The sequence below is a fragment of the Dipodomys spectabilis genome, unplaced genomic scaffold (genome assembly GCF_019054845.1).
Source record: "Dipodomys spectabilis isolate Male_0828 unplaced genomic scaffold, ASM1905484v1 ptg000178l, whole genome shotgun sequence".
NCBI lineage: Eukaryota > Metazoa > Chordata > Mammalia > Rodentia > Heteromyidae > Dipodomys > Dipodomys spectabilis.
In genome coordinates this window covers 9,422,681-9,494,184 of record NW_024870855.1, presented here as the reverse complement: position 1 = coordinate 9,494,184, position 71,504 = coordinate 9,422,681, and the positions used below count along the sequence as shown (strand labels likewise).

The 71,504-nt window shown below is 45.2% G+C and overlaps 2 protein-coding genes and 1 long non-coding RNA gene across 3 annotated transcripts; all 3 read right to left on the bottom strand.

The window, feature by feature from the left end:
- Positions 1 to 17,446: 17,446 nt before the first annotated feature.
- Positions 17,447 to 22,476, bottom strand: LOC122120905 (ral guanine nucleotide dissociation stimulator-like). The gene is made up of 10 exons (XM_042695158.1): positions 21,738 to 22,476; positions 21,415 to 21,633; positions 21,045 to 21,148; positions 20,553 to 20,613; positions 19,838 to 19,906; positions 19,326 to 19,409; positions 18,847 to 18,879; positions 18,435 to 18,556; positions 18,147 to 18,242; positions 17,447 to 17,844 (listed from the first exon to the last, which is right to left on the bottom strand). Exons 1-10 carry the CDS (start codon positions 22,470 to 22,472, stop codon positions 17,589 to 17,591), a joined length of 1,779 nt encoding a protein of 592 aa, XP_042551092.1. The 5' UTR covers positions 22,473 to 22,476; the 3' UTR covers positions 17,447 to 17,588.
- A 3-nt stretch (positions 22,477 to 22,479) lies between these two features.
- On the bottom strand, positions 22,480 to 27,948 carry LOC122120819 (ral guanine nucleotide dissociation stimulator-like). Its single transcript, XM_042695039.1, has 5 exons — positions 27,922 to 27,948; positions 24,690 to 24,886; positions 24,047 to 24,106; positions 23,137 to 23,330; positions 22,480 to 22,883 (listed from the first exon to the last, which is right to left on the bottom strand). Exons 4-5 carry the CDS (start codon positions 23,300 to 23,302, stop codon positions 22,480 to 22,482), a joined length of 570 nt encoding a protein of 189 aa, XP_042550973.1. The 5' UTR covers positions 23,303 to 23,330; positions 24,047 to 24,106; positions 24,690 to 24,886; positions 27,922 to 27,948.
- A 30-nt stretch (positions 27,949 to 27,978) lies between these two features.
- On the bottom strand, positions 27,979 to 61,742 carry LOC122120906. The gene is made up of 6 exons (XR_006149811.1): positions 61,664 to 61,742; positions 60,316 to 60,449; positions 34,986 to 35,106; positions 29,084 to 29,227; positions 28,444 to 28,608; positions 27,979 to 28,068 (listed from the first exon to the last, which is right to left on the bottom strand). It is a non-coding gene; the product is annotated as an uncharacterized LOC122120906 (long non-coding RNA).
- Positions 61,743 to 71,504: the final 9,762 nt, after the last annotated feature.

Sequence of the window (71,504 nt, the reverse complement as noted above, 5' to 3'; positions counted from 1 at the left end):
ACTAGCCTTGAGCTGAAGAGCTGAGGGACAGCGCCCAGGCCCAGAGTTCAGGCCCCATGACTGGCAAAAAAGAAAAAGAAAAAATTAAAAGCAAACAAAAACAAAAATAAAATAAACCCAAACAAAAATCCCCAAACAACCAGTGACAAACAGTCCCTTATGCCAACCCTTCCAAAAACAACAAGAGCCAAGAATTTATGGAGAAAGCATCTTAGCCATGGCTGTACTCTTAACAGGAGAACTCATCCCTTTGGCAAAGGCCTTAGGCAAGAACAAAACAATGACTATTTCTTTTGACTCCAAATGTGAATGTAGGCATCCATACTTGTGGAGTTATGTAACAGAGGCTCTCTGTGCAATTTATTTAATCAAGTATTTCTGACTTGGACTCCCTTTGATATTCTGTTTTAGCATGGTGTTTCTAGTTTTATAAACCTTTTAGGTGATACCCCTTCAACCCTTTATGGTGTGTCCTTTCTCATGGACTAGATACCTACAAAGCCAGATTCCCCCTGAGTAGGCTGACAGTCTAATTTAATCAAGGTTGAGGAGTGGGCACCACAAGGGGGAATTACCATACACAGGTAGAAGCTGCTTTTGCTGCAAGGGTTGAGCATTACTTGGACCCACATTTGAGTGTAGACGGCATTATCAGCAAGGCAACTCTGATTCCATTTTCCATCTGCCTTGACACTAAGACTTGGAGCCATCTTGAATCCAAGAAGGACAAGACTGATCAATAACATCTTGTGACCAGAGTCAACACCATTCTCAGCCACAATGAATGACTTTCTCATCCTGACCAAAGCTCAGATGCTGACCTCCAGACCCCACCAGTGATGGGAACTGCAGAATCATCATTCAGCCCTCCTTCCCCAGCCTCAGTTCTTCCTCTGTTGAAATCTAAAGGTCATATCTGTAGCCTGAAGATGGATCAGAATGTTTACCTGCCTCTTTCCATGGTATGGCCAGGCTGCAAAATAAACTTCCTTTCCTGGCCATCGCTGTTACTCATCTGTTCGTTTGACTTGCTGGGAAGATGTGTTAGGAATCTTGGAGTGAGGCCTCTGGTCTAGAACTCTAATTACTGTCATGTCCCTTAAAACTTATATGAAATAAATTTGTATTCTTAGAAAAGAAGGTCATTACTAAGTCAATGAGTGACTGCTTGATTGTCTTTTGCCATCATTGTTATAGATATTAATTATGCATCAATGCTATAGTAGAATTGTACAATAACTTGTTGTAGGATGAGATGAGCAGACAGAAATGTCCTTCTATTCATTCAGTCAGTGTTTCAGGACATGGTGTGCCTGTGATGGTATGGGAAGTTCACTTCTGTCCTCTGAGAGCAGGAGACAAATACTCCATTGAACATCAGGATCCACTGTGGTGGTTTTTACAATAAAGATGGCAAGTGGACTTTCTGGTCATGGGTAGGAACCTCCTAATCCCCATGATGTGTGGACCTCTCCGGAACCCCCACAACATGTGGGTTGGTTCCTAGGCTATTACTATAACAGAATAGCACAGACTGGGTAATTTACAAAGAAAATAAGCATTTGCAGTGTGGAGAATGCAATATCAAGGTTCTGAAATCTGGTCACGGTCCATACTCCAGCAGCCATGACAAAGGCAGAAAGGCAAAACAGCCCATGAGAGACAGAGGAGAGGAGAGCCAAAGCTGTGTTTACAGGAAGTTCACTCAAGATAACTCACCCGCTCTCTTCAGGATGACATTAATCCATCCACAAAGGCAGAAAGCTTGGAACCTAATCACATCTCATTAAGCCTTGTCTTCTAACACCACTGCCCTAGAAATTAACTTTCAAACAAGTGAAATTGGACATAGGCAAACCTGGACACCTTTGTAAAGTGCAGATTCGGGATTTCCAGGAGCAAGGAGACCCAGTGATACCCAGTATCCCTCCTGTGGCTTCCGAAGCAGTCTCGAACCACTAGGTGAAATTAAGTGAATAGTCTGAACGGAACACTAGTTCTTGGACACTGCTCCAATAAAGAGGAAGATACCACTCCCCTGTTGTTCTTTCATGACTGCTCTAATAGATAGGACCCAAGGAAGAGGACCCTCTGCCAGTTCCCAGGCACCAGCCTTGATTGCCCCTTCTCATTTTCTATCTTGAGAACCCTGAACTCCCAGGGAAGCATCTGCCTCTGTGGCTGGAAAGAGCTCCTGGGGATGCAGAGCAGCATGGAGGGGAGGCGTGGTCAGTCTTCCAGTGGAAACAGCAGGCACTGGAATAAGCCAGCCAACCTAGGTGACTGAACACCAGTGGCCTCCGCCCCTACTGCATGACACACAAAACCTGCCTCCATCACATTGTGCGCACCCATCACATTGTGAGATACAATTGAACAGCTCCTAGGCTAGACAACAGCCCTTCACTATCACATAGAGAATAGCAAGCTTTCCAGTTACCATAGTAAAGAATTAAAGCGAGCTGTCCTCCCTGAGCTCAGCCGCCAGTGACCTTGGTGTTAGAGGTAAGCGTGAGTCATTTGAGGAAAATGCTCAGGTTGTGGCTCCTTGAGGATCCCTCTGCCAATCTCCTCAGACCCTATCCATGTTACTTCTGCACCAAACTTCTAGAATTCTCCATCTTTTCTGTGATTCTCACCTATGTGTCAACACATGTTGCCCAGTTCCAAAAAAAAAGAACAAATGTTTGAAAGGCCTGTGAAGTAGACATCTGAGCTAACTTTGCATTAAAGAAAAAAATGTCATGAATTTATTTATTTATTTATTTATTTATTTTTGTTGTTGTTGTTGTTGGCCATGGAGCTTGAACTCTGGGCCTGGGCGCTGTCCCTCAGCTCTTCAGCTCAAGGCTAGCATTCTACCACTTGAGCTACAGTGCCACTTCCCATGAATTTATTTTTATTTTTTATTATTTGCTGACAGACCTGCAAACCTGAGTCCACAGACTGGACTGCCCCCTGTGGCCACCATATCTGATCTCTGCCATCCAAACTTATGATTACTAATTTCTCCTTCCGTAAAAAGGTACGAGGTCTCTGGTACGCATCTCCAGATAGCCCTGAATCTGCTTTTGTGTGTGTGGTCTCTGCAACACTAAAACACCCTTGTGTTTTAAGAAGGGACTAAACGAATGGTCCTCTTTCAATATAAGCAACACTTTCCCTGCTGTTAGATCCTTATTTGATTGAGCTGTCCAGCACCCATGGACTGTGGACATCACACTCACTGCTTAGTTTATTTCCTCCTTGTCTTTGGTAGAACAGGATGGGGATGCCTTACTCAACTCGGCTACCTCTAGAGTGAGCTGGAGCGGGGATTTCCATGGACTGTGTGTAGTGAAATGATTGGTGACATTCCATGTATGTGGAATGAAAGTGTGGTTTCACAGTGCTGATGGTCCTTGTAATAGTGACAATAATATACCAAGGAAGACACACCTGTTTGGAAGGTTGTAAGAGGTTCATCTATAGTTTTCTTTTTTTTATACCAGCTGCAATTCAACCTCCTCTATCTGGATCTCTTTGCATCTTCTTAAAGATTTTGCATCATTACTTTTGATTTTTGGTCCCAGGCCTAAGGTTTGAACTCAGGGCCTGGGTGCTGTCCCTGAGCTCTTGTTGCTCAAGGCTAATGCTTGTTGTACCACTTGAGCCACAGCTCCGCTTCTGGCATTTTTAGTGGTTAATAGGAAATAAGAGTTTCATAGACTTTCCTGCTTGGGCTGGCTTGAAACTGTCAGTCTCAGGTCTCAGCTTCCTGAGTAGCTAGAATTATACACAGCAAGATCTGCGAGGATTTCAAGTCCAAAGGATAGATGGTGTTCCATTCTATGCGAGTGTATCAGAACAGTCAGGTCAGAATCACAAAACGTGAATATATGTAAGATGTACAACACACACACACACACACACACACACACACACACACACACACACACACACACACACTTTCTGGTTCCACCTAGGTCTTCCCCCTCCTGACCATTTCCTACCTCCCAAGATGGTAAACTAGAGCAATTCTACATCTCACCTGGTTTCTAGCTCTCGTTGATCATTCTCATCTTTTGCTTCTTTATATTTAATGTCTTGAAAAACATTGTTACTTGTGTCATGTCTTTTATTATTTCCGGTGGGAAATTACAAGAATTTAACATATATGTATATGACACCTCCTTCCTGAGAAAGTGGACTGAGAAAAGTTCTTGTGTTGAATGTGGTTGTACCATCGGCAATCCACCTACTGGGGGGGGTACAGATAGAAGCATCACTGTCCAAGGCTACCCTGGAAAAAACACAAGACCCTATCTAAAAAAAGAATTACAGACCTTTCCATAAAGAAACAAATTAGGGCTGGGAAGGTGGCTCAGTGGTAGAGCGCTTGCCTTGCATCCATGAGGCCTGGGGTTCAATTCCTCACCACATAAGCAGAAAAAAGAAGCCGAAGTGGCGCTGTGGCTCAAGTGGTAGAGCACTACCTTGAGCTGAAGAGCTGAGGGACAGCGCCCAGGCCCAGAGTTCAGGCCCCATGACCGGCAAATAAATAAATAAATAAATAAAAATAAAATGATTGCAAATAATTTTGCCACTATTTATTAATGAGCAACAACTCCAGTGCAACAAGATACTCTGAACAAGATGTTTTACAACCAAAGAGCATCCCAGATTGGAGTAGGAAAGCAACTATGGAGCTCCCAGCTGGATCCTGAACAGTGTGTGTGTGTGTGTGTGTGTGTGTGTTTATAACTTATTTCTGTTAGACAGAAGCATAATGACATCAGCTAGGCCTGAAATGCAGAAGCAGATAACTGACTTGTATGCCCTTAATTCCTTATCTCTAAAGGCCTTAGTGTGTAAAGACCACCAACCACTGGAAGCTCTTCTGAGTGGTGCCTTCCACAGCACCTGCTGCAGGTCTTGGAATGAGTTTGCTCATTGACCGCAACTTGTCTTTGACTGTCCGTGCATTCCTGCAGGCACCTTCTTTAACCTCCTTGATTTAAAGTTGTGATGGACCTGGAAAATATTCTGTTCAGTGAAGTAACTGAGGCTCAGAGAGACAAAGGACATATGTTCCATCTCATGTGCGGAAGTTAGATCTACCTTATAAATAAATATGTGAACATAGACAGTGACATATTCTTACACGTATATACAAACATGGCAACTAAAGTAGAGTCGATGCAGGGGAGGATTACATGGAGTAACTCCTTTGAACAGCTAACTTAAGCTTAACAAAAGGAAATCCATGAAGATGGAGCATGTACTTTTGAGGGACAGAGCGCAGTCAAGGGGATGGGGATGAGCAAGTAGATGAGGAATGGGTGAATGCAGTTGTACTGTTCAATGTGCATGTGTGGAAATGGCGCTAGAGAAATAGAGGGGATGGATGGGGTTTTGAGAAATGGGGAGAATAATGACCAAAGATGTTGGGTACTCAAATTGTCATGATGAATTGAAACCCCTTTATGCAGTTGTTTAAAGATAACTTTCAAAAAGTTATAAATAACATCACTTGAGTTAAAAATGCCTAGAAACTGCCTCTTGCTATTTTGGTGTTTAAGAGTTGGCTACTCACAGTAAAGCTGTTTCGTCCAGAGTGATGTGCCTTCTGACATGTTTAATTCTATGTTAACTAAAAGTATTTACTATTAATAATATAATCGCCCTCATATTATGTGTAATACAGATGGACCTTGATTTGCTCCTCAGGATTTTAATGACCGGACCTTTGCCAGCATGACGTCAAATCTCTTTCCTTGCCTCTTAATTCCTTTCTTTTAAATGATAAGGCTTGCCAGGCTCTGGTTTGCCTGCTCAGCAGCTCTGATGGAGATGCTATGAGATCACACAGGTCTTTGAACTCTTCTTGCCATTGACTCAGGCTGGACCAGACAGCACTGCTCAGCTAGCTCCATGAGAACTAGGTCCACTTGGATGTACACACACACTCAATGGGGAAGTGTTAGCCACTGTGCTTACTATTATGCACTGTACTTACTATGATGTTGAAGTGTCACGGAACATTTCATCTTTTGTTGTATTTACATTCAAACAAAATACACTCACAACCAACAAACCCTAAAACCTCTAGACCTCTAAAATGAGCTCCCTCTGCTGGGCATTTATTTTTCTGCAGTTAGTCAAACAATTGGGACCCTTTGGGAAACAATTTAAATTCAAACCTGCATGATTGATTATCTCATAGATGCCATCTTCAGTTAACAACAATCATTATAAATTTTTCTGCCATACCAGATTTGGAAAGAATAGCAGCAAACAATAAATATAGCTACAGTGGATCCTTGCAGTCCTGGGTGGATTGAAGGTTGATTTTCCTAGTGTAAAATGAGGTAAGGTTTGCAAATAGCCTGTATGTGGAATCATCTCTACATGCCTGGTTATGCCTAACTGAATGCAGTACAATGTCAGCAGTTAGTATGTTGCCTTTACAAGAAAAGACTGTCAAAGAAAACTGTACATGTTCAGAATAGGAGTAAACATTTCTCTGGTATTTTCTACACTTCATTGGGCTGAACCTGTGGATCCAGACCCCATAAATTGGGAATGCTTACTACATATGCGATCTGTATATATGAACGCAAATGTATAAATATATTAACTGGATGTATATGGCATAGCATAAAGAATATATGCAAAAATCAATACATATTGCTTCTCACACTGTATTATTCAACTCTTAACATCGTAATGATGATGCACAGCCCACTTGTCAATACAATGTCTACCTCTTATACTTTGGTATTGTAGACTCGTCCCTTCCAACCTCCTTCTTTGTTCTTTTGAAAGCATGCAAAATTCTAGTTTCCAAGAAAATTTTCTAGAGCGAAGCTTAGAAAGGAGTTCACACACACCCCTGTTGCTGACCATGGTATGAGGGAACCTTGCGTGGATGTCCTTCACCAGCCTGGGCTGCAGAAACCCTGCTTGGATAGTGGTGGGCTTAGGTGACAGAACCAGACTCTATTTCCACAGGCAAAACCCTGACCCCACTGAGTTGGTGTTTGGAGCCTCTGGAAGGCCATCAGCCAAAGCCCTTATCAAAAGTGAAGCTTAGCCAAACACCTGTGCTCAAGTCTGTCATCCTAGCCAATTAGGAGGCTGAGATCTGAGAATGGAGGTTCAGAGCCCCCTTGGCAGCAAGGTCCCTGAAACCTTTATCTCCAATTAACAACCCAGAAGCCAGAAATAGAGCTGCGACTCAAGTGGTAGAGCACTAGCCTTGAGCAATCAGGATCAGAGTTGAAGCCCTAGGACAAACACCAAAACATAAGACAACGAAAAGAGTTATTTTGATATTTCTTCCAAGCAAGGGTTTACCAGGAAGAAAGTATTCACTGAGATGCTGACCATACCAGCATGCTGAACTCTACTGACTTCAACCTCTAAAACTGAGAAATGTTCCTCGCTATGACTGGTTATTATAGCAGCTGGAAGGAACTATGCTCACACTTACATAAGACCCCTGTCTGCACCAGCAATGCTGTTAACATGGCTGACAGCACTGCTAAATAGCAGTGTCAATGGTTATTTGTTGTCAATGGTAATTACAAATGGTTATTTGACATAAAATTGGGACCACTTGAAATCTGTCAGAAAATTTTAAGAAAATTCCAAACGTGAAAAAAAAAGCATCTAAAACTTCAAGACTTGACAACTAACTCTTACAAGAAGCGTTTGTGAGCTCCATTTGGTATTTATGCTGAGACTGAGGCCTAGGAAGGACTGAGACAGGAGAGAGGGAGCGGAACACACTCCATCTGTACCCTGGGCTGTTCTCCTAACCAAGCAGATGAGACCGGCTGACATGCCCCTAGCAGGGCATCAAAAGAAACAACAGGTGTCCTGGGAACCCTGGACAAGTGCACTGTGCAGGAGGGAAGGAGAGCCCTCTGGGAGGAAGGAACTCAGGCTGGGTTGGAAAAGGAATGGCAGAGCCAGGCAATGAAAAACAGAAAGACAAATAGATGAGTGTGGCTGAGGCTGGGGACCATAAGGGATGGGGCTAGTGTAAGAAAGGGAAGGTGACTGGAATTTCCAGTACATGCTATTTGATCCTTATTATAAGCAGTACATACCCAGAAACTACTGCTGCAAATGTAAATTTTGTCTCTATCTCTATGTTTGACTTAGTGTAACAAATGACTTGAGCATAGTTTTCTTCATATTATAGAATATAATGGACATGCTAATTCCTGCAGGCAGAAGCTGACAACACTGTAACGCTGAAGCCATTCAGAGATAAAAGTGAGCCTCTCTTTCTCTTCAGTCTGGAGAGTCTTCATTATTTTATGTGAGCAGCAGATTGTGGTTTGTAATAAAAGAACAGAAGGCACGTGAATGTACTATGGAATTGTTTCCTGGTGATCACGCCTGAATATTGCTTGGCTTATCTCTGATTGTCTATTAATCTATTTTGTAATTTGAAATATAGGAACATAAAATTGATAATATTATGTAGACTCCATACACCGGAATGATAAGAGAAAGGAAAAATAAGATTGTGCTTATGTTTAGAGAACTCACGAAGGATTTGTACAACTATCAAGTATTCCCGGAAATGAATCACTGGAAATTTCTCAGATACTTTGAGGGAGAGAATTGATTATATTTATGTACACCTACACAAGAAAATATCTATATGATCACTATTTAGTAATACGTAACACTTTTCTCTCCATGATCACAAATGCACAGAAAGAATTCAAGAAGGATTCACCAAGATGTTACAGAAGTTTTATACGTGTTGGGAAAAATCTATAATTATTTTCTTCATGTTTTCCTGTGATGAAAATACAACTTTGAGTTTTCTTTGCCATTTAAAAATAATTATACAATGTCAATTTATGGGTACAAGGCATCTTGACCAATATTACCCCTTTCATCCTTCTCCCCCAACTCTCCCAACCCTACCTGTCCCCTATAGCTTCCTGATTCCATTTTCATATTTGAATGCTGAATATTATGGCTGCATTTTCCCATCCTTCCTCTCTCCATTCATCTAGACCCCTTCTCTTGACCTCACTCCCCCAATATCACATGTCTCATCTTCCTGGCCTTCAGCTAGCTTATTGTTTAATACCCCATACAGTGGCTTCTCATTATTGGTTATGGTTCTTAGGAGACAAAAAGTTCATTCTAGCAGATTTCAGTAGGAAGAGGTGTTTTTTAAATAACATTTCCCCCCTTAATTTATGAAAGATTCCTTCACTGAGAAATAGAAATTAGAATTTTCAGTTCCATTTAAGTAGTTCTTAATTGGGGTTTTCCCTTTGACATTTGGAAATAATTAAATCTTTTCAGTTTCTAGAACTACCATTGCTTTTCAGTATCATGATAATATGTTTGTGTACATGTGCCACCCATTCTATACCACCTCACCGATAAATTGGCTCCAGGAGTTTGTGTTTGTTTTCTAATTCTTTCCATCCCATAACCCCTCATTCAATCTGATTTTTGTCTGCTTATTCCCCACAAAGTGACATCAATAATATGGGTAGTTAGCTGCTCTAGGATAAACTAAATGGCCATCTTTTAGTTGGTTATTATTTTGTGCTGCCGGAATACAGTTCAGTGGTGACTGTGCCCTCAGATTTAAAGCAGGGGTGACTAAGGTGAGTCACGTGACTGTTCCTGTAGGGTGAGGACTCTCTTTGAGGTACTAGGGGATGCCACCACACCTTCCGTTGAAGGCAGACAGAAATATTGGAAGTGTGGAAACCAAGAGTTGGGTTTATAAACTTTCACACTATTATTATCTTACTTTAATATTGAGATTACAGTAGCCAAAGAGGATGTGTGAAATAAGGAGCAGGGAGGGGAATAGTCCAGATCAGTGTTAATTATTGGTACATTCTGAAAACCAAATGCTTTCCTATTTTCCTCTCTCCTGCAGAATAGTAAAATCATTGCAAAAGAGCTGGGTACAAATGCACTGCTTCTGAATAGAAAGATCAGTGAAGAGAGAAACGGATGAATGATAAAACGGCTCACCCTCAGGTCATGTAATATAGCCTGTATGTTTTATTTAAATTGCATCGATGTGGCTTTATTCCTGCCCCTTCTTCTGTTTTTCTCCTTTGCCTAGTTTTATTCTCAAGCGTTATTTTTTCCAAAAACATTTCATTCCAATTCTTAATATCTTTTTAGATCATGGACTATTATCCCAGCTCCTTTTCTCACCTACTCTTCTTGAAATCGTGGTAATATTGCTTTTACTGGGGATCTGCTGTTATTATTTCCTTGGCTGCATTATCGTCAGTTGTGGAACTGCTACTCAAGTTCATTTTCCTCTTTCTCGGTGCTGGATATAGGCCCAGTGCCTTGAGCATGTTGGTTGTTTTGATCTACAACCTCTGTCTTGTCTAGAGAAACTGCCAGCCACCTTACCACAACCTAGTTATTCCTCCAAACTTTGGCAAATTCTTCAACAAAAATAATACAGCAGATAGGAGTTGAAGACTTTTAGCCAAAGACTTGTCCCCAGCTGTGCAAATGGCAATACGAAAATACACTCACACGTGTAACCTTGTTCAACCACTTTGGAAAGTAATATGGAGGTTCCTCAAAAGACTCCACATAGAGCTCCCCTATGACCCAGCAATGCTACTTTTGGGCATTTACCCAAATGTTCACAAACAAGACCACACTAAAGCTACCAGCACGACTATGTCTATTGCAGCCTTATTTACCATAGCTAAGATATGGAACCAACCCAGATGCCCCTCAGTAGATGAATGCATCAAGAAAATGTAGTATATATACACAGTGGAATTCTATTTGTTAGGAAATGGAAAGACTTGGAAAAAATTGTATTAAGTGAAGTAAACCAGGCCCAAAGAAACATAGGTCCCATGGTTTCCCTTATTTGCAATAACTAGTATATGTCTGAGACAAGCAGAAAAGGTCAGATAAGTTGATGTTAGGGAAATGAACCCTAAGATATGTATTCAAATGTTTTTTTCTTTCATGTGATTGTTTCTAACACATTTATAAGATTATTTCCTTGGGGGTTGGGAAGGTGGCTCAGTGGTAGAGCGCTTGCCTTGCATGCCTGAGGCCCTGGGTTCGATTCCTCAGCACCACATAAGCAAAAAACAAAAAAAGCTGGAAGTGGCGCTGTGGCTCAAGTGGTAGAGCGCTAGCTGTGAGCTGAAGAGCTGAGGGACAGCGCCCAGGCCCAGAGATCAGGCCCCATGACTGGACTCCCCCCCCCCCCCAAAAAAAGATTCTTTGTTGCTTCGTATATCCCTCCCCCACGGTATAACCCCTGCTTTCACTGTATTTGATGTTGTTATAATTTGTGGAGGGGAAGGGGAAAAAAATCGTTTAAATAGGGATACAGGTGGACCCATTGCAACAATGAGACATACAAGTCGTTATGTCGAAAACGAACTTTACAACTTTGTTGGAGGGATGTGAGGAGGGTTAGGTGAGGGACGGTGGGGGGAGGATGGGATGAGAAGGGGAAACAAAGGAGGAGGCTACAATGCTTGAAAGAAATGCACTCATTATCTTGCCCATGTAATTGTAACCCCTCTGTACAGTATTTTCACAATAAAAAAAAGAAAATACACTCACACGTGTGCGCATATGCATTGTTAGGAAATAACAAGACAACATGGCTCTTAAAATGTTGCCAGGAAATGGTGGCCCATGCCTGTATTCCTAGCTACTCAGGTGACTGAGATCTGAGAATCATGGTTCAAAGCCAGCCCAGGCAGGAAAGTCCATGAGATTCTTATCTCCAATTAACCACCAGACACCCAAAAGTGGCAGTGTGGCTCCGGTGGTAGAGCACTAGCCTTGACCTGAAGAGCGCAGGTACAGTACCAAGCCCAAATTTCAAGCCCCATGACCAACAAAGAAAAAAAGGAGGGGCTGGGAAGGTGGCTCAGTGGTAGATTGTTTGCCTTGCATGCATGAGGCCCTGGGTTCGATTCCTCAGCACCACATAAGCAAAAAGAAAAAAAGCCAGCACCAAGTGGTGCTGTGGCTCAAGTGGTAGAGCGCTGAAGAGCTGAGGGACAGCGCCCAGGCCCAGAGTTCAGGCCCCACGACCGGACCTCCCCCCCCCCAAAAAAAAAAGGAAAAAAGAAAAAAAAGTTAACAATTTCACAGCAACTGTTTGTCATGATGTCAATTGGAGGAAATTCCATTCAAAAGAACGATTCGAAGAATGATGAACATAAACACACACAATGTTCTTACCTCTGCCTCCCAAGTAGCCTGGATTACAGGTAAGTCTCAGTATGCTTACTTTCCCCAGAGAGTTGATGAGGTCTTTACATGATATGCATGTAAATCTGGGTGCTTTAATCGTGCCTGTACATAACCAGCCTTTACTTGTGTTCCATGTGATCTCACATCACATCTATCTCTGTGTTGACTCTGTCAATGAAGATTACCAATACAGGCTTTGTCAAGAAGCCGAAGAGAAAAAGATGCTCGCTGGGAAAGGATTTCTTCAGTCAAATGGCAGAGGAGGTGAGAGGGCTTTGAAATGAGCTGTTGTGTATTCAAAAACACCCAGGGATTCTTAGGAGCCTTCAATCTTGAGGACAGAAAAGCAAAGCACTATGATCAAAGAAGTGAGCCTCAGGTGTTTCTGAACCTGTTCATGTTCTGGTGTTGAGCAGATGGCATTTCTGGGGAGATCTCCATTAGAAATAAGGACACCCTGACAAAACTGAATGTGTGGCTCTGTGCTTTGTGGAAGACTTCTTGTCCTCTGCAAGTGAGGAGGCAGTCATTTCCTACGCTCTTGTACCCTGGACTAAAGGCTCTCTGGTCAATGTCTCAAGAATGCTTCCACCCATTCTTTATCCAAGTCCTTTCTCTCAGATAGGGTTATGAACATGAAATTTGCTCAAGTCCAATAATGGTAAATATTCCCACTCTCCATGGCTCCAGTGTTGAGTACCCAACTGTGGTTGTGGGGTTGCAGAGCATCACAGAAGGTTTTTAACGGCAGAAAGTCCTACTGGGCAGCTATGTGCAGATTCATCTGGCTAGACTACTCAAGCTATGTTTTCTGCCTCGTTTCCACATGTAGCACACAAAAAGTTAGACCAATCCCACAGCACCAGCTGTGATGTCTTGAGAAAAACCAGCTCAAAGACTTGAGCCAGAAAATGACATAGCTAGCAAGATCAATAGAAAGCCCCCGGATTGGGAGAAGATCTTTACTAGCCATACAACGGACAAGGGTCTCATATCTAAAATATACTTGGAACTCAAAAAATTAAACCCCCCAACAACAAATCCTCAAAGAAACAACTGCCCAATAAATAAGTGGGCGAAAGACTTAAAGAGAAACTTCTCTGAAGAAGAAAGAAGGATGGCCAATAGACACATGAAGAAATGTTCAACATCCCTGGCCATAAAAGAAATGCAAATCAAAACAACATTGAGATATCACCTCACTCCAGTTAGAACGGCAAAAATCAAGAACTCTAACAACAACAGATGCGGGAGGGGATGTGGACAGAAAGGAACCTTACTTCATTGTTGGTGGGAATGTAAACTTGTTCAACCACTTTGGAAAGCAGTATGGAGGTTCCTCAAAAGACTTCACATAGAGCTCCCCTATGACCCAGCAATCCCACTTTTGGGCATTTACCCTAATGTTTACAAAAAAGACCACACTAAAGCTACCAGCACGACTATGTTTATTGCAGCATTATTTACCATAGCTAAGATATGGAACCAACCCAGATGCCCCTCAGTAGATGAATGGATCAAGAAAATGTGATATATATACACAATGGAATTCTATGCCTCCATCAGAAAGAATGACATTGCCCCATTTGTTAGGAAATGGAAAAACGTGGAAAAAATTATATTAAGTGAAGTAAGCCAGGCCCAAAGAAACGTAGGTCCCATGGTTTCCCTTATTTGTAATATCTAGTATATGTATGAGTCAAGCGGAAAAGGTCAGATAATGTGATGTCAGGAAAATGAACCCTTAGATGTGTATTTTAATGTTTTTTTTCTTTCATACATGTGTTTCTAACACATTTATAAGATTATCTCTTTGTTGCTTTGTATGTCACTCCTCCACAGTATAACCCCTGCTTTCACTATATTTGATGTCAGTATAACTTGTGGAGGAGATGGGGAAAAACCAGTTAAGGATACAGGTGGACCTGTTGCAACAATGAGAAGTACAAGTTGTTATGTCCAAAACGAGCTTTACAACGTTGGTGCGGGGGGGGGGGGGGGGGGGGGGGGGGGAGGGGGAAGGAGAAGGATTGGGATTGGGTGGGAGGGGGGAGGCTGGGAAGGGATGTGAAGGATAAACAAAGGAGGAGGCTGCAATGCTTGGTAAGAAATGTACGCATTATCCTGCCCATGTAACTGTAACTCCTCTGTACAGTATGTTCACAAATAAAATTAAATTAAAAAAAAAAAAAAAGAGGACCAAAAAAAAAAAAAAAAAAAAGACTTGAGCCAGAAACGACCACTTTTGTCATCTTCTGTGGCTGTGACCAAACACCTGACCAAAGCCTGTAAAAGGACAAAAGGATCCTTTTGGTCCAAGGTTTTATGGATTTCCATCCATGGTCACTTGGCCCCCTCTCTTTGAGCCTGTGGGGAGGCAGAAATCATGACAAAGCTGTTGAGCTGGTGATGGTCAGGAAGCAGAAACGACATAATGGCAAAGCCAAGGTCCCAACAACCCTTCCCATGGGGACCCCATGACTTCACTTCCTTTTGCTTCTTAAGTAACACCAGAGGCTAGTGGCCAGCCTTGAGCACATGGGCTCTGAAGCAATTTCAGTTCCAGGTATTCATAGATATTGGATGGAGCTCAGAAGGTTGTATGCTAACATTCCAAAGAGTCTTACAGATCTCCGACCTTCCCCCTTCCCCCTTCCTCATGCCTGATAAACATAACATGAGATTGGACACATGCAGTCCCAGCTAGTGGGGAGGCAGCAATTGGGAGGAACACACTTCAGGGCCAGGCTGAATAAAACTGTTAGCATGACCCTACCTCAAACAGTAAGCTGGGTGAGGTGTGGCGGCATGCACCTGTGCGTGTAGCTCCATGGATGACTGCAGGTTCAAAGGATCCTGGTCCAACCTGAACTAGGAAAAACTAGGAAGGGATATGATAGATTTGCCTGAGAGAAGAGTAGGGAGTAAATTACCAGTGTGGTATGTCACCAACAATGATAAAAACTAACATCATATAGGGCACTGGTGGCTCATGCCTATAATCCTAGCTCCTCAGGAAGCTGAGATCTGATGAGTGCAGTTCAAAGTCAATCTGGGTGGGAAAGTCCAAGAGACTCTTATCTAAAATGAACCAGGAAAAAGCCAGAAGTAATAGCCTTGAGCATAAAGTTTAGGGGCAGTGCCTATGCCCTGGGTTCAAGCCCCAGGATCAACACACACACACACACACACACACACACACACAAATTATGACACAACTAACCTCACATCTCAGTATATAAGAATTAGGAAAAGGGGCTGGGAAGTTGGCTCAGTGGTAGAGCGCTTGCCTTGCATGCCTGAGGCCCTGGGTTCGATTCCTCAGCACCACATAAGCAAAAAGAAAAAAAAAGCCGGAACTGGTGCTGTGGCTCAAGTGGTAGAGTGCTAGCCTTGAGCTGAAGAGCTGAGGGACAGCACCCAGGCCCAGAGTTGAGGCTCCATGACCGGACCCCCCCCAAAAATTAGGAAAAATATTTTATCTCAATGACAAATATATTAGTAGATTAAAATAAGAATTTGTATGCTATAGACAGTGGATAACAAGTCATCTGTAGTAGATGCAATGGCAATATACAATTTTATTGATCTCAAATACATTTTTTCTTTTTTCTTTTCAGGTAAGGCGTAGGTTTATTCATCCTTCTGGCTGACACCTGGCCATCTTGACCCTCGGTGGGGGGTGGGGGGGGGGGAGGAACAAGACCTGGGAAAGAGCTAGAAAAGAGCTAGAAAAAGCACTAAATTTTTTCTTATAAAAGCTCTACGAAAAGATTGTAAATTGTGGTACATATTTGCTGCTTATAATCCAATAAAACTGGAAATTCCCGGTAAATGGCTGAACCAAAATATCCACTTAAAAGGATACTTCTTTCTCAATGATCTTTGAAGACAAAATAAGGAAAGCTATCTGAAAGCTCCTCACAGGAGAAAGGAAACATTTCTCTTTACAACGAAACATTGTATCTTCAGCTTTGTTTCCCCTCTCATCACATCCAGCACTGATGCTGTTAGGTCATTCATTTGGGCAGTGATTCCATTAGGAAGTTGGGTTGACTATTCTATTCTTGCATCTGATAGAATTTACCATTTCATGAAATGTAGCTTTCATGCAAAATCTGAACTCCACTGTATGGTCATGGATATGAAAGCTTATATTTTGACCGTCTTAGGTTTCAACAGTCTGCAAGGATATCTGGAATGACAGTGTGTATCTCAGTTGTATAAGGTTGAAGATCTCAGGCTCCTGAGACACTGAAATTGCAGATGTGAGTCACAAGCACCTGGCAGGTAATTTACAGTAGAGGATTGAAACAACATTAAGTGCATTAACCTCTATTGATCTCTTGCTGGGCTCCTTTGCTACTGCTCTGTGGAGGAGTCGAAGCATAGTCCCCACTTTCCTTCCTGGTCATGTGTGTCTGCTTGGCCAGATGGAATTTTGTTCACTGCAATTCTGGTATTGTAAACACAAAGGGGAAGTGCTCTTGCCATGGCTTTCTTCAACTGTGTAGTGGAGAAAAGATAATATATCTTCTTCCTGTAACTGGCATAAGAGCTCAGGAGGGCAACTATTGAAGAATTACTTGAACTCAAAGAAATGATGAGTCAAGAGGGTTTATATTCCCTTAGGAAACTGTGAGTGGCTCTGGCATTTGACTGATGTGCTTTCTGTGATCTGTATCTTCTCCTTTACATGTTTCCCTGGGTTTCCCTTTATCAGTGTGCTTATAGTTTTAGGCAGGCACTTGCTTTGGAAGAACTGTGATTTTGGTCTGACTACGTTTAGCTCTTCTTGCAGCTCAGCAGTGTCTCCCTCCCTGAAGCACTGCCCTGAGTCTGGTGTGGCCTCATTTGATTTCCCCCCAGGGTCCTGCATGGTGACTCCAGTCCCTCCCAGCAGGTTGAGGTGGATTCCCTGCCTGCACAGGAGCCAGCAGCTTCCCACACAGATGATGGCTGTTGCAAAGGAGACATTTCAACACTCAGATTTCCAGGCGTGTGGAACAGTTCATGAGAACACCTGACTGAAAGCCTAGCCCCTAGAGGGACCTGCTCTTGCTCATTCTGCAGGAAAAAAATGAGCTCAAAGCCTGAAAGGATTTCTTCTTAGAACAGAATATGCAGAAGTCTCTGCCATTAAGGAAGGCAAAGAAAAGCACCCACCAAAACCTTGCTCTTGTAAAGAAATGGTTTTAACACGCTATTAGTGTTTCCACATAGGTTTTTAATCTAAATGACCTGACATTTGAGTCTTTGTGCATTGTGCAACGCATTTCCCATAACTCATTGGAGAATATGATTTTCTCTGGTTGGAGTGCACGCATCTTGGCTGAAGAAAGGACAGCCTAGGATACAGCCCCATGCCCAGCTCTCCGGGAGGGCTGGGGGCTCAGGAACGGCAAGATTCCCTCATATTCTGTCATCTTTGCCATGCAGATGTTTGGGGCCGACTGAAATAATCGGTTGCAGTGTGAAGAAGGCTTGGGTGAGCAGCCCAAGTGCATGCTGGGTGCATGGCTGCCATTCCCACCGCTGAGCTGCTCATTTGTCTCCAACTGGGAACTGCCATTGTTGCTGAGCTCTCTTGTCAAAGCCTGGCAACTGAATGGAGGGACTGCCTTAATTCCAGGGCTTCCCTGAACCACAGGGCTGTCCCACACCCACTGCCCCCTGGGCTTGAGGCAGCCTTCCTTACTGTTCATTTTCAAGGAGCCATATGCCCAATCCTCTGAGGACCACCGTGGGACCCCAATGAAGGAAGTGAGGTGGGCAGAGCTCGGGCCACACCACCCAGACAAAGGCTTGTGTGGCAGGTGGTGGGATGGCAGCCCCAGCTCATCAGGCTGCCTGTCCCACCACCCAGACCCTGGGGAGTCCCTGGCCCTGCAAGCCTATGTACTTACTTTCCTGAGCGCTTCCTCAGGGGAGGGCTCCTCTTGTTGTTCCTGCTCAGGACAAGTACCCGGCGGGGAGGCTCCAGCTCCCTGGATAGCTTGGAGCTAAGACAAGAAGTAGCTGGTTGGACAGCAGGCTCCACCCTGGGGGTTCCCTCCCAGGGGCCCTGGGGACTCAGGAGCTCATACACCCTTCCTTCAACAGGTCTGGTGGGAGGCTGACTCAGACAACAGGCTCTCATGGACTGGTGCTGGGGATTCCCATGTTTGTTGCCCCCACTGCCTACCCCAGCTCACCTTTCCAACTCATTTAGGCGGTTCATGTTGTTAAACCAAGATACGAAGTTCATGTCAGGAACCACCTGGAGCTCCTGACATGAGCCCTTTAGCTCCTTCATTAGTGCCATCACCTTGAATTCCTGGTTGAGAGAAAGGACACAGTGGTGATGGACCTGGACCAGGGCAAGGTAGGCCAGGCAGCTGACTTCGGGTCTTCACTTGGCTTCACTCTTGTCTCTCCCCAACACACTCGCCTTTCTCTACTGAGATCCAGTGCCCAACCCCAGCACGCTGTCCTAGATCCCCAGCTCAAGGCCCCATCTCCTGACCTCTGGAGGACAAGTGATGTGACCATCCACATCAGAGGGAAGGAAGGACCTAAGGGACCCGCACAGCTGGCTGCCTGCAGAGGAAGGTGTCATTTTCTCACCTCTCGTCTTCTTTTTACATTCAGCCAAGAGCCCTGCAAAGCAAAGAATATGTGCTAAGAAAATGCTGTTTCCACTTGGCGCCCTACCAAGTCCTTCCAGCAGAGGGCAGGCTGGGTGCACAGCTGGACTAGGATTGCTCTCAGTCTAGGGCAGGGAGGCCTAGGTCCTGAGGACAGGGAGCTCACTGCTCAACTCTCTGTGCACATGGCAGAGACTTGAGGCTTCCAGTGACAAGGCCATGCTATTAGCTTGAGCACCTGCTGTCACACTGCCACCCTTGCTCACCACCCTCTGAGACATGGCCCCATGTCATCAGCAGCACTGAGGTCTGAGGGCATAGGGCATCACAAGTAGGATTGCTGTGGTGCTTGGCACTCTGGGGCTGGGGAGGACGTGGGCTCTTGCTGGAGGTCAAGGGGCAGGGAGAGGCTCTTTGTCCCCAATCTGCTTTCCCAGGGCTGGGGCCCTGTTCACTCACATCCTTGGAATCTTGGTCTTTGTGCAGTGAGGCCAGGTGTGTGAGGACGGTGCCCAGGTAAGGGACTGTGCCCTCGGGATAGTCCTGTGGCATTGGGTGCAGAAAGATCAGAAGAGTCCTGTTAAGCTCCTCGCAAGAACCCGACTTACCCCAGTCCCATGGAGCCATCTATCTAGCAGAACTTGGGGCAAGACAGGCTCATTCCTCAATGATCCACCCTCTACCCCATACCAAAGACACAGCCCTGCATGGGGAAATCTATCTAGGTCTGGGCCCCTCCAGGGCTGGCACTTGACACACGGGCAAGGTCTGTGGCCCTGCCCTTCACCTGCTCCTCTACTCTTGTGCAGGCCTTAGTGCTGTGGCTGCAACTCATTGCTGCAACATGCCATCTGAGCAGAGGCCAGGTGTGATGGGGCATTAAGGGAGTGGGCCAACAGGTCGGTTGGGTTGGGGGACCCCCCTCAACTACTCCTTCTAGAAAGCCCCTGGCCTCAGGCATGCACACTCACCAATTGTTGAGGCTTCTTGCAGCCTCTCTTGAGTTTCTTCCAGAAGCTCTTGTATCTGGACTCTCGCCCCTGGCAGCAGTTAGCATGGATGTAGAACATACTCCTTCTCTAACCATTCAACCCTCCAAAGTCCCCTCTTGCCGCAAATGTGGTGTGACAGCCATGGCTTGGGCCCTAGGATCTCAGGCTCCCTGTGACCATCAGCACTGTATCCCTGGGCAGGCCAGAGCATATGCCAAGGCCTGTCTCCATGGTGGATGTGGCCATTTGCATCCCCTAAAAGATGTTTCTGGGGCTGCTTGATCTGAAGGGACATCTTGACCTCACATGACTGGCTAGGCTTCCCTCCTGGGACGGGAAGGCCACCCAGAAATAGAGCCAGGGCATGGCTTGGGCGTGCCAGGCTGGCGGGGTGTAGAGAGGCAGCCTCAACACAGGCCACACTCAGGAGGAAGCTTGACAGGAAATCTCAGCAGCAACCTTGACAACCCAACCCTGTCACTTTCTCCACCCTCCTCAGACACCCAGGTGGCCTCCTCCACTCACTCCACGGGGTCCCCAGGGACCTCCTCTTCCCCATACGATCTGTCCCCCACCCAAGCCCACGACGGATGCTTCTCCTAGCTATGTTGGATATGCTCCTTGAATTCCATCAGAGAGAAAATTTCCCTCGCCTCCGTCCGAGGGTCAAATCTTATTCCGGGGCTCATACAACCTTGTACACTTGCTCCTGGCAGTGTATCCTCCTCAGCTCCTGATAGACAGCTACTCTCTCCCTGGACGATGGGCAGAGACAAGGTGACAGATGGGAGAGGAAGGGAGAGGAGGAGTGTGAATGGATTTCCCATTTGGAGGCAGGACTTTATGCTAATGGGCACAGGGCTGTGCAGGGAGAGCCACTGTGACCCTTAGGTCACATGGTTAGGAACAAAGTCTTGAGGGGAAACCTCCAGCTCCACCCCAATTCCCAGAGTGGTTTTGCTTGGAAGAGCACTGCACAGACTGGTGTAGCTGTGATGTCTCTGAAGGAAAACGTCCCCAAGGGCCTTGTGCAATGTATGGCAGAAGAGGAATCCCAACCTAGCAGGCAAATCCTAGGCAAGGCCATAGAGCTGTGGTCTCTGCCATGGGGCACTACCATTGGGCTCCCAGAAGATGGACGCTAAGCTGAGGAAGCAAGGGTTGCCCAGGAGAAAGGTGCACCCACCTGCAAACCAATCTCCACGTCTTCTTCAGGCCTTGGAGCTGGCTGCTCTGCAGAGCACACACGATTGCAAATAAGGTGGAGATATTTTTTCGTAGGTGGCACTCCTAGGAGTGAAGAATGGGTGAGGAGAGCTGTGGAGGAAACTCCTGGGCTCCTGCTTGGCCTGGGGCTGGGCCTTTGTTACTAGGCTGAACTGGGACAGCTTGGGGGAGGGGAATGACAGTGGAAGCAGGGCAGGAATGCACACAGCCCAAGTGAGGGCAGAGTAGGAGGAGGGCTTTAAGGCTAGGCAGTGGCTGTGAGTGAGCAGGCAGCCACTTGGTGGGAGTGGGAAAGGGAAGAAGGGTCCCTGGGCCCCTCCTGCTCATACCAGAGCCACCTCTATCCAGTGCTGCACCACTTGGGCTCTCTCTGCTGCCTCCATGCTGTGGTCCCCGAGGCACGTGGTGATCACACAACTGGAGACCTGCTCACAGTGCTCCAGTATGGGAAGCAGAGTGGGTGCCAGGCGCTCCAGACACTCCTCCTGGTCAGCTTGTACATACACGTAACTCAAAAGGTGGTAAGGGATGAGTCTTTTGAACAGTTTCTGAAAAGATGAAATGAATGGTCAGCATGACTCTGCCCTGAGGCAGGTGTGGCAGTGGAGGTGCAAAGGAAAGCCTGCACGCCCAGCCCTGCCAAGCTACTTACGACGGCCATGATGGAGAACTGATCTGCCTTCTCTTCGGGCAGCCAATCTAGCACTCGAGCTGTCTCCTCATCACTGTCTAACTCTAGCATGGACATCCGGGATGGCCCCCTGGAGGAAATCTGCACATCCTCCATCTCCACGCACTCCCAGGGAGCCGGGTCTATTTCCGCAGGCCTGTCTGCCTCGCTAGCTGGTGGGCCAGCAGGCTCTTGCTCGGCAGCACAGGTCAGAGCACCATCGGCGTCTTCAGCCACTGGCGGCTCATAGTATTGGTCAAAATAAGTAACTGGAGGAATGTCCCCTCCTAAGCCTGTGTCAGCTTCCAGCTGCACAGATGGGACGGGTGCTACATCCCGGCTGGGCGGCAGAGGCTCCTGTACGGGTGGCTCTGGCTGCTCAGCAACAGACTCAAGGCAGTCAGCCTCTCCAGCAAGCGGGCAACACTGCACTTGCTTCCCAGATGGACCGAGAGACTCCCCTTGCTCCCCAGATGGACCGAGAGACTCCACTTGCTCCCCAGACGGACCCAGAGACTCCACTTGCTCCCCAGATGGACCGAGAACACACTCCAGGCTTTCATCTCCTGGAGCCTCTAGCTCTGGCCCTGAGCTGCTCACTACAATAGGTTTGGAGGGCTCTGGTTGAACTGCAGATGCGTCTCCTTCTTGGGCGGGTTGCAGAATTGGGTCACACTGGCCTTCAGGCAGCTGGGCTTCTGGAGTGGGCACTGGCATACCCTCATCACTGGCATACCCTCATCATTGGTGCATCAATGGCTGGCTCTAGAGCCATTGCTACCACTGGGCTAAGTGCCCCTGGCACTGAGGGATCAGCCACTCTTTCTTCATTTGAGTATTGCAGGTCAAGATCCAGACTTGGTGCTGGAGATGGTGCAAGGCTGTGGGCCATTGGCTGACCTGCAGGTGGATTGATCTCTTCGGTCACAGTTGACGGAGGTGAGTCAGAACATCCGTCTGCATGGGGTTCTTGTTGGAGCTCCACTGCAGCTCCTGGAGCTGAGGGGGCCTCTGAGGCTACAGCTAGTTCCAGCTCTGACTGACATGGTAGTACTGCTTCTACGCAGGGTGTTGGATCCAGTGGGTGTACAGTGGTTTTCTCATAAAGCCTGGCAGTTGGTGGAACAGCTGCAAGCAAAGATCCCCTACAGCACTGCCTTCCCCTCAGTCATTCCTACGGCCACGAGACCCCTGCCTGCTGAGAAGCCCTAGTCCCTGGACTCCACCCCAGGAAGCCCTGCCAGGACAGGTTTCATGCCAAGGCATCCAGGTTCCCTGGCTGTCCTGTTGATGGCCCCATGGTAGCATGGGAGCTGCCTTCAGGTGGACAAAGCTTGGAATCCCACACCTGTTCTCTCCTTTGCCAGCCCATGCTACTCACCCTCCAGCTCTGGCTTCTTGAGAAGCATGTGCTCCAGCTGACTGAGCAGAAGGCGGGCCTGCTGTTCCTCAACAGAGCCAGGCATATTGAGGTGTAGATATGTTACCAGGTGTTGCAGGCAGGACGTGTCCGGTGCTCCAGTGAAGTCTTCTGGGTACTCCCTCATCCAGGAGCCCAGTATGAAGGAGAAGGCTCTAGGTGCAGAGGGAGAAGCAGCAGAGTCAGAGGCTGGGCCTACCCTCCTTTCAGACCCCCTCAAACACAGGTGTATGAATTGGGCTCCTGGGCCTGCCCATGCCCATAGCCCACAACGGGCCTGGTCACCTGGCTGCACTACACACATTGTCTACACGAGCGATGCGACAAGACCTATATCACAGATGAAACCACCCCACCCACACCCACCGCCTGGTGTCCCTGGGCATGCTCCCCAAACTGTCATCTCTGGGGTGCTTTGTCCTGTTGCTTGTTATCTCCAGAACCCAGAATCTCCTCACTTGGGCAGCCTCTAGTGGCCTCTAGTGGCCTCCTGTTCACATAGAGCCAGGTGTCAACAGTCTTGTCCTGACTCTCAACCCAAACAGCACATCCTGGCCCTTGAGCACTCACTGAGGCCCCTGGAATCTCAGGGGATTGTCCATGATGGCCCAGTGTCGCCCTCCCTGTTCTGTGTGGTCCTGAGGATTCCCACGGCAGGCAAATGGGACTGGGTTGGTCACATGCCAGAGGCTTCTCCCACCCTCCATAGGCACACAACAAGCACACACAATCTCTGCAGGGACACATTTCTACCTGGACTTGAGCCTTCCCCTCAGGAATCTCAATTTCCCTTTGCCCAGGCCTCCCAAAGCCAGCTCTTTGCAACCACCCCTAAGACACATGCCCTCCCTCCTCCCCCAGGCACACTCACCGCTGCAGGTGCTCCTGCGCGCCTGCCTTCTCCTCCTCATATTCAAGGAAATGACTGTATCTAGGGGACACCATGAGAATGTCAAACATACTGTGTCTGCACATGATGTCTACAGTCCCAGTGGTCTCTCTGAGCACAGGATGGAGCTCAGGATGACAAGGATTTCCCTGTTCTTTCACTGAGTGGTGTCAAGCATCTGGAAATGCATCCCCACACAAGATGATGAGCCCATTAGCTTCCTCCCCCACACACACCTCAATGGGCATGGGGTCTCTCAGTGTTTCCCCTGGGCTTCCGAGTGAGGTTCAGGTAGGTCAAGATGCCCAGATGGAACATCAACCACCACTGTCAATTTGGAAAATGCTTTTCTTGAGGTCTTATTCATAGGAGGCCTCGATGTAGAGAGGAGTTCTTCATGAGAGAGGGGCTTCTCCCAGCTCCGCCCACATCCCTGCGCTCCCTAGTGTGTAAGGTCATGATGTGGACAGGCCTGTTCAGGACCCATCCCACCCCTCCAGCCTCAGGCAGTGAGGATGTTGCTCCTAGCATGCCAGTAGTCAGGATCCAAGCAGATCCTTACTGGTGCAGCACATGCCAAGGCCTAGCCAATGGACCCATCCCTAGGATCAGAGGTGGCACTTACCTGTTGAACAGCAGGTTCAACACGTGATGGGCAGTCGTGAAAGTGCGGTATGTCCCCAGAAACACTGGGACAAACACAGCATCTCCGAAGAGCAGGGCAGGCACTAAGTGGTCTACTAGCTTCTCCACTTTGCCTCCCTGCAGGTATCCTGCTTTGCAGGGATCAGGAAGGGTGGGGGCTAAAACCCACTCTAACTGCTGTGAAGAAATGAGACACAGTTCAAACATAGAAACAGCAGCACACTGGGAAAAGGCTCAGGGCCATACAATGAAAATAACCTGGGGACACACACACACACACACACACACACACACATACACACAAACTCATGTATTTACACCCCACTCAAGAATGTAAACACATGGCATCTGAGGCTGCCAGAAGGTAGTAGGTTAGGGGACTCGCCCTCCCTCCACACCCTCCTTCTTCCTTGATTCACCCGTGGGATACATGGTGTAGATCTTCTCAGGCGACTGGGACAAGGGATGACCCAGCGTCTTCGAACAATATCGAACTCGCTTTGTGGCGCTGTTCTGTGGAATAGCGGGCAACAGCAGGAGAACATCCTGCTGTCCCTCCGCTTTCCATACAGCTCAGCTGGTTCAGCTGATAACCAGCACCAACTCCTGCTGGCCCTTTGTGACATCATCTCTGGAGATATCATCATCAATGAAGGGAAGTCCCCTCTTCTGAACTCAGCCTCAGACCAGACCTCTGCAAATGTCCCCTGGGTGCTAGCTGGGCCCCATGGCAGGGCAGGAGCCAAACTAGACACACTCCACATATACAACCAACTGTCCTCTGTCTAGTTAATGTCATGGTTATGAGGACACACTTAATGAGTTCCCACCAGATCCCTCCTACCAGTTTAAATGTCTCCTCATGTACAAGTGCCTGAGCTTGCCTGCCTCCCCCAGTCACCCATTCATTCCTAGTGCTTCCACCCAGCACCTGCTTGAGCAAATCATACACTGAATAAGACCCAGTATCTATCCAATGCTTGGGAACCCTACAGCTGGTGTCAGTCATTTTCACTGCACTCTTGTAGAGATTCAGTCCCTGCACATGGTGTCTAGACAGAGAATAAACTGCAAACCACTTGTCCTTGCCTAGGCCTCTCTTTCCTGTAGTAGGAGCCTCCAGGAGGAGGATACCAAGTTCAAGGAGGATAACTAGGCAAGAGATTCTATCTCAAATCCATGCAAGCCAACAATGAACGACAAAGAAAAAGGAAAGGCAACATCTGAGCTCTATGTGGGGGTGAGCATTTCACAAGTGCACACACAGATGAGGTCTTCTCTATTTGGAAGCCTACCCATGAGAGACTCCCTTGTTCAACACACCTATTGAGAGAGGTACACACATGACCTCACATGGACACATAGACACAGATTCATCCACACAGGCACGATGGCACACGTCTGTGTTCATTCATATGGGTCCTCACATGCGCATACTGGAGCTCTACCTGCCACAAGGTCTGTGTGCGAATGAGAGGGTGGGTGAGAGATGGGAAGCTGAAAAGAATGGGGAGTTTGTTCAGTGTCCTGTATCCTCAGCTCTCTACTCCTCTGGAGAGTCAGAGAGTGTGGCAGCCTGGGATCCAAGAGAATTTGAGGCCAATCTCTGGGCTCATTTGGTGGGCTGATGGAGTGACCAGTGTGGGCATGGAGAGCCAGTGATTTCTGCACCATGTTCACTGAGGTAGAGGTGGAAAGGGCACAAAGGGATCGGGCTACCACAGTGGATTGGGCACCACTCAGCTCCTAGGGCTGAGAATTTTCTGCTGCCACTGCGCATGGGAAGAGGAGTTAGAGTGAGAGCAGCCTGGACGTGGAGTTGGTTGATGTGGAGAAAAGTGGAGATGGGAGGCCTTCACTTTTCAAGCAACAGGGAAGTGGACAGGCGCCTCCACCACGGGGATCCTGGCAGGGGAGGGAGAACCTTGGCATCCTTTGCCCCTAGATTCCTAGGTGTGCCCTTCCCTGTCTGCTCCTTCACTAGGTCCACCATCTCCCTTGCTCAAGATGTCACAGTCAGGGCTGAGAAGGTGGCTCAGTGGTACAGTGCTTGCCTTGCATGCCTGAGTCCCTGGGTTCGAATCCTCAGGACCACATAAGCAGAAAAAGCCAGAAGTGGCGCTATGGCTCAATTTGTAGAGCACTAGCCTTTAGCTGAAGAGCTGAGGTACAGCACAGAGGCCAAGTTCAGGCCCCATGACTGAAAACAAAAATGTCACAGTCAGTGCCCAAGACTCTGATGATGGCAACTTATGCTCACTGGCATGGTTCGTGCATGCAGGGCCAAGGAGGTCTATGCATTCAGCCTGACTAGGAGCCATGGTGGGGGCTTTTTCATGGGAAACAGAGGCCAGGGTTTCCTGCTCTAAAGCCACCCAACAGAAGCCCTTGAGGTAACCCTCCAATGTGGTTTCCACCTCCATCACCAGGACCATGTTACTGGTCCTGCCGACCATGGCGCTGATCCTGCCATCTATCCCGACGACACAGTCCCTGACTCCTCCTGCCTGCTCTGAGGAAGTGACCACTGTGTGAGGGCTGCAGGTAGAATCCAGGCCTATGACATTGATTTGATATATCTGTGCTTATTATTTTATACCATTATAGACTTAACCATTTTTAATTTCCAAAGGCTAATATACCAGTGACAATTGTCCACCTCTTAGGATGGTGGGGAAGAACTAATGGAACCAGAAGTATGGCACAAGCAATTCAGCTCCACCATGGTATGGACTTTCTTTGTACACAACTCCAAATCTCACTCCCACGATTGGTAGCGGCATACTCATCCTCTTTCTCCAACATGTTTAATGGTAAGAATGGAAGCAAACAGCCAAGAACATCCAACTGTCATGTGGTGCTGGTGGTACCCACTGCTTCTTCTCCTACTGCTCCAAGCAGCAGCACCTCTGCACCACCTCTGCCAGCACCAGGCAGTGCAGGATGAGCTTCCTTTCTGCAGCCAGTTCCTTCTAAAGACCTGGCCCCAGAGCTTCTGCACAAACAGATTTGACTCTTTCTGGAACCTGTTCTTGCTGACACCTCCACTTGGTACATTCTCCAGGGATCCAGATTTGAAATGGAACCTTCAACGTCTGTTTCTTTGAAGACAGGCCCTTTCTCCTCAAGCCAGGTTAGCAGATTGTAAAAAGACAGGAGAAGCCTCACTTTAGACAGCGCATGGTGGGGAGCAGGTGGGGAGGCTGGCCCACCTTCTTCAGACATGGCCTCACTGTGCACTCAGCTTCCTTGCAGCTGTGGCTCAGTGTGGCGGCTCAGTGACAGCCAGATGTCCATCACACCACAGGCCATCAGAATTCTTAGTGCTCTTCTCATCACATTCTCATGACTCTCTCAACCTAAACATGCCAGAAAATACCAACAATTGGGCCCAAAGCAGACAGGGTCCTCTGTTTCCCTTCTGTTTCCCACTGAAGCTCCCATCAGAGCTCCTGAAAACCTACAAAGTATGTAAAACGCCACTTCTCCAAATTGTGACCCCTTTCTCTGGGTTGTTTCTCTTCCGATAGCAGGGAAGAGCTACGATGTCTGCCTGTGCAACAGTGAGGACATTTTCCTGGGTAAATTCTGTCCTAAAGGAAGGGTCTGGTTCATTCATAACCTGAGTATGTATGGCAACTGATGCTACCCAGTCCACTGGAGCCAGGCCTGGGCTCACTGAGGGGGTTCCTCTTTGACATCACTCATGAATATTTACAAATGCAACTACTCACCAACCAGGGCACTGGCAATTCATTCTTCTCTTTGCAGGAAGCCACATCCACACCTGTGTCAGCATGTCAGCACATGCTTTGTAGGCATGGCCAAGGTGGCGATTCTGGAGCAAGTCCTGAAGAACCAGACAGGGCCCGTGCCTCCTTCCACAGCATCCTGAGGACCTGAATACAGGTGTTTTTGTCACTACTTCTAAATTGGATATCTGCATGAGTGGGTCTTGAACAAACTGAATACATACTTTGACAAAATTTAAACACAGCCAATAAATTAGTAAGGACTATGGTATGTGAGGACTGTGAGAAGATGCAGACAGTACCATGTGTGGTCTATACTTGTTTCTGTGTGCTTCCCGCATGGCTGGGGAGAATGCACACAGTGTGAGGACCGCAGAAAGGCAACTGGAGTGAGGACTGAAAATCCCTGGATCAGTTACTAGTTGAATAGCAAATGTTGCCTTGGTCCTTTGCTTGTGGACTTAGCTGGGGAGGTGCTGGGAACTTAGCAGTTGGGACCTAGTGCAATAGATCACTGGTTAAGTCTGTCCTGCCCCTTCCTGTACTGTGCAGCCTGCTTTGGCTGCATGAGAGAAGCAGCCTCTGCCATTGCTCACTGCTGATGAGATGATGTCTGACTTACCACCAAGCCTGGACTGAAGAGGCCGGAAGCAAGCCAAAACACTCCTTTCCTCCTTGAAACAGTTTCTCTCCGTCACTTGTTGTAGACAAGGAAAGTCTAACAACATCCTTGCGAAGTTTCTTGACTTCTGTGCCTCAGTTGCCCCTTCAAGGAGTCAGTATACAGACTGAGTCAGAAAACACTTGTAAAAGGCCAGACCATTCCGGAGCAGGTTAATATATAAGGATTCCACTTCTGAGCATTCACCCAAATGATCACAAACAAAACCATACGAAGGCTACCAGCACAAATATGTTTATCGCAACATTATTCACCATAGCTGAGATATGGAACTAACCCAGATGTCCCTCAGTAGATGAATTGATCAAGAAAATGTGATATATATACATATATATATATATATGTATATACATATACACATATTTAAAATGGAATTCTATGCTTCCATCAGAAAGAATGACACTAACCATTAGTTAGGAAATGGAAAGACTTGGAAAAATCATATTCACTGACGCAAGCCAGACCCCAAGAAATATAGGCCCCATCGTTTCCCTCATATGCAATACTTAATATACATCTAGCATTATTTTGTCAGATGAGCAGAAAAGCTCAACAGCTATATACATATGACCATAGAAGATGATGCTAGGTGAAATGAACCCCAAGATATGGACCCAAGAGGTCTTCCTTTATTGTAGTTTTTAATGCACTATGTGATTATTTGGTTTCCTTTGTATGTTCTTCCCCCTATGGTATATCCCCTGTTTGTCACTCTACTTGATTTTGGTACCCTGAATCTTTTTTTTTTTCACCTGTACCCTGAATCTTCTATATACATTTGTATAATTTGGGGAGGGGAAGGGAAATAACAAATCGCTGAAACAAGGTCACAGGATGACCCATTGGAACAATGATACTCATAGGACAGTATATTGGAAATGAAATTTACAACTTTCCTTCTGGGGAGGACTGAGGGAGGTGGGGATGGCAAGGGATAGTGAGAGAAGAAGGGCAGGGGTAACAATGCTTGACAAGAAATGTACTCAATGCCTTACTCATATAACTGTAACCCCTCTGCACAGCATCTTTATAATAAAATAAATAAAATAAAATATAAAAAAGAATTGAAAAGGCCAGGCCATGCTACTCATGAGACATTGCCTCCTACTGCATTTGTATAGCAGGGATTGGAGGGATGACCCCTGCTTTTCCAGGCAATTCGTGTGTGTGTGTGTGTGTGTGTGTGTGTGTGTGTGTGTGTGTGTGTGTGTGTGTGTGTGTGTGTGTGTGTCATGGGGCTTGAACTCTGGGAGTGGGCACTATCCCTCAGCAATTCAGCTCAAGGCGAGCACTCTACCACTTGAGTCACATGCCAATTCAGGTTTTCTGAGACTCAAGGGGTGTCCTGCCCAGGATTGGCTTTGAACCTCGATCCTCAGATCTCAGCCTCCTGGGTAGCTAGGATTACAGGTGTTAGCCACCGATGCGCGGCTTTTTCTAGGCATTTTATGGGCTACTATCATAATCAGCCTGTGTCCTCATTCACTCAACTATACTATCTGAAAGTAACTTAAGGAATTCTGTCCCAAGACAACAGTTATCAGTAGCTCTTAAGGTGTGATGATAAGGTCCAGACAGATGCCATGTTTGAGCTCAAATATCTCCTTCTAGCAGAATGGGATAAGCTGGAGGGAGAGAGAAAATAACTGGAAACATGTGAAACCATTCCTCCAAGGCACCATCAGAAGCCAGGAGTGTAGTCATTGGCTATGACAGCTAAAAGACACTGGATGTAAATAAACTTTAGGTAGTCTGATCTATCTCAGAATGTTTATCATGTCTTCAGATATGAGGCAGTGAAGAATGGCAACACGTTTCTCACACCTCCATTTCTTCATCAGTAAAGCTACATGAAGGGAGCTGGGAGCAGGGGTGCAGGCCTAGAGTCCCAGTTACTGGGAAGGCCGAGGTTATGAGGATCACTTGAGTCAACTACATCAGGATCCTCCTGGGAAATGCAGAGAGAGGCCAATCTCTAAATTGAGTGTGCAAATAAAGAAGTATACAGTAAAGATTCTAGTACTTGACCTCCGCAACATGCTTCAATTCTATAAGCAACTATTCACTTACTGGACAATGGAGGCAACACAAGTGGGACTACTTTCTAGTCTTTGCAAGCTGTCAGCTCTGCTGCACCTGGACAACTGGCTGTGGCCCTTGGGGTTTTCTCGGTTGTCACCCTTACATATAGTGGACACAGCCTGAAGTCTCCTTCTCATAGGTTTCTCATGACTTACATCTGTCCTTGGCCTCTAGGTACACAGTGATTTACATATACTGCTCCTCTTCTTGCTCTGCCAAAGTAGCAGACACCAGGAAATGCTTACCCAAGAAGGATACCAGCCAGGTCAGGCAAGAGATGCCACTAAATGCAGGAAAGCCAAACTGCTCTTCGTCCATTGGCCAGCTGTGGGCAATCACAAATGCTGTGAGGACTAGGAAGAACAGAATGCCTGACAAAGAGCAGGACCCAGGTACATGGGAGAGCGCATGGACACAGGGACTTTGCCTTACCAGGCAGCCAAATGTAGCCTCAACTAAGAAAGCCTCTTGTAGGTTTGAACTTCAATTTTGCTAGTAAAATGAGACATGCTTCTGGCAATAGCACACAATTCAGCTAAACAGTATGATGAAAAGATCTAGGCTTTAAATATAGGAAGTTTACATGTACTTAGGTAGACAGCTACCCTCCACCCCCCCCAAAAAAAAACGCCTCTACAATAAATGATTTAAAGTCACCCACTATCCAGGCACAGTAGAGCAAACCGTAATACAAGCTACTTGGGACATGGACACTGGAGGAGTGTGGTTCAAGACCAGCAGTCTGGACAAAAGTTACTGAGGTTCTATATCAAAGTCTATATCAAAGTATAAGGGCCTGTGGTCCCAGTACTCACAGGCAGGACTAGGAAGGTCACTGACTGGATCTGGCACCAGGTAAATGTTCAGGACCCTCTGACAAACAAACTAAAGCCAAAGGTGCAGAGGCATAGCTCATGTGTAGCAGGTAGAGAGTCCTGAGTTATTTGCCACTGCCACCAATAATGTTAAAGTCTTCTGGCAAGAGGAGAACAACCATGGTCTGCTAAGCTCCTGAAACCCAGATTCTTATCAACTCCATGTGAAATGGCGCACATCATGAAAATGGAAATAGAGAAAACAGCAACACTGGTCAGCTAGTTCAAGAGCATCAAGTTGATGGAGTGCTAAATATTCCCTTCTCTCTTCACAAAACCACACTCTGGAGAGGTGTATGCACTAGAATTTCTGCCTGATTATGAAGCTGACTGCTCATCTTCGTCTTTAGCCCAAATCTTAAACAAAACCTAAACTTAAGACTTCATATACGTTATATTAAATTTGTCAATCATTTCTTATGATTCTGACATTAACACTTAAAACATTGAGCGTGTTCTAGAGAATGACATATACAAGTTGTAGCTGGGTGCTGGCAGCTCATGTCTAGAATCAGCTACTTGGGAGACTGCAATCTGGAATCATGGTGTGAAGTCCATTGGGTCAGGAAAGCCTGTGACGCTCATGTTCATGAACCACAGAAAGCCAGAAATGGAGCTGTGGCACATGGTGGAGTGCTAGCCCTGTGAGGAAAAGCTAAGGGAGAGCACACAGACCCTGAGCTCAAGCCCCAGCCTTGACACACAGAAAAATTCTAAGGAAGCACACATAAAAATTCATGGAGGCACTAGGACCTAAATGAAGCATCAAACTTAGAAGCAAAATCAGCTCCCTCCAGGCTGCTCACCATCTCCTGAAGTCCATCTCCTCTGAACACCTTACACAACAGCTCCTACCACCTCCTGCCACAAACTGAATCTAACCTGGTTCTGTCACATGACTGGTGTGTGAGCTCAATGCCTGTGAGCTTCTATTGCTTTACCTGTTCTGAGGGGAAGAATTACCAACTTTACATGGCTATTATGTGAGTTTCTGACACATATTGTTTTCCTTCTTGTCATAAGTCTCCTACATCATTTTCAAACATCTGGACAATGATATTCCATTGTTTTGAAACTCATGAGGAGATAAAGCATCTTATCACCCATCAAAGTCGAGGATCCTAAAGATCTCCTTCTCTAATAAAAGCCACTCAGATGGTCCTGATACCCATATGAGCATCCATCCAACCACAGGAGCAGGTATCTCTAACAGGGTCCTTTTCTACTGTTCTTGCTCAAAGCATGACCACCATACAATAAATGATCCGATGTACAATACATGAAATACTGTGCACCCAGCCAATGTTCCTCTAACTTCCCGGACAAGGAAAGGAGCTGAGTGTTCAATGAGTCTGCAGACTAAAACTGACCTGTGAAGAGAAGGGACCCTTTGAGCAGTTCTTTCCCCAGCACTTCTCTTTGCAGGACTGCAAATTCCTCCATCAAGAGTTCTCTGTGTTCTTCCTGTATGACTTTTCCTGTCATGACAAAAATCGGGTACACAAGCCAGTTTGGAGTACTGGGTACAGGTGCACATCTTGAGAGGCTGTGTCAGCCTCAGGACAGGACAGGACACGTGTCCCTTACAACTATTTCTCTTAGGAAGGTCCCAGTGTCTCACTACTATAATCCAAGCTACTCTGTAGGCTGCGATCCTTGGACCAGCACAGAAACAAGTACTATCCTGGCCAGGTGTCTAGGCTCTCCCCATACCTCCTCCCACATGGCAGCTGAAGGAGACTCCAGGTGGAAGCTCAAAACAAATAAAACTCTAAGAAAGCACGACGGTAGCCACATGTCTCCAAAGACACCATGAAACTTCAGAAGTGTCTGAGAGCCCACAAGGCGTTAAACTGGGTTCTGGAAAGGATTCAGTTACACACACACACACACACACACACACACATACACACACACAAGCACATCTATGACCTGAACAGGAAGGAGTTAGACAAACTAGAGGAAGGGAGAGAATGTGTGACTCTATTGAAACTGAAGGAACCATGATTTATCAAATGATCGTGTCTTCAGGATCACTGAGAAACATTTATAATTCAAATCTTCAGTTGTACAAGTAAGATGTTAACAGTTTTTGATGTGTGGTGGAATTTTCATATCAAGGTGTGATGTTTCCCTGTATGTAAAACAAACAGGCTCACAGGTTTTTTGAGTTACACAAATTATCTAGAATAAAATAGAACACAGAGCCAGGCACCAGTGGCTCACAACTATAATTCTAGCTACTCAGGAAGCTGAGATCTGAAGATCAAGGTTCAAAGTCAGCCCAGATAGTAAAGCCCAGGTAGTATAGTTCTCTCCAATTAACTACTAAAAATAGTCAGAAGTGGAGCTGTGGCTCCAGTAGTAGAGTGCTAGCCTTGAGAAAAGAAGCTCAGAGATAGTGCCTTCCCCCTGAGTTCAAGCCACAGGAATGGCAAAAAAAGAAAAAAGGATCACAATGCTACTCTGTTCACAATGTGTTCTTTTATTTCACATCTTTGGAAAAGTACCAAGCAATCACACTTGCCTGTGTGTTGGGGAAACGGGAATCATATGGGACAGGCCCCCTGGGACTCAATGTCAGGCTCCTTCACTGGAATTAGGGAGTCGGTAAGATAGTTATTGGCGTGATGGTAGTGAAAACACAAGACTGGCTGAATCACAGCCCTATAATGTCTTGCAATACCAGAAGCTTTACAAAGGATGAGCAAGGGTCCTACGGCCCTCCAGGGCCAGTACACATGCTACTCCATACTACGACATCATGACCTAGCTGGTCCCAACAGCTGGCCTCTGGGAGGCTGCACTCAAGAGGGCTAACCTCCAGAGCATCAGGCAAAATGTGCTAGGGAACCCATCCCTTTAAGGACAAAGCCAATACTTACTGCTCCTTATCAGTCGTTCCCAGTTGACTGCAGCCACAGGCAGAAGCAGGAAAGGCAGTGCCAGCTGCAGAGATGAGATACTTCTTGGCCTCAGAAGTATTTGCAGCCTGCGATGAGGACCCTGTAAGCCACGTAGTGCATTAGAGTCGGTTCCATCATTTTGCAAACATTTGACCTCCCTCCCTGAGATCTAGATCCTGTGTCAAACACAAGGAAGCTCACAAATATGGTAAACAATCTTGTTCTTGGGGTGAAAAACACCGATGGCCAGGGGGAAATCTGTGCTGTTGAAGTTTCATCATTTTCTCTCCTTGTAATTTTCCACCTTTGCTGCCTGTACCCAACACTTCTACTACTGCATGAGATGCTGAACTCAGTAGGCTAGAACAACAAGGGGCAGAGGAAGTTAAATGTAACCTCCTTAGGAAAGAAAAGAAAAAGTAGTAAGGAAATAAGGAAACAGTCTCACTCTTAGTTTTGGCATCTCTAAGAGGTAATGTTGAGTGGATGGTCTCAAAGATCCTCCCAATATGATAGATAACATGACTCACTAGTCATCAGCAAAAAGGAAGGTAGAATACAATAAAATGCCAGGTTCACCCTTCCAATGAGAAAAGCACAAAGAATATAACAATACCATGCATCAACAAAAATATGGCATAAGCCAGATACTGGTGGCTTGTGCCTGTAATCCCAGCTACTCAGGAGGCTGATCTGAGGTAGCAGGGTTTCCCAGTGAGCCTAAGCAGGATAGTTCATGAGTCTTTGATGACTAATTAACCATCAAAAAGCCAGAAGTGGAGGTATGGCTTAAGTGACAGAACACAAACCTTGAGTGTAAAAGCCAAGAGAGAGTTTAAGGTCCCAAGTTCAAGGCCCAGTCTCAGAATACACATGCGCACAAAAACACATGGAATGACCAAGATCACATACACAATGCTAAATGAAGTGTAAATTAGCATAACCTGTGTGGAGAACAATTCACTTACTAGAATAAAGTTGAACAAATTCAACAGGGCCTTTATTCAGAGTCCAGGATAACCCGTTTGGGTTAAATACATAAAAATATGAATTACCGAATGCTTCTTTCGGTGGAATTAAAAACAATTTCCATGTCTAGCAGTGAATAAGGGAAGGACAATGCACTTGGGTGGTCTAACAGCTTAGTCTTCTTTGCATTGCTAAAACAAATACTTGAGGTGAATCAGCTTATACAGAAGAAAGGTATTATTTCAGTTTAGTTTTAGAGGTTCCAGTTCAGGGTCATTTGGCCCTTTGCTTTCAAGTCTGTGGCAAGGAGTACCACCATAGTGGGAGTATACACATCATAGCCAAGGAGAGAAAAAGACAAGGGCCCAAGATCCCAGGATCCACTTCAAGAGCAAGCCGCTCCCCCTGCCCCACCGTTGACCTACCTTCCCTTCCATCAGGCTCTTCCTCCTGAAGGTTCCACTTCTCTTTCCTAGTGCCTCTGACTTGTCACTTGGCCTTTCACACATGAGCCTTATACAACATTCCAGATACAAACTCTAGTATACAATTCACAGCAGTTAAAGGGATAAAGAGTACTTATATAGCTCCTCGTTATGTTTTTGCAAAGAACAGATAAAATAAGATGTTGATCAATATATAGATCATTCCTGAGAATCAAAAAAGAAAACAAAGAAGAGAAAAGAAAAACAAAAGGGGGAAAAAAAAGACTTTAAAAACCAAGTAATTGGGCTGGGAAGGTGGCTCAGTGGTAGAGCCCTTGCCTTGCATGCCTAAGGCCCTAGGTTCAATTCCTCAGCACCACATAAGCAAAAAGAAAAAAGCCGGAAGTGCTGCTGTGGCTCAAGTGGTAGAGCGCTAGCCTTGAGCTGAAGAGCTGAGGGACAGCGCCCAGGCCCAGAGTTCAGGCCCCACAACCGGACCCAAAAAAAGAAAACCAAATAATTTTCTGACCCAGTAAAGAACATAGAGTTCAGCAGAATCTCGGCAGAAAGCACCTCCAGGAAGCTCACACACAATAGGGTTTTGCAAATAACAAATAAAGTTCCCTAAAACCTACTGGATACTATTGATGATTTCTATTAAAACTTACTTATTAGTAACACAAATTATTTTAAAAGCTATCATTACTGGAAAGCTACTTTTCGTGCTGATTTACAGGCATTATTTCATGGACTCTTCTTAGTGACTTTCTATGACAAGCATCTCAGTTATATATTACTTCATGAAAACAATCCTAAAACCCAGTAGTTTCAAACAATAACGATAGTTTAAGTCCTCTTATAAAAGGGCCAGGGTTGGTGTGTGTTCAAGCAGAGTCAACTAAACCCAGGCTTACTGGATGATCCACTTGCAAGACTGTCATTCACATGGTCAGGATTGGTCCCAGGCATTTACCAAGAACTCAGCCAGGCCTGAGGGCCACAGGGCTCAATGATTCCTACATAGGTGTGGGCTTCCTCACAGCATGGCGGCTGGATTCCAACAGCAATACGTGTCTAGGTGCTTAGCATTTTGATCATAGAGCTTTGCTAGGAATATAATAATCCATTTCACTACAGTCAGTCTGTCAGTCAAGGCTGTCACAACATAATCCTGGAGACCAAAGAGAAGACACATCAACCCTACCACAAGGTGAGAGGAGTAAAAAGGGAGCAGTGTGGGAAATGTGTGTCCAGAGATCCTTGTATGGCTATCTTTGGAAAATTCAATATGCTACAGAGTCCTTGGTATCATCTCCATTTGGAAAATGGAGAAACTGTGTCCTACACAGACTCAGACACAGTTTTCTAGGCACACACACAGCTCACAAGGCAGAGTCCTTGCCAGCAACTCTCCAGCTTTCTAGTTCTTCTAACATTTCTCCTGTAATTAATCTGGCCTGGATCACCTCTCCTTTCCTTTTCTGGGAAGGGTCTATGTCATGTCACTAACAGGAAGATGAAGGTAAACTTCCCATTATGGGAGATTTTGCTAAATGAGATACCTGTCCTTTCTCCTCAACTAAAATCTGAACTGCTTGGAGGACAGGAAGCAGCTCAGTAATACCTGGTATCCTCTTGAAATTTGATCCGGTTCCATGGGCACAACAGGAGTTCAATGAACTCCTATTTGAGATGCACCTATTTATTTCCAGCCTGTGTCTCTGACTCTCCACCACACTGTGAATGAAAGGCACAAGGAGAGGGGCTGGATGCTTGGTTCTAAGCTCCTGCTCCAGGTCCTCAACCCTCAACTCACATATAGCCCCTCATGTTATATTCCTTGAATGAATTAAGGAATGTATGCATGCATGAATGAATGACAGATGGGTCTAAGTGGGGTAGTGTTCCAGGTTTATCATCACTTTCTTGATCCAAACTAGCAAAATCTAGCATAAGAGATAGACAATGCCTTCTCATTGAGACCTCCAAGCCTAAGACAAGGCAACCTGATGTTTTGGTGGAAAATTAAACCCAGTGGGCCTCATGTTGGAAAGAAGCAGATAAAGATGCATCACACAGAGGATGGCAGTGCAAAGAGTTTTTAGCTGAAAGAGAGAAAGGATGTAAGCTTTGATGTTTTCATTTTATGCTGGTACTGGGACTTGAACACAGGATCTGTACACTGTCTCTTAGCTTATTCACTCAAGACTGGTGCTTTACTACGTGAGCCACATCTGATTTCTAGCATTTTGGTGGTTAATTGAAAATAAATGTATCATGTACTTTCTTGACCTGGCTGTCTTTGAACCGTGATCTTCATAGCATTATAGAGGTGAAACACTGACAGCCAGATAGAAAGCTGCAATCTTTAAGCCTGTTCATCTTCTCTGACATTTTCTAACACTCTCCTTACTGGGATCCTGTGGTTAAGTGCAGAAGACACAAGGAGAAGAGGAGGAGGAAGCAGTCAGTGTTCCCTGATGCCTCCTCTACTCCATGCTGTCTGCTGAGTAGAAGCTTGGGTGTTTACTCCTACTTAGACAGTTTCATAATGAAATGAAATGGGGCTGGGAGAAGGCAGCTGCAACTGGAAGTAGGGACAAGAAGTAGCTGAGATGCAGCAACCAATTCCAGTTCACCAAGATTCTACATTGGAAATCCCACAGTTATCCTGAACTGTTAATGGAGTAACTCAGAGGTTCATTCTCCTTTACCACACATCTCTGTAAATAAATAAAACCCTCGGGCTTCTACTTACCATGCCAATCTAAACCTGGTTTATCCCAGGTTTTACCCATCTACCACACTTTCTTGGTTTGAAAAGAAATCACTGCCGGAAGGTACACACATTTTCGTTTCCCACAATGAGTGGCACAATGAATTGTAACCGTGGAGCGATCGTGGAGACATTTTTCTATTTTTTGCTTTGCCTTCTAGAGTTCCTCCAGCAAAAATTAATTTTGCTGAGTCTTGACTCTTAAGGGTCTTAGAGGGAGGTCATAAACGGACCTCAATTGAAATGCTGAACTGAAAACTCTTTGTACAACTACTTAATAAGATATGTATGTATGTATGTGGATTTATAAAACATTTACTAAATAGCATGCTGTGAAAATGAAGAAATAAGAGAGAGGTAATGCATTCTCTTGTCTAATTTCTCTATTGTGTTGAAAGGTATGTTTTCATAAACACAGTCTACCAAAATATTGGGTACTAGTACATCTGTAATCCTAGCTACTCAGGAGGCTGAGGTCTGAGGATCATGATTCCTAGCCAGCCCAAGCAGAAAAGTCCGTGAGACTCTTATCCTCAGTTAACCATCCAAAAGCCAGAGGTGAAGGTGTGTGTGGTCAAGTAATAGAACTCCACCAGCCTTGAATGAAAAAAGCCAAGTGAGAGCTCCTGAGACCCTGAGTTTAAGACTGTTGAGAGAAAGATTCATATGATCAGTGAGCATAGTTTTTTCCTTGTCTGGTCTGTAGTAATTTGCTGTACTTTATCAAAGGCACTCAACAAGCACCTCCACAGTCTGCACTTCTCAGCATGATAGGGGAACAAAGTCCCTGCATGGCTGCAGCTGTGTGACTACTGAGGAGGGAGCTTGAGTCTTCCTCCACTGTGAGGCCCTGCCTGGGGATTCAGGTCCTGACACCTTATCAGCTGCCTGGCAACACCTCAGTTATGAGGTAAAGAAGGATATGTTAAGATGGTAACAGAGCTGGGAAATTCCTACCACCCAGTGATGTCCCAGGCTCAAACAGCAAGGCAGGCCTCAGTGTCTGTGATGACATGTGAGAGGCCAGGTGCCTGCAGGTACCATGGAAAGCCAGCACTCTCTCCACTCTATAAGCACACCACCCTGCTGTGCCCTGAATGCCTTTGTTCCTTTATGTGTTTACTACCTGGTACTTTCCAGCCCTTACAGCATGTTTCTTCTTCCATTAAAAAAAAAACAAAAACAAAATCAGCTCCCATTCTATGATCACAGCCTCATACTTTTGAACAAGAACGCTAAGGGACAGCATCCAGGGTCTGAATTCAAGCCCCAATACTCTCCTGTGCATCAGTGCTGCCCATGCCTTTTCTAGACCCAATTATACTTCTATGTCTCTTAAAGTCACTGCAGCTTAGTCTTATCTGAAGCAAGAATATCAGCTCCATCACAGGTCTGCTGTGCTCACTCTGCTTCATCAAATATGGGTTAACAGAAACAAACAAACATTTAAGTATTCCTTTTAAGCCAGCAGGAAGGTCTCACACATTTCTTCCACATTCTGGGAACTGTTCACTCAGGTTCCTCATCCAGAATCCTATCCCTGAAAAATCTGTAGCTTCCTTTGGGAAAAATCTCAACACAATCTTTGTAAAGCCTCCCCTGAGCCTCCTAAGGCAGTGGAGAGAGTTCAGAACTCCAGGGATGTCTTTGGAAATGACCTTCAAACCACTGACTGTCTACAGTGTGAACTCTGACAGCTCCCCACCCCCAGGCCTACGTGTTAGGTCTGATGGCAGCCTGGAAGGTTCTAGAACATTAGCAAGAAGGGCTTAGTGGAAGGAAGTCAGGTCACTGGAGACTTGTCTAAGGGATGGTGGGACCCCACCCCTTCCTGTTCCTCTCTTTTTGCCTCCCGGCCACCATAAAGTAGGCAGCTTTGCTCCATCCTGTGCTTCTACCATGAGGACTTGCTTTGCCACACGGTCCAAAGTCAAGGGGCAAAGACACCAAGACCCAAATCTCTACAACCCAAATAAACCTTTCTTCCTTAGGGTTTGGCTGGTCTGGGTGTTTTTGTCACAATGACAAAAACTGATAACACAGGTGTGGAGCCGACCCTATGGCTTTCCTAAGTCAGACTGACACCCAGAGTGCTCCTGTCAAGAATATTAACCTATGTACTTCGGTGGAATCAAATGGCTTGACTCATGGTCAACGTTTTTACAGTTCAGTTGATAGAATAATAGGAAATCTCTGTGATGAGCTGTATTCACTGAGAGAGGAGAAAAAAAGTTTTCTTTGGTGGTGCTGGGGTTTGAACTCAGGGCCTCCCATTTGCTAAACAAGTGCTCAGCCAATTGAGTCACTCCAACACTTGCTTGATGCAGTATTATTTTTGTTTGTCTGTTTGTTTTGTTGGTCATGGGGCTGAACTCTGGGCCTTGTTGCTGTCCCTGAGTTCTTCAGTTCAAGGTGAGCACTCTACCACTTGAGCCACAGTGCCACTTCCAGTTTTCTGGTGGTTAATTGGAAATAAGAGTCCCATGGACTTTCCTGCCTGGGCTGGCTTTCAACCATGATCCTCAGATCTCAGCCTCCTGTGTAAAGAGGATTACAGGCATGAGCCACCAGCACTGGGCTGCAGTTTATTTTCAAGGTGAGGTCTCAATTATGTCCCAATCAATGTAGACTGTGATCCTCCTATTGGTGCTTCCCGTCACGGATGACAGGCATGTGCCACCAAGCCCAGTGACTGATTGAATGGGTCTCAAGAACTCAATCTGCACCTCCCAAATAGCTAGGATTACAGGCTTGAGCCATGACATCTGGCTGAGGAGCACTTCATAAAGATATAAGTTGGGCTCAGATTTTTCCCAACTTCTGGACTTGAGGCAGGGAGCTCTTTGCCAATGAGGACAGACACAGAGAGGGTACTGCATTTTGGAAGGATTTGCACAGTCCTAACTTTGAACCCTCACTGGCCAACTTGCCTTACCAGGTACCACCTTGGTACCAGACACAGAACAAAGAGGAAGAGACTGGCACAGATGAAACACTCCAATGGCAATCCCAACTACAAAGGAGGGGTTGGTGTGAGACACTTTTTTAGCTTATTATTTTTATACTGAGGTCTACTAGAGATCTAACATTCAGTTACCACCCCCTCCACCTCCCCCACCCCCCAAAAAAACACCCCTGGCTAATATACTTTAAATCTTTCGTAGAATTGCTTCTTGGTTTGGAGTTAGCTTCAATGTGTCCCCCAAGCCTCTCAAACTTCACCCCCCACCCCCCTACACCCCAACCCTGGCAGTGTGCCAATGTTAGGAAGGACTGAGGCCTTTAAGAAGAGAGGCCTGAGATGTACATTGAGAACATCCCAGTTGGCTGCCAGTCCCAGCAGAAATTAAGACCCCAGGCGGGAAAAGTGGTTCAGTGGTAGAGTGCTTGCCTTGCCTGCATGAGGCCCTGGGTTCAATTCCTCACCACCTCATAAGCAGAAAGCCCAGAAGTTGCCCTATGGCTCAAATGGTAAACCACTAACCTTGAGTTGAAGAGCTCAGGAACAGCACTCAAGCCCAGAGTTCAAGCCCTATGACCAACCAAAAAAAAAAAGACCCCATTTCAATCAATAAGCCCCATCCCTGAGCTTTTGTACTTAAGGCTAGCGCTCTATACCACATGGAGCCATAGCTCCACTTCTAATTTTCTGGTGGTTAATTGGGGTTGAGAGTCTCATGGACTCTATAGGCTTGGCTGGCCTGGAACCATGATCCTCCATCCTCAGCCTCCTGAGTAGCGACTGTTATAGGCATGAACAACCAGCACCTGACATAAAGCAAAATATTTTTACAGAAAGCTTCAATCCATCAGCATGTTCCCTATTTCCGACCACATGTACTATGACTTGGTGGCTCTAAGCAGCTCCTGCCACAAGCTGGCAGACACACAAAAACTGTCACTCCACTCTGACCACAATCAGTCCCTGGGAATCACGGGAGGCTCAACTTGGAAGAACACTGTGTAGCCAGCAGATGGTAAACTAGACACCAGTACCACAGCCATCTCCATGGCTGTTGTACCAACCAGGTGAGCACTCTTGCCCTCTCTCCAGGAGCCAACCCTGAGCAAACCTTCTGCACAGACCACACTCATCTACTCCTACTGCTTTATCTCTGCCTGCATAAAGCCCTCAGGATGATATGAGCAACTTATCTGACTAGTAAATTCAGTCAGAAGTCTTTCCCAGTGGTCGTATTTATGAACGTTTGCCTTTTTTACACAAAAACATTCCTGCCTACTTTGCCAACCCAATTTCAAGGACTGGGACATCCTGCATAATACATGGCTAGCTTTCTGTACACTCACTGAGAAATTTGCCATTCACCTGACAGAAAGAAAAGGACTCAAAGAAATTTTGGTCTAAGATGAGCAAACTGGTTCTATTCCCTGTATTCCACAAATCTAAAAAGTGAATTTCTACACTCAATTGGAAAATATTTGGATTTAGACTATCAGATCACAATTACTTAACTGCTTCAGTAAGTTTTCATAACTTACACAATCCATAGCTAATCCTTACACCTTCTGTTTCCAAAGCCGCATTTGCAGCCTCAAAAGAGCTTGTTTTGCAGGACTAGTACTTTAGTGGCCAGTCTTCTATCTAAGCAGTAGTTCCCAAGAACACTCACTGTTCTTGTCATCCACAGGAAGATCACCTAACAGCAGACAAGTCGTTGTTCTTCATTTCAGTTATTCTAGGAATTTGTGTGTGTATGTATGTCTTTGTGTGTGTGTGTGTGTGTGTGTGTGTGTCTGTGTCTGTGTGTGTGTCTGTGTGTACTGGGGTTGAAAATCAGGGCATTGTACTCTCACTTGGTTTTTTCACTCAAGCCTGACTTGAACCACACCTCCACTGACAGCTTTTGGCTGATTAACTGGAAATAAAGAGTCTCATGGACTTTCCTGCCCAAGCTGGCTTCCAACTACAATCTGCAGATCTCAGCCTCCTCAATAGCTAAGATAATAGGCATGAGATATCAGTTCCTGCCTAGAAAACTTTCTTTGTTAAAGCAAACATTTTTATGTGAATCTATCAGCAGTGCACCATGTAAGAACCATCATTTTCAAGGATTTAGCTTTCTTTTAAAGAACTTTCTTTCTCAGCTCTATTCCCCAACGGTTCTTGATTTAACTCACAGAAGACAGTGAGTCCAGACAAGACATTTCCTAAACAAAAAGATTGTTGCTTACTTTTCATAAAATAAAGAGGTTTCTGAAAATGGCCACATTTGGGGTTTTTCCTTTTTGCCAGTTTGTTTCTAAACTACATCTTTAGTTTATAAGCCATTTGCTGGCATGACTCCCTCTTCCCTAGAAGTGAATGTTAGTCTTCTCCTTCACCTCTTCCTCCTTCTTCCTCTTCTTCCTCCTTCTGCTTCTCTCTCCCTCTCTCAACTTTCATAAAAATTGCCCTAAATTTGAGAGTTGACATCACAAATTCTGATCCCATGCACACCCAGTTCCCTTCTTTTCATATCATTATTATTTTGGGGTCAGTTATGGGGCTTGAACTTGGGGCCTGGTAGCTGTCTCTAAGCTCTTTTTTGCTCATGGCTAGCACTCTACCACTTTGAGCCACAGCTTCACTTCCCATTTTCTGGGGGTTAATTAGAGTCTCAAAGACTTTCCTAACCAGCTGGCTTTGAATCACGATCCTCAGATCTCAGCCTCCTGAGTAGCTAGGATTACAGAGTGAGCTACCAGCGTCCAGCTAAGCCACTTCTAACCTCTGTGTTTCTTCCTTGCTATAAGCCATGTTCTCTTTTCTCTACCTTCTGTCTCTTAAACATCATGACCACTCTCAACTCAGGCACAGAGAGATCCCTGGGAATCCTCTGGCTTTTTATGGAGGAGGTGGCCCGGCCAGCCTGGCAGGAGGCTCCTTCCCAGAAGGCTTGTCCGGCTGCTATCCTTCATCACAACCCCGCCCCACCCACCACACACACACACACACACACACACACACACACACACACACACACACACCCTAATCTCACATGACAGGCCTGGCTGCTCCTGGCAGCTGAACCACCTGCTCCTGCCTGTTGCCTTTGACACCACATCCAGGGCTTCACCCAGCCTCCAGATGCACCTCAGGGCTCTCCAGGCCATTCCTGCCCACACATTTCTAACTTGACTCCTGTGTGCTGAAGCTGGCAGCAGCTCACTGGTCTACCAAGACCACACACCTGTTAGCAACTGCACATTGCAGGCTCAATTCTCTGCAGTGACAACCACCCATGGATCTCCCCACTGCCCAGTGTCCCAGACCCAGGAAGAAAGTCTGGGTTAGGACTTGCCAGTGTGTCTAACCACACAGATGGAATGCTCTAGGGATGCTAGGAAGCAAACAGATACCACAAAGCCATTTAAGGTGACAGGACACTTACTTTTCTTTTGACTGACTTTAGAAAAATAGGCTCTGGGCTCATCTAGCCTAAGCATGAAGGGCAGTGGTGACTCATACCTATAATCCAAGTTACTCAGGAGGCTGAGATCTAAGGATCATGGCTCAGAGCTGGCCCAGGCACACAAATCTAAAACACTTGTATCTCCAATTAATTAGCAAAAAGCCACAAGTGCAGCTATGGCTCAAATGGTAGTGCACCAACTTTGAGTGAAAAGTCAAGCAAAAGTTCTAGGCTCTGAGTTTAAGACCCAGTATTTTATTACGGTACTACATGAGTTATAACATTTATAAATATAATATTTAATATTATGTTATAAATAATATAATATTGTTACAGTATTATAATAATAACAATAATAAATCAATAATAACAACAAAACAAAAAGGGCTCAAGATGTAGCTTGGTGGGAAAGCACCTGCCTAGCAAGCATCAAGTCCTAGGCTCGAACTCCAAACTGCCAAAATAAAAAATTGTGAAAAGTTTCCTGAGATTGAACCACAGCTTTTAAGTCACTCACTTTGTAACATTAGACCTATTAATTCCCTTCTCAATACTCCTGTTTTCTCTTCTGTCCCTAAGGGTAAAAACAATGCCACAAACAAAACAGGGTAAAAATGATGTAAGCTTCTTAGAAAAAACCTGATATATAGTAAGATGTTATATAATGTCACCTCCGAAGAGACCACTTACTTCTTACATTCTCTGTCTGGACACTTCACTGGTCCCTTAAAAAATGTCGGGGATAAGGAAATGAATGGCCAATGAAGGTGGTCCATGCCCGTAATCCTAACTACTTGGGGGGCTAACATTGGGCAGGACCCATCTAGGCAGGAAAGTTTTCAGCTTAGCTTTGCCACTGAGATTTGGGTAAAGTGGTACACATGTGTAAGCAACAAGTGGAAACTTAAAGAAAACAGGCAGATGACAGTCCATGCACATGCCTGGGCACAAAGTGAGACCCTAGCTCAGAAATAACCAGCACACACAAATTCACTCTCATACTTGGTTGCTAGACCTAGAAGGTAAACATATAAGTAAACACATACCAAATCCTGTACCTAAATATGTGATCAATCTGATTAAAGTACCACAGATGCATGCGTGAAGGGCCATAATAAAGTTCCTGAGAACAAGTGCCATGAACTTTAACAAAAACATTAGGAAGCAAGGTCACAACAAGTTGGAGAGAGACTCGACAAATGGGACTACCTTAAAATAAAAATGTTCAAGAGGAAGTGTACTCATTACCTCACTCATGTAACTGTAACCCTCTGTATAGCATCTTTACAATGAAAATAAATAAATAAATAAATAAATACTGTGCACACACACACACACACACACAAAACATTAGGAAGGTGGAACATGTCCTGTCTGTGGTGTAGGAACTAGTGCAAAGGGGTGGGAGAATGGAGAGGGTGAAGGGTAGCCAAGGGGTTCACCATGTTTTATGTCGATGTGTATGAAAATAAGCAATAAAGCATGGTGAGACTGATTTAGGAAGGAGGAGAGAGGATGAAGGGGAGTGATAGAAGGGATGAGGCTGACCCAGGAGCACGGTGTGCATTAAGGACATGTCAAAATGAAACGTCAAACAAACAGCCAATGAAAGAAATGGTTGGGGTGGGGCTTGCCTAGCAAGCAGGAGGTCCTGAGTTCAAACCTCAGTGCTGCCAATGGAAAGGGAAAAAAATGAAGGAGTATCTATTTCCTCCTTCTTCCTTCAAGTGACTGGCCTTTAAATGCTACCTTTTGTCCTTCATTCATCATGCCTTTATTCCTAAAGTCAATTTCATCTGTTTGATAACTAGATTCTAGCAACTTACAGGCAGAGCAGCCTCCGAGATACTCTGTGATTACACAGACAAGTAGCTAATAAACATAGATTAAGAACACATCTGTTCTCAGATTTTTAGCTTCTCTCCCTTTTATCTAGCCTCTGATCGTTCCTGGGGCTCAGGCAGGCAGCTGGCCTGGGACCAGCACACACCAGGACAGTCTCACCCCCATTCTCTCATCTGTCCTTTCTCCCATCCACATCTCTTGCACCATTTCCATTGTAACCACAGGTTTGAAAGATTTAGGTCCTAGACTATTTTTTTTTTTTATTGTAAAGCTACTATACAGAGGGTTACAGTTACATGAGTGAGGTTATGAGTACACTTCCTCTTGAACATTGTTACCCCCCTCCATTGTTTTCCCCCTACCATCCCCTCCCTCCCTCCCTTCCCCAAGGTTCTTTTTTTTTTTTTGATTGTGATTAAATGATTACATAATTTCAAAGTCACAAGTTCATTCTAACTTCCCTGGAGCAAATTGTCTACCACAGTCTGTAATATATAACAGTGTTCACATGTTATATACCATATTTGTGATCAGCAGCATGGGGATATTTAGTAGTGGTTCAACCAGATGAGCGGGAGTTCTTTGTTTCTTAAGTCCTGTTAGTTTTGTCCTATCACCTAACCTTTTGGATTTATCATCCACTTATCAGGGAGACCATGTACCGTTTGTCTCTTCGTTCTTGGCTTACCTCGCTCAACATGATTCCTTCTAGCTCCATCCATTTCCCTGCAAATGCCATTATTTTGTCATTTCTAATGGCTGCATAATATTCCATTGTGTATAGATACCACAATTTTTGGATCCATTCATCTGTGGTGGGGCACCTAGGTTGTTTCCATATCCTAGCTATTGCGAACAGTGCTGCAATAAACATGGAGGTGCACGTGTCCTTGTATATTGGTTCCTGTTGTTCAGGGTAGATGCCTAGAAGTGGTATGACTGGGTCGTAAGGGAGGTCAATCTTTAGCTTTCTAAGGACCCTCCAGAATGCTTTCCAAAGTGGTTGTATAAGTGTACATTCCCACCAGCAGTGTAATAGGGTTCCTCTTTCTCCATATCCCCTCCAGCATTTGTCGTTGGCTGATTTGTGGATGTGGGACATTCTGACTGGGGTAAGGTGGTATCTCAGGGTTGTCTTTATTTGCATTTCCTTCACCACCAGGGATGATGAACATTTCCTCATGTGTTTCTTTGCCATTTTTATTTCTTCATTTGAGAAGTCCCTCTTTAGTTCCCTTGCCCATTTAGTAATTGGTTTGTTAGGTTTGGGAGGGATTAGTTTCTTGAGTTCCCTGTATATACAGGATGTTAACCCCTTGTCTGATATATTGCTGGTAAATATTTTTTCCCAATTAGTTGGTTGTCTTTCTAGCTTAGTTGCGATAGATTTAGCTGTGCAGAAGCTTTTTATTTTAAGGTAGTCCCATTTGTCGAGTCTCTCTCCAACTTGTTGTGACCCTGGGACTCTGTTCAGGAAGTTCCTTCCTGTGCCTATTAGTTCAAGTGTCTCTCCTACTCTGTCCTGCAGTAGTTTCAGAGATTCAGGTTTAATGTTAAGGTCTTTAATCCATTTTGAGTTGATGTTGGTGCATGGTGATAGGCTGGGGTCCACTTTTAGTTTTCTGCATGTGGCTGCCCAGTTTTCCCAGCACCAGCGGTTGAAGAGGCTGTGTTTCTTCCATTGTATGTCTTTGGCTCCTTTGTTGAATATCAGCTGGCTGTAGGCCTGTGGATTTATATCTGGATCTTCTATTCTGTTCCATTGGTCTTCGGGTCTGTTTTTGTGCCAGTACCATGCTGTCTTTGTGATTATAGCTCTGTAGTAGAGTTTGAAGTTCGGCATGGATAGCCCTCCCATATTGTCTTTATCCCCTAGAATTGTTTTGGCTATTCTAGGTCTTTTGTTGTTCCATATAAATTTTTGGACTGTTTTCTGTATTTCAGTGATGTACGTCATTGGGATTTTAATAGGAATTGCATTGAATTTGTATATTAGTTTTGGAAGTATCACCATCTTTACTATATTAAGTCGGCCTATCCAGGAGCATGGGAGGTCTTTCCATTTCCTAGTGTCTTCTGCAATTTCTTTCTTTAACTTTTTATAGTTCTCATTAAATAGTTCTTTTACATCTTTGGTTAGGTTAATTCCTAAATATTTTATTTTTTGGGAGGTTATTGTGAATGGGGTTGCTCCCTTTATTTCCCTCTCTTCCTGTGCGTTATCAGTGTATAGGAAGGCAACTGATTTTTGTGGGTTTATTTTGTATCCTGCTATTTTGCCGAAGTGACTTATGATTTCTAAAAGTTTGGGGATGGAGTTTTTGGGATCGTGGAGGTATAGTATCATGTCGTCTGCAAAAAGGGATAGTTTCACTTCTTCTTTCCCTATGCGGATCCCTTTAATGTCTTTTTCTTGCCTTATTGCCCTGGCTAAGGGTTCTAGGACTATGTTGAAGAGGAGTGGAGACAGTGGACATCCTTGCCTTGTTCCTGTTTTTAGGAGGATTGGTTGTAGCTTTTCCCCATTAAGTATAATATTGGCTATTGGTCTGTCATAAATGGCTTTTATTGTTTTTAGAAATGTTCCTTCTATTCCTATTTTCTCCAGAGCTTTTAGCATGAATGAATGTTGAATTTTATCAAAGGCCTTTTCTGCATCTGTGGTGATAATCATGTGATTCTTGACCTTGGCTCTGTTGATATGCTGGATTACATTTATTGACTTACGTATGTTAAACCATCCCTGTGTCTCTGGGATGAAGCCTACCTGATCATAGTGTATTATTTTTTTTATGTGTTTCTGGATTCTGTTAGCTAGAATCTTGTTAAGGATCTTTGCATCTGTGTTCATCAAGGAGATTGGCCTGTAATTCTCCTTTTTGGTTGGGTCTTTGCCTGGTTTGGGGATGAGTGTGATATTGGCTTCGTAGAATGAGTTTGGGATAGCTCCCTCCTTCTCTGTTTCTCTGAAGAGCTTGAGGAGTATGGGTATTAGTTCTTCTTTAAAGGTCTTATAGAATTCTGCTGTGAATCCATCTGGTCCTGGGCTTTTTTTTGTTGGAAGACTTTTGATAGCTTCCTGTATCTCATTATAGGATATTGGCTTATTTAATTGGCTAACTTCTTCTTTGCTCAGTTTGGGTAACTTGTATTTCTCTAAAAATGCATCCATTTCCGCCAGATTTTCTTCCTTTAGAGAGTATAGCTTTTGAAAGTAGTCTGTTAGAATTGTTTGGATATCTTGGGTACGTGTTGTGATGTTTCCCGTGGCATCCCTAATCCTATTAATATGGGTTTCCTCTCTTCTTTTTGTAATTAATCTTGCCAACGGGCCATCAATTTTGTTTATTTTTTCAAAGAACCAGCTTTTTGTTTGGTTTATTTTGGTTATGGTTTTCTGATTTTCTAATTGGTTAATCTCTGCTCTCAATTTGGTTATCTGGCTTCGTCTAGTAGCTTTAGGTCCCATTTTTTCTTGTTTTTCTAGCTGTTTTAGTTGCAACATGAGATTATTTACTTGGTCTGTCTCCATTCTCTTGATGTGGGCACTGAGGGCAATAAATTTGCCCCTCAGGCCTGCTTTTGCTGTGTCCCACAAGTTTCTTTGTGAGGTGTTTTCATTTTCATTGAGTTCTAGGAAATGCTTTATTTCTTCTCTGATCTCTTCTGTTACCCAGGCCTTGTTAAGGAGTGTGCTGTTCAATTTCCATGTATTAGAGGTCCTAGACTATTAACAAAAAGCTTTTCTCTTGTGCTTTGAAAGAATCTGGCAGATGCTGTATTCTGTCACGTTGAGGCAGTAGGCACAGCAAAGCACTTGGGTTTTCCTTTGCTTTTATAGATGGAAATTCATTAAACATATTCTGCACCGCAGTTATGAGTAATGCTGGCCCGGGAAGAAAAGAAACACAGCTCCCAAAACACTGAGAAAGGATATTCAGATGGACCACAGCTTGGGGAAACGTTGAGGTTCAGTAATCCGTCCACCCTTAGACAGTCCGCAGGACATCCCATGAATGACACCACTTTATTATAGTTTTATTCTCCTCCGATGAGCCAGTGACACTCTCTGAGACACAATGAGCTGGTGCAGAAGGATCTGCTCTCTTGGGAGAGGTGTTTTCTTAAGAGCAGTTTCTTTAGTCTGCAGGATGATTCCTAAACCATGCTTTCCTGAGGCAAAGTTTGGTTGTTTGGAAAGCAAGGATGTTGACACCAGCTGTGAGGTAAATCACCAACTGAAGACTCCAGTAATCATCAGAAATGACAGGAGAGGCTCACAGCCACCCTCCAAGGCAGGAAAACCTGGTTATCAAATTAATTTTGCAAAGTGAAAGATGAAAGGACAGGCCACATTTTTTACCCCCTGGAAGAATGCTGATTTGGTTCCAAAAATGATTTATGAAAAAAGACTTGTTTCAAGCTTCATGAAGCTAATTAAACAGGAAATCTGCACCAAGATAAATTCAATCTTTGTGTCATAAAACCACTGGACTATGAAGAGGGGCAGAGGTATAACTGATTATGAGTTATGAGACATAACTGAATGAGGAGGCTGAAGATAAAAAGCAGATAGAAAGTCTCCGTGCTGTTTTCTTTTGGCAGTACTGGAATCCAAACTCAAGGCCTTGTACTTGCTCAGCTTGCATGCCCAGCTGGCATTCTATCTACCTATTGAGCCATGCCTCCAGCCCAACATTTTGCTGGTTATTTAGGAGATTAAAAAGTTTTATGGACTTTTCTGCCCAAGCTTGCTTTGAACCATGATCCTCCAAATTTCACCCTCCTGAGTAGCTAAGATGAGAAGCACGAACCACACATACTCTTTGACGTCTATAGAGAGTGTATTTCTCTTCATTTGGAAGAGAAACTGCAATGGTAGAAGACATGCATACAAAATTAAAGCACTGTTTGTATCAACGATATTTAGTTAGCTCCCTCTTCATCCCTATTTTATTTATTCCACTGCGATACTGCTATGGTGACAAGGAATCATTTTCCCTAAAATTGCACTTTCTCTGATAGCAGCACCAGTTTCCCGATTTCTATCTTCCTCTTTCTTACTCCTCCTTAATCTCAGTCTTCTCTAGAAAGTATTTGCAGATAACTCTGGACTGTCTCACTCCACGACATTGTAATTCAGGGTTCACACAGATTCAGTCCTGGTCCTGGGTCTGCTTGCCTCCATTCATGCCAAGCAATGTATTTCTCTTCGTAAATTCCTACATGGAAGGTTCGCTATGTTTACAGACATGGTATGAAATAAGAAGGATAAAGCAGGGTTCCCCGGAATAGCTGTCTGCTTGGACAGGCCATCCACCACCTCAGTTTACAGAAGAGGTGAAGAGACAGGAAGAATTTAGCTAAGTTTTGAAGGCAATTTCAACTTCCACCCAGGGTTACGAAGGCTTGTCAATTACCTAGAAGCTAACACTGGATGTAAGACAGTAGTGAAAAGAATACTGAGAAGAACTAATGTAATATGGCATATTAAGAAGTGAGTTCAATACTTAAATAAGAAAAAAAAGGAGGGGCTGGGAAGGTGGCTCTGCATTAAGAGAGCTTGCCTTGCATGCATGAGACCCTGAGTGCTATTCCTCAGCACCACATAAGCAAAAAGAAAAAAGCCGGAAGTGGCACTGTGGCTCAAGTGGTAGAGTGCTAGCCTTGATCTGAAGAGCTGAGGGACAGCGCCCAGGTCCAGAGTTCAGGCCTCATGACTGGACCACCCCCCCCCCCCAAAAAAAAAGATAAAATAAGGATGTGAGCTCAAGCTGGGCACAGTGCTATATACTTGTAATCCTGGATACTGGGAGGACTGGATTTCTAGAGTAGCTTATGTAAAAAGTCCCAAAGACTCCATCTCCAAAGAAAACAAAATGCTGTGTATAGTGATATACAGTTGTCATCTCAGCTAGGGAAGAAAGTATAAATACCAGGTTCACAGTCCAGAGACCAGCTCAAGAAGTAACAAAGTCTTATCTCAAAATCCACCAGAGTAAAAGGGCTGGCAGCATGACTCCTGTGGTAGAAAGTCTGCTTAAAAAGGATGAAGCCTTGGTTTCAAACCCCAGTATAACAACACACAATACTCACAATAACATTTTATTTCTCATTCATCGTTCCTCTCTTGCACTCATCTCTTTTCACTACCTAGGGGGTCTAGGTTTGTAAGTGGAGGCACTAAATTCAGCTCCTTGATGGCTAACAGATATGCTGAGCCAGCCACCTGCAGGGTGTGAAGGGACAGAGACCTCAAACAAATGTCCATTCAATGAGACACTGGCAAGGCAAGCTGAGCCAGAGCCCCAGCCCTGAAGAAAAACCAGGCAGGCTTTGTAGAAAAGCACCTATTCTAACAATGACACAACCTCACCTTCCTCAAACTCCCCCAGCTTCAATCACTCTGTGTTGATGTGTGTGTGTGCGTGTGTGAGAGAGCGAGAGAGAGACAGACAGACAGACAGAAAGACAGACTGACTGACAGTCAGAGACAGACAGAAAGAGAAAGAGAGACAAAGTGTGTGTGTGTGTGTGTGTGTGTGTGTGTGTGTGTGTGTGTGTGTCTAGGGACTTGAACTCAGGACCTAGCTGCTTAAGGACCTGTTCTTAAGCTTTATTTTGCTCAAGGCCAGAAATTTACCACTTGAGCTACAGCTACACTTCTGGTCAATCACACTTGGCATTACCTATCACCCCTCAGATGACCCTTCTGAAAAAAAATACCAATGCTTGTAGCTACAGTTTTTGAGTAAACTACAACATATCCCCTGAATGCTCTCAGTGCTGAGTATGCTGTACTACTGAGAAGATTGTAGGAGGCTCCTGAGGTGTTTCCTGATGTGCTCCATGACTCATTGCATAGGGAACAAAGAATCTGAACGAGACTCATGTAATTCTACAGTCCTGGCTCTTGAACTCCATCCAAGTTTAGAGTAGTTGCAGCAGGAGCAAAAAGCCCAGATGCCCAGAGGTTGCACCTGAGAGGAAGGACGCTGCTACTCCAGACTCCAGCACAAAGGTAAGTACAGAGGTTTGTTTTTACAGTACTCCAGTTTGAACTCACACCTTTGTACTTCCTAGGCAGGCGCTTTTCCACATAAGCACAGTCCAATACCAATCGTCTATTTTTCATTTCAATTATTTTCCAGATCTCACATTTTTGTCTGGGGATGGCCTCAGATCACAATCCTAGTATATATATGATTTCCCAAGTTGCTCACTGTGAGTGAGCTTGCCATATTTTGGTGGATGCTGCCACCATCAATGTGCCTGACCATACGGAAATCTTGAAATTCTCCTCAGCACCCAAGTCTGTTCAAACATTTAAATATCGCCTATTCAAATACTGCCTTGCTTTTACGGATTCACTTATTAATTAGTGGAACTTCCAATGAAAAGCAGGTTGGGACTTCTCAAACATTTCCTTTTCAGCCCAGTTTGGCTTTCACAGTTTTCATTCCTTTATCTCTCAGTGATGTTCTGGGTCAATATCTTCCTCACGGTCTCCAAAATTCCAATTCTCTCTTTGGCTAAATCAAGCTCATCATGAAGTACCTTATTGGTTTTAAATAATTGTTATTGTATTCAATAGTTAAATAATTGTGTAACATTATCAAAAATGGTTAGGTATTGTTACATAATTGTTATTGTTCCGCAGATGTTTTCACTTTTCAGATTTCTAATTGGCTCTTTCCAGGTGCACATGCTCTCCATTTACTTTTTGTTCATCATCTCCTGCTTCTATGGGTATCTTTCCCTGTCCTTCAAAGTTCTCTCCTTGAGGAAACTTAGCACTTGATTTTGTAAGTTCTTTCTGTGTCCCTCAACCCTGACCAATTAGAGCATCAGCAGATATAATAAAGCGAGACCTCAGTGGTCGGATCATGGGACACCTGACTCCATAAAGAAACAAAGTGGGAGAGAAAATCTAGGAAGATGTCACCCAAGGTCATGTGGAGGTGGAAACTAACCTCCATAGCTATGGGATGGACCTCTGGGCTCCTAAACTTAGAAGGTGAGTAGGTCACAGGGTAGAGGCTTACTGAAGAGGCACAGGGAAGCCTGGATGTCTGTTGCTTTCAATTATCCAACCTCAAGTACCTGGTTATAAAGACTAGAAGAACAAACATGAAGATTCATCATCATCGCAATAGCCCATACTATGCTGTTGAGTCTCAACTGCCTTTTAGTTGTGGTTCACCTCCCTGTACAGAGTTCTGGGCCATGGACTGAGAAATACAAGGGTGCATGAGGCTTATACCTTCTGTGTATCCAGAGAAGCACCCATCTTATTAGCCTCATGTGGCCTCTTGAGGTGAAAGCCAACATCAGCCAGAGCAGAGGCCACGAAGGAGCTAGCTAATATGGCTGACACAGCTCCTTCACAGACTTTGACAGTGCACCACAAATTCCATTGGTTAAAAGCTCGGGGGGACATTTACTCCTGACAGCAATCACACAACTGTCACCTCCAAACTTACAAAGATGGGAAGTTACAGGCAAGTCCACTGTGGGCTGTTGAGAAATCTTCTTGGAACACAACAGGCTGAGGGAGCTGATAATCACCAATGAAGAAACTTCTCCCTCTACCTCATTAACACCTCAGTGTTTTGTAACAACCCTTTCTCATATCCTTCTGATGCTGAGTACAGACAGCATTAAGCCATCCCCCAACACCCAACCCCAGGCTGGCAGAGGGAAGACCCCTGCAGGAGGTACACTGGATATTCTGTGTAGACCCCCTGAGTGATTTTTATTTTTTTGGCCACAGGTGGCACCTGATTTTGGCCTGGGCACTGTCCCTCAGCTCTTCAGCTCAAGGCTAGTGTTCTATCACTTGAGCCACAGTGCCATGTCCGGCTTTTTCTACTTATGTAGTGCTGAGGAATCGAACCAAGGGCCTCATGCATGAGAGGCAAGCACTCTACCACTGAGCCACCTTCCCAGCCCCATGAGTAATTCTTGTACACATTCAATATGTAATCTAGAATCCATGGAGGGACATACACGATGCCACAGAACACAGCACAGTAGTGTCAAATTCACCCTCTAATTATGGCTCTTCATGAAACAGCATGTACCTACCCAGGTTATAAAGAACAAAGCAATAAGAGGGAGAGAGACAAATTTCCTAGAAGAACAAACATGAAGATTCATCATCATCGCAATAGCCCATACTATGCTGTTGAGTCTCAACTGCCTTTTAGTTGTGGTTCACCTCCCTGTACAGAGTTCTGGGCCATGGACTGAGAAATACAAGGGTGCATGAGGCTTATACCTTCTGTGTATCCAGAGAAGCACCCATCTTATTAGCAGGACAACACATCGGTCACCTCTCTGGTATTTCTGCCCCAAATGCAAAGCCCAAAACTAATTTGTGGAATAGGTCAGAAAATCTCAAACTATTTTCCATAATATAGTTGTCATATATTCTACAAAGATGTCACAGAAAGTAAATGAAGACTAATGGGTTGTTCCCAATGACTGGAGACTAGAAAGTCATGCCAATAAACGTAACATATAACCCTGGATGGAATAATAGACTGTAGAAAAATTTAGAAGAAAAAGAAAAAACTCACTTGAGAAAATCAATTAAAGTGATGTTGGCCAGGTACTGGTGGCACACCTGTAATCCTTGCTACTCAGGAGGCTGACAGCTGAATATTGCAGTTCAAAGCCAGTCAGGGCAAGAAAGCCATGACACTCTTATCTCCAACTAACCACCAGAAAACCAGAAGTGGTACTGTGGGCTCAAAGTGGTAGAGTGCTAGCCTCGAGCAAAAAAAGCTCAGGGAACGCGCACAGGCCCTGAGTTCAAGCCCCACAACTAAAAAAAAAAAAAAGTAATAAAATTAAAAAAATAATAAAGTGGTGTTGGTGTGCAAATGACATCTCTTTGCTAACAAGCCCCCCAAATATACCTTCCTTTACATTCAAGGGTAAGTTCCCAAAATTGCCCAGTATCATTTAGGGCTTCTTTGAATTCTCACCCTACTATATCATTTCTGCATTCAATCAGATAATATACCCAGGAAGAAAATACCATAGAATTTTGAAGCAGCATGGCGACCATAAAGAATAGAGTTACCATGATATTCAAATTGGGAAAATGAAGAAAACCACCTAGAATCTTACATTAGAGGTTTTTCAAACCTGTAAGTGGATATTAAGTCTCAACCTCTCTTTCCTTCCATCATTACCACAGCATACCCCAGGGAGGGCAAAGCTAAGCTTCTGAGACCATCTGTCACCCAACAGTGACTGAGAACTAGATCACAAGCCATCACACAGCACTCAAGCCAAAGGATCTCTCACAGCTCAACCCTCTCTCACAAACCTTTAGGATATTTTTCATTCAGTAAACATTTCCTGAATGTCCCATGCACATAGAACAACCTGTTAGACCAACACATACTAAATTTTATGCTAACAATAAAATTACAATTGCCTGGGATCCAAGACTAGAGTCCCTCAAAGTTAATCTCATTGTAAAGCTTTTAATATGAACAAGTAACAATGCACTAATTTGGCTACTTCTCCAACAAGTGAAGAATGATTAACCTGGACTAGTGCTTCATGCCTCTGAATTCTAGCTCTTCAGAAAGCTGAGATCTGAGGATCATGGTTCAAAGCCAGCCCAGGCATGAAAGTCCATGTGACTCTTTATCTCCAACGAACCCCAAGAAAACCAGAAGTGGTGCTGTGGCTCAAAGTGGTAGCGTGCCTTTGAATTCAAGCCCCAAGATCCACAAAAAAACAAAATAATGTCATCTGGCAAACCTTTCTTAAAGGACACACACACACACACACACACACACAAACACACACACACACACACACACACACACAAACACACACACACACAGGGCCTTTCCCCAGAGCAGCTGTGCACCTGGAGGAAGATGCTTAACTTGACTATTGTGTTTAGAAGTGGAGTTGCTGGAAGAAGGGGATACTTGAAGTAGCTAAGGTTATCAAGGTAGAATATTGGTGATTTTATAAGAAGAGGAGATCAAAAGACATCCAGTCAGGGTTTCCAGTGACCACGGAAAAGTTCCAGGAGATCAAAGCATTACTGTGGCTCCAAAGAAAGAAGGGCTTGTGTGGGTAGGGAGACCGGTGAGCTTTGGGTTCACGTCTGTCTCCAGTTTCAGGATGCATAATTAGAACAGAGATGATCCCCAGAGTTGCCCCTGATCTACAGGATGGATAATTAGCACATATACACTTCAGCCACAGCAGCACCCCCAACCCTGACAGAGCAAAAGGCCCTGGGAGAGGCAGGAGACCCAAGGGCCCAGATTTGCTCTGCTTCCAGAGTGAACTCAAAGACTCAACTTTGAGGTTGGCTGTGTGTGCTGCTTGGTTTCAAAGAAGTGGGAGCAGCCCAACCACTCAAGCATCAGGATAAAGCAGAGCGACCTGGAAAGAGCCAAGATAAGATCAAGTTTCCACAACCGCCCAATAAGTAAGTGGGCGAAAGACTTAAAGAGAAGCTTCTCTGAAGAAGAAAGAAGGATGGCCAATAGACACATGAAGAAATGTTCAACATCCCTAGCCATAAAAGAAATGCAAATCAAAACAACATTGAGATATCACCTCACTCCAGTTAGAACAGCAAAAATCAAGAACTCTAACAACAACAGATGCTGGAGGGGATGTGGACAGAAAGGAACCTTACTTCATTGTTGGTGGGAATGTAAACTTGTTCAACCACTTTGGAAAGCAGTATGGAGGTTCCTCAAAAGACTCCACATAGAGCTCCCCAATGACCCAGCAATCCCACTTCTGGGCATTTACCCAAATGATCACAAACAAGGCCACACTAAAGCTACCAGCACAACTATGTTTATTGCAGCATTATTTACCATAGCTAAGACATGGAACCAACCCAGATGCCCCTCAGTAGATGAATGGATCAAGAAGATGTGGTATATATACACAATGGAATTCTATGCCTCCATCAGAAAGAATGACATTGCCCCATTTGTTAGGAAATGGAAAGGCTTGGAAAAAATTATATTAAGTGAAGTAAGCCAGGCCCAAAGAAACATAGGTCCCATGGTTTCCCTTATTTGCAATATCTAGTATAGGTATGAGTCAAGCGGAAAAAGTCAGATAATGTGATGTTAGGAAAACGAAACCTCAAATATGTATTTTAATGTTTTTGTTTCTTTCATGCATGTGTTTCTAATGCATTTATAAGATTATTTCTTTGTTGCTTTGTATGTCCCTCCCCCACAGTGTAACCCCCGCTTTCACTATATTTGATGTCAGTATAACATGTGGAGGAGATGGGGACAAACAAGTCGTTTAAGGATTCAGGTGGACCTGTTGCAACAATGAGAAGTACAAAAAGTCATGTCAAAACCAGCTTTACAATGTCGGTGGGGGGGGGGGGGGTATGGTTGGGTGGGAGGGAGGGGGGAGGCTGGGAAGGGAGGTGAAGGGTAAACAAAGGAGGAGGCTGCAATGCTTGGTAAGAAATGTATGCATTATCCTGCCCATGTAATTGTAACCCCTCTGTACAGTATGTTCTCAAATAAAATAAAATAAAATTAAAAAAAAAAAAAAAAAAAAGATCAAGTTTCCACAGCGCATGTTTCCATAGCTCACTGAAGCCCTTGATGGCTGCTAAGAAAATAATATGCAATTATAGCTTAGAGACATAAATGACTGAGGCCATGGTGCCCTCCATGTGGATAACCACATGTGTAGAAGCCCCGCCCTACCCTGGCATGGTTAAAGATGCCTGCTTCACCCACAGAAGCTGATGGGGAGGGGGAAAAAGAAGCAGGCTGGTCGAGGATGGGTACACAGGACAGGAATGGGGCTTGACCCAGAAATGCCTCTGTCCTCTGGAGCTCTGGTATTCTCACCTGCATGGTGTGCATACGCAGGTCTGTGAGCAGAAGGCAGATTGTCCTGAAGACCTCTGCTTTTCTCCTCCGGGGGCTCCTGTGGTCCAGGACACTGGGAAACAGCAGAGCAACACCAAGATGTTGACAGAGGCCTGTGGGAGAAGAGGACACCAGGACCTCAGATCTGACACAAACTCTGGCCCACAGCCTGAAGCTCTCCCCTGACACGGTGACAGTGGGCAGGGTGTGTCTTCAGCAAAAATGGGTAAAAAGGGCAGTCACATGGCAGGCAGGCAAGCTGGAGAGCAGAGAGGTGTGCCTGGCTCTCCTGGAAAGGCTCTCTATAATGGTCACAGATCCTCATACCTGGGCATCAGTGCTTCCTTCTACAACCTTCCCTGTCTCCACAGGACACAGGATACACCTGCCAGTCCTACAGACTGCTGGGAGTCACCAGCCATGAGTCTTGGAGCAAGTCAGTCTGACTAGACATTTTGAGGAATAAGGATGGAGCACTAGGAAATCCTGGAAAGCTCCCAGGAGGAGACAACTGAGTGGCATGTCAGACACTAAGTGGAGTTGTGGGTCCCAGTTCTTCACTTAGAAAGGAAGCTGGTTTTCTTCTGCTAACCTGCTAAACTGCTTGCTACCTTCATGTGCTTTTTAGTTTTAAGTACAAGAGATCAAACTCAGAGCCTTGTGCTTGCTAAGCAGGTGCTCTACTGTTGAGCCATGCTTCTAAACCTTTTTGTGCTAATATTAAAATAGGGTCTTGCTTCCTTCCTGGGTGTATACCTGGGCCTCCATCCTCATATACTAGGATTCTCATTGTGACTGAGATGACAGCCACATACCACCACACCCAATGCTCACTTGAAAAGGGATCTTGTGGATGTTTCTGCCCAGGCTGGCAGAAACATGATCCTCCCAATCTGGCCCTCCCAAGTCACTAAGATTACAGGCATGAACTGCAGTGTCCATCTGCATGACTTTTCTGCCCTTGCTGTATTTTTGCCATTAATATTCAATTCTCCCTGGATTTACCCAACTAGAAATTCTGGGCTCCCCATACTGACTTGCTAGGGAACAGCCTGAATCTCAGACTTACCATCACACTTCTAAGACAAACCTGGAGACAATCAAGGGAACAGAGAAGTTAAAGAGGGCCGTCCCTCCCCGAGAAAAATTCTCCAGTTCTCCTGGGTCCTTCCAATCTCTGCAAGCAATTCCCTACTGCAGCAATTCTGAGCTGAGCTCAGCCTCCTGCTCCAGACAGTAAAACAGAGCAGAGCCTCCCTATCCCACTCCTCATCAGACTCCTCCTCCTCCTCCTCCCTCCCTGCCTGACCATCTCACCCCTACTCACAGAGAACTGCTTCTCCCACAGAGGTGGCAAACTAAGAAGTAAAATATCTGAGATGCAGTCAGGGTGAGCCAAGGAGTCGGGAAACCTGCAGAAGGAAAGGATTAGAAAATACATTAGAAGAAACTCAAAAGGTCTTAGAATGGATTCCAAGTGCAATGGAAGAAAATCCTGCCCAGAATTGGACACGCAGGTCCAGCTTTAAACCCAGGCAGGGGCTGGGAAGGTGGCTCAGTGGTAGAGCGCTTGCCTTGCATGCCTGAGGCCCTGGGTTCGATTCCTCAGCACCACATAAGCAAAAAGAAAAAAAGCCGGAAGTGGCGCTGTGGCTCAAGTGGTAGAGCGCTAGCCTTGAGCTGAAGAGCTAAGGGACAGTGCCCAGGCCCAGAGTTCAGGCCCCACGACCGGACCCAAAAAAAAAAAAAAAAAAAAAAAAAAAAGAATGTCTTCCATCAGAAAGAATGACATTTCCGCATTTGTTAGGAAATGGAAAGGCTTGGAAAAAATTATATTAAGTGAAGTAAGCCAGGCCCAAAGAAACATAGGTCCCATGGTTTCCCTTATTTGCAATATCTAGTATAGGTATGAGTCAAGCGGAAAAAGTCAGAGAATGTGATGTTAGGAAAACAAAACCTCAAATATGTATTTTAATGTTTTTGTTTCTTTCATGCATGTGTTTCTAACGCATTTATAAGATTATTTCTTTGTTGCTTTGTATGTCCCTCCCCCACAGTGTAACACCCGCTTTCACTATATTTGATGTCAGTATAACATGTGGAGGAGATGGGGACAAACAAGTCGTTTAAGGATTCAGGTGGACCTGTTGCAACAATGAGAAGTACAAAATGTCATGTCAAAACCAGCTTTACAATGTTGGTGGGGGGGGAGGGGGGGTATGATTGGTTGGGAGGGAGGGGGGAGGCTGGGAAGGGAGGTGAAGGGTAAACAAAGGAGGAGACTGCAATGCTTGGTAAGAAATGTATGCATTATCCTGCCCATGTAATTGTAACCCCTCTGTACAGTATGTTCTCAAATAAAATAAAATAAAATTTAAAAAAAAAAAAAAAAAAAAAAAAACCCAGGCAGCATCAAGCTTGCACTGCTAAGGCACTCCCTGGAGACTCACAATTCCTTGGGCCCATTTCTTGGTGATGCTTCTCAACGAGACTGATTAAAATCTGGTTCTTGTACATCTCATTGTTGCAATGGATCCACCTGTATCCCTATTTAAACTATTTGCTTTTTCCCTTTCCCTCCACAAATTATACTAACCTCAAATACAGTGAAAGCAGGGGTTATAACATGGGGGAGGGACATACAAAGCAACAACAACAAAAAAAACCATCTTATAAATGTGATAGAAACAATCACCTGAAAGAAACATTTGAATACATATCTTAGGGTTCATTTCCCTAACATCAACTTATCTGACCTTTTCTACTTGACTCAGAAATATACTAGTTATTGCAAATAAGGGAAACCATGGGACCTATGTTTCTTTGGGCCTGGCTTACTTCACTTAATATAATTTTTTCCAAGTCTTTCCATTTCCTGGCAAATGGGACAATGTCATTCTTTCTGATGGAGGCATAGAATTCCATTGTGTATATATATCACATTTTCTTCATCCATTCATCTACTCAGGGGCATCTGGGTTGGTTCCATATCTTAGCTATGGTAAATAATGCTGCAATAAACATAATCGTGCTGGTGGCTTTAGTGTGGCCTTGTTTGTGATCATTTGGGCAAATGCCCAAAAGTGGGATTGCTGGGTCATAGGGGAGCTCTATGTGGAGTCTTTTGAGGAACCTCCATACTGCTTTCCAAAGTGGTTGAACAAGTTTACACTCCCACCAACAATGCAGAAAGGTTCCCTTCTGTCCACATCCCCTCCAGCATCTGTTGTTATTAAAGTTCTTGATTATAGCCATTCTAACTGCGGTGAGGTGGTATCTCAATGTTGTTTGCATTATCTTGCCCATGTAATTGTAACCCCTCTGTACAGTATTTTCACAATAAAAAACATCAATAAAAAAGAAAAAACTCTGGGTTCTTGGCCAAAGCTTGCTTGGATGAAATTTGAGCCAACTTACTGTAAAAATGATATACAGGACAGAAAACGGGATTCAGTGGCTGACAGTATTCTTTCTCTGCTGCTAACCACCTTCTGTTGGAAGTATAACTGCTTGGATGAGTGTAGATGTGTGTGTCTGACACACTCCGCACCTATTTATCACCTAGCATATGGAAGAGTCTCATTCCCCCAAGTCAAAAGTGTTTAATAAGAAAGTGGTGACTTCCATAAATGGTCATAGAAAGAACTAGGCCGTGAATCCACTGGAAAAGTCTGGGCCATGGTGAGGCAGCATGGATCAGGGTGGGCAAGAGTCATGGAGAAACCATCCTTACCAAGTCCTATTGGAATTCACTTCTTGCTCAGCCAAAAAAGGTGCCATCTGCCCCAAATCTTTCAACTGGCTCTACCTCCCAAGCCACAGGATTCCTGAAGGGCCCAGGACAAGGCCACCTGTGGGTATACATTTAGGTTAAAGAGCCCCAACACACACACACACACACACACACACACACACACACACACACACATTATTTGGAATTGCATTACACTTCAAAATTTAAGCTTATTGTGTGTAGCAGCCTGGAAAAAAAAACAAAAAACTCACACAGGATTTCAGAGTCACTGAACCCCAGAACCCTAAACCCTGGAAATTTCAAACTGAAAATGAAAAGATTCAGAGGACTAAAGGAAGGGTAGAGGATTGGTATGGGGCTGTGACTTTTGAGAAGCCTGCTTGGGGAGGCTCAGCTAATCAACAGTCTAAGGATGCAGCTTAAGCCACCAAATTCAACAGCCAGAGAGAGAAGGTAAACAAAAGGCATGTCATTATATAAGAAAAGAATCAATCTCAATTTCCAAAGGCAAACTGGGTAAAGATTTTATACAAATGGTGGCCACTTGCTGGTGGCTTATACTTGTAATCCTAACTACTTAGGAAGGTGAGGTTGAGAATCACACTTCAAAGCCAGCCTGGACAGAATAGTCCATGAGACTCTTAGCTCCAATTAACAAGCAAAAAGCCAGGAGCCAGAGGTAAAGGTATTCCTCAAGTGGTAGAGCACCAGCCTTGAAAGAATAAAGCTCAAGCCCCAGTGACAACCCAAAATAATTAATTAATTTAATTAAATGAACTACATAAGTATCTCTAGGCTTCTGCTGCAATATTTTGGGGACACTAACCAAGTTCCAATATCCATTACTACCCAGCTAGCCAAGAGGACTTGAGAGACAGAGATAAAGGTGCCCTGAAGTCACTGCCCCTGTCCTATACATGTCTTTCTTTTCCGACTCAGGCCACTAAGCCATGCTGGGCCAGTTACCCACCCTCCTCCATCCATCTTATTCTTAGCCTCTGAAGGCGGCTATCAACTCAGTCACCAGCACTCAGAATCCAAACCTTGTTAAAAAATAAGACTCAAACTCACCAGTCACCGCTTCTCCCTTCCACCATCATATAGGTAAGTAAGAGAAAGAAACAGGAAGGTCAAAATTGCAAAGCACTTAGGGAGTGTTAGGAAGACAATGAATAGCCTTTTAGGAGTGAAGAAAACTGGGGAGGAAATGTGAAGAACCTATGGAAAAATAAAGCAACAGGAAGGGCAAAGCACCCAAGGAAAATTAAGTGAACACTAAGGGCAAATCCGCCATGTGGGAATCTTCTATAGGGGAATCCTCCTTTTAGGCTCCTAAGAATGAAAACGGAGCTTACACTTGCTGCAGAAAATCTAGATGCTCTGATATCACACAACTGCTCACTTCTTTTTTTTTGTGATAGAAACATTCTTTTCATTATTATTATTATCTTTAAGTAGTTGTACAAAGAAGTTTCCATTCTATAAAACAGTGTATGAGTACAAAGTGTCTGACAACAATGTCTCCCATCTCTTAATTAATCTCTTAATTAGTATGGTGACTGCTCAGCATAAAATAAGAAACAAAAGGCATGACAGAGTAACTTTCCAAAGATCTACAAAGTTCTAAACTAGCACACAGATATACTTCTAAGTGCAGTAACTAAGTAATTCTGTATCACCACAGTGAAAAGCATGTCCTTGCATCTCTGATGCCTCCAGGAGGGTGATGTTTGGGCCTAGCACACTGCTGTGTTCCATAAGCAGACAGAAAAATCGGGAGGATCAAGGGTTCAGGTCAGCCCCAAGCCAAAAAGTTGTTGAGATCCCACCTCAACAGAAAATTCAGCAGGAAGCAGCAATGTGCACCTGCCAGCCTAGGACCAGCAGTCCATGCCAACAGGGATGGAAAGTGAGATGCTATCTCAAAAAATAACTACAGAAAATAAAGAAATAAGGGCCTGGGTCCCATGGTAGCATGCCTGCCTTGCAACACAAAGTGCTGACTTCAAACTCCAGTGTAGAAGAAAAAACTTGCCTCAAAAGAGGCATTTTTTAAAGTTAAGCCAATGACTGACACTTACTGCTGCTACTTCAACCTTTAGAAATAGTGACTTTTACAAATTAAACCAACAGGACATGGTCTACAGAACACAGCTATGTCTTTCTTATGTCAATATCCTCACAGAGTCACTACAAAGTTGATAAAAAAAAAAGTATAAATTCCTAGAAGTTCCTGGATTATTTTTTTAAAAAGAGTTAAAAAAGCAGGGGCCTAGAATAAGGCTTTGTGGTACAGTGATTGCTAAGCATGCATGAAGCCCTGGGTTTGATTCCTCACTAACACATAAACAGAAAGAGCCAGAAGTGGTGCTGTGGCTCAAGTGGTAGATTAATTGCCTTCAACAAAAGAAGCTCAGTAACAGTGGGCAGGCCCTGAGGTCAAGCCCAAAGACTGGCCAAAAAAGTAAAGAAAAGAAAAGACACATTGCTGCTCTTACCTAAAATTCTAGCTGCTAAAGAGGCTGAGAGCTGAGAATCGAGGTCTGGAGCCAGCATTAGCAGACAAATTCCAAGCAATATCACAAGGCTCTGAGTTTAAATCCCAGCATGGTATTAAACACACACACACAAACACACACACACACACACACACACACACACACACACACACACTCACACCACATATCAAGCCATACATTGGTCAGTAAGATGGAGTGAATGCACAGAGTGACACCAGGAGGATATTCTTAGGAGAGGGTCACAGAGGCTCAACAACTATGTACATCTGCTCATATAAAATAATATTTATCAAAATGAACTCCAGGAAAAATGTCTTTGTTGCTATTTTCATTTTCCTTTCCTCTTGTCTTGTTCATTTATCTGTCTTTGGGAGGGTAAGGTGGAACACCAAAATGGAGGGACAAAGAGTGAACAAACGCAGCAGGAGTATTCAATAGGCAATGTTGAAAATGGACTCTACAACTTATTGGGTGGGGACTAGAGGGAAAAGTGGGGAGAACGCAAGAGAAGGGATGACATTGTCCAAAAAGGAATGCACTCGTTACCTGACTTATGTAACTGTGACCCCTCTCTACATCACCTTTACGGTAATAATATTTTTTTAAAAAAACCTCAGTGTATATTTTGTGAAACAATTTCTCCTCTGCTCACCTACACTGCAGGTTTTATCATTTGGTTTTCTTTGTTTATTGTGCCAGTACTGGGGCTTTAATTAGGTCCCAGGCCCTGTCCCTTGTGTTGGTGCTCTAACCCTTGAGAGCCACACCTCCACTTTAGGCTTTTTGATGTTTAATTGGAGATAAGGTTCTCTTGGATTCTCCTGCTTGTGCTGGCCTCAAACCTTTGTCCTCAGATCTCAGATCTCTAATGAATAGTTAGAATTACAGACATGAATACCTATGCTGGGCCTACTACATGTGTTAGTCAATGCTAGCCTGAACCAACCAAATTAGTATCACGTCACATACTCCTTAAGCTTGCAAGCCCTAGCCTAGTAGACAGAAGCCAAACTGAATGTGCCCAGCTGTCCCAAGCACCTTCTGCTCTGCAAGGTGGACCCATTGCAACAATGAGATGTACAAGTCGTCATGTCGAAAATGATCTTTACAATTTTAGTAAGGGAGGGGGAGGATTGGGGGGGGGGTGCAGGGAGAATGGGAAGGGATGGGAAGGGGAAACAAAGGAGGAGGCTACAATGCTTGATAAGAAATGTACTCATTACCTTGCCCATGTAATTCTAACCCCTCTATATGGTATTTTTACAAAAAAAAAAAAAAGGCAGCCAGGTTCAACAATTTCCAACCTTTTCCAATTTCAACAGGATGTCTGCTAAGACAAGCCATCTGCTTGGTGGTTGGGGACACTCAAATGTGGTTGCTGAGCTTCAGTCTACTCCAGGCTGCTGTTCTACCATATGAGACACACTTCCACTTCAGCTTTTTTCTGGCTAATTGGAGGTAAGAACCTCAAGGACTTTCTTCCGCAGGATACTTTTGAACTGAGATCCTCAGATTTCTCAAATAGCTAGGATTGGAGGCATGAGCCACAGACACCTGACTTCTAGTAGCTGTTTTAGATGGAATGGTCAGAGAAACTTTGCAAACCCACAATTCACCAGACTAAAGTAATGGAAATAAGAGAAAGCAACTCACGTGCAAATACAGAATGTGCAAAGGCCCTGGGCTGAGAACTCAGTGAACAAGAAAAATGGGATGTGCTCAGCATGGCTGTACTGGACACATGCCATCCAGCACTGCAGCCAGTAGCAAGTCCTGAGTTTCCCCAGACTGCTGCCTGAGCCTAGCCCTGGCTGACACCACCCAAGAGTCTGGTTCCTACCTTTCCCCACAAGTCCAGCCCCAGGCCCAGCCCCACCTGGAGTCCTCATCCTTATTCTTTCACAGACTACCAGTTCACCTAATTAACAACAAGCACACCAGAAACTGACGACATGTGTAATGGGAAAGGCAGCAGGCCACACGATCTGTTCAATCTACACTTCAATACATAGGACAGAGATTACTGAGGGTTAAAATTAAGTGTGCTGAAGATCTGACCTGCTAACTTAGCAGGCTCCCGGGTTCTACAAATGATGGGACAAAAATCCTTGAAACAACCTTGGAACCATGCAAACCTGGAGCAGAGAAGGCCTCAATAGCTTCTGGCAGCCTTTGCAATCTCCAGGTGCAGAGAACTGGACCAGGCCCTCAGGTCCCTAAATTGCTCTCAGAGACTGCAGACTCAGTTACTCTTGTTTTCTAGCTATCTTCTTTCAATGCTCAAATTTTCCCACTGTCCCTAACCTCAAGTCACAGGCAGGAGCCTTTGCCTCTGGGCCACAACCCCCTCTCTAGCGTTCTGGGACATCCTACCCCTGACAGTGAGCTCCAAGAGTCCCTAGCAGAGGTGGGAGGCCTGTGCAGGCTGAGGCCTGGGGAGCTGTCCAGGGCCCTGGGCTGGCCCTGCTGCAGGAAGGCCCTTTGGCAATAAGCCAGGGCTGCTCCTGAAACCAAAGGCTCCTGACCCTCCTGACCAACTTCCAGGGGCGACAGGATCAGTGGGAGGGGAGGCCCTGGCGGCAGAGGCCCCTGTGTGGTCACCCAGCCTTGTGCACCCGCCTCCTAGCGCGCTCCTGCCAGGGCTCGGCCTGGGACGGGAGTCGTTATGTTTCTCAGCCCTCGAAGCCGCCCCAGGGTCACCAGGCCGCGCTTCTGCTCCGGCTCCGGGAACGCTAGCGCGGCGGCCTCGTCCTGCGGGGCGCGCCCGCCGGGTCCACGCCCACCCCGGACCAGGCCCCCTCCCGCCGCTCCCCAGACCCTGCCCCGCTCCAGTCCCTCCATTCCGCTGGAGCCTCCAGCCCGCCACCCCGACCGGCCCACGCCGGTCCCCGCCCCTCGCACCCCGGAGCCCTCAGCGCCGAACCCCGGCCCCGGCCCCTCCTCGCCGGCCCCGGCAGCCGTCTCCCCTCCCCGCCGGCCCGAGGTCAGCGACCCCGCGCGGCGCCTCGGGGTCTCCGGACAGCGGCGGCGGCTGCGGAGGCGGAGGCGGGGTTCCCGGCATGCTGAGCCTAACGACTCCACGCGCAGTGAATTGCCAACTCGCGGCTCAGCGCGCCGGGAGGCCGGCGAATCGCTGCTCCCCGCCGGTCCTGCCGCTCCGCTCTGCGGGTCGGGCAGCGCCGCGGCTCTCACCTCCCCTTCCTCGGCCGCAGCCTCCGTCTGCACCCGCGCAGAGCACCGCGCGCTCCCCGGGGAACTCCCGCCAACCGCCGGCCCCGCCCTCCCGCCCCGCGCTCGCGCCCCCGCCCGCAGCCCACCGCGCCGAGGGCGGGGCCCGACTTCCCCACGTCCCCACCTCACACAGAGGGAACCGCCACAGCCCGCGCCCAGACTGCGCGCACGCACCGAGGGCGCAGGGAGAAGGCCGGCCACCGGCCACCTCCGCCCCCGGGGCCGCCGGGGCCACCTGGGCCACCAGCAGCGCCTGCAGCTCTGCTCAGGCTTCCATTCAGCCTCGCACTCGGAGACGACTGCGGGGCTTCACTCAGCTTCTCCCCTTCGGCAGAGCAGAAACAACACAGAGCCGGTTGCCCTGCGTGTGCTCAGTCACTGCAACCACCAGCATGTCCACCTGCCTGCCCTCCTGCCAGATAAACACCGCTGGAACTAGCCAATCAGAGGGCAGCTGGAAAGTCGGGAAAGGACCAGATGTTCCCAATAGTTAACTTTGCGGTCAGGCAGACTAGGAGCCACCAATGGGAAGAGAGCATTATTTGTTTTGTAAATGTCAACCAATCCTGTATTTGCCAAACTGGAAACCCCCTTTACTTGTTTGTACCCCATTATAAAAAATCCTGTGTGAACTGAGCTCGGGGTCTTCGCCTTTGGCTGCATCCATGCTGGCGTTGGTCTGGGCTCAAGCTTGCTAATAAAAGGCTCTTTGCTTAACTACTTAACCTCTTAACAGACTTAACTACTCTGTGTCTTTGGGGGGGGTCTCAGATTTGGGTGTTACAATATGCTAAATTGAAACCCTTTTGCATAACTACTTGAAAGTGGTAATAGAGTCTAAAAATTGTAATAGAATAACTTTTAAAACAAATACAAAACCTAAGAATCCTTCCAACTTTACAATAAATGTTAACAAATAGACTGACCATCCATTCTTATCAGAGAAATTATGCAGAATATTTCAAGGCCCAGGTATTGGGGGGGGACACGGGGGAAATCCCACCTGCACTTGTAGCCAAGTGACATTGGACATCTTTTTAGGCTTTGTCTTTTCTTCTAAGCTCTAAGATGAGAGATGTTAGGATCCGAATGCTTCTCTCTGACAGTGCTGAGCTTATTTTAATTGCCCAACAGATGGAGCCAATGGGAAAATGTATTTATAATGGCTATTAATGTATTGTAGGAATACCCAGTAAAGATCTCAGTACTCCTTAGGCAGTATGTCTTTTGTAAAAAGTAGAGAAATAACTCACGGGAAGGGACTGGGGAAGAAACTGAAGGAAAGTGAAAGAAATAGTGACATTGTCTAAAAGAAGTGACATTGTCTAAAAGAAGAACATGTAACTAACCTGTTTCATTTGTAGCCACCTTGGGCTGCTTTCCAAAGGCCTGGTGTCCTGTAGTAACTTCTTCTAAGCCTGACAATCTGTTCTCGAATGAGTCTAGAATTTCGGGCATGAGTGAGCCAAGTCAAGAGTAAGGAAAAATCACTAGGTTGTTTGTTTTCTGCCTGAAAGCAGAATACTTAAATAGCATATTATATCCATGAGCAAAGGGTTTTGTACACACACACACAAACACCCCCTCACACACACACAAAAAGAAGAGAGGCCTTCTTTTAGAAAACTACACTATGGATTTGAAAAGAAGAAAGAGGTAGATTG

What these genes read in the sequence shown, in the direction of transcription:
- LOC122120905 (XM_042695158.1), bottom strand. Translation starts at nt 22,472, where the DNA reads ATGCCAGTGCCCACTCCAGAAGCCCAGCTGCCTGAAGGCCAGTGTGAC. An exon ending in AAGACCAAGATTCCAAGGAT is followed by an intron (nt 18,880 to 19,325) that starts GTGAGTGAACAG and finishes TTTGCTTTGCAG; the next exon opens with GGCTCTTGGCTGAATGTAAA. An exon ending in ATGTAAAAAGAAGACGAGAG is followed by an intron (nt 18,557 to 18,846) that starts GTGAGAAAATGA and finishes TCTCTCAACCAG; the next exon opens with GAATTCAAGGTGATGGCACT.
- LOC122120819 (XM_042695039.1), bottom strand. Translation starts at nt 23,302, where the DNA reads ATGAGGGAGTACCCAGAAGACTTCACTGGAGCACCGGACACGTCCTGC. An exon ending in CAAGAAGCCAGAGCTGGAGG is followed by an intron (nt 22,884 to 23,136) that starts GTGAGTAGCATG and finishes CTTTGCTTGCAG; the next exon opens with CTGTTCCACCAACTGCCAGG.